This window comes from Alosa sapidissima, chromosome 12 (assembly GCF_018492685.1).
Source record: "Alosa sapidissima isolate fAloSap1 chromosome 12, fAloSap1.pri, whole genome shotgun sequence".
NCBI lineage: Eukaryota > Metazoa > Chordata > Actinopteri > Clupeiformes > Clupeidae > Alosa > Alosa sapidissima.
The window spans coordinates 6204183-6276271 of record NC_055968.1 but is presented as its reverse complement, the minus strand read 5'-3'; the positions used below and the strand labels follow the sequence as shown (position 1 = coordinate 6276271).

The following is a 72089-nucleotide window of genomic DNA, read 5'->3' as shown; positions in this document are numbered from 1 at the left end:
GGAGAAGACTACTGCACATGTCTGTTAACTTTTATATGTGCATGTCTAGGCCATCTCCACTAACAACCATGACCTGAGCTTGAACCCTGAGCTCTTTGTCCACAATACTACCACACTGCCTCAGCGCTGCTCACCAGTAATGTTATCCCACCAGATAAAATCATTACTCCATTAGCTCCAGCTCACATCACTGATCACACTTTTTTCGAGAGCTTCCTGTGGAGCTACGGCACAGTGTCCACTGGTGTGAGTGGGCTCAGGTACAGCGCTCTGTAGGATGGGCAGCGTGAAGGCCGGCTGACTGGTGGTGTGTGAGCGGGACGGGGGCACTGAGTGTGCCGCGTCGCTGTGCTCCTCTCTCCCGTCGCCCTCAGCGCCCTGTCCCACGGGACTTACCACACCCTGCACTTCACTTCACCACGGAGCGGTGACTAGTGCACTAGCACTAGGCTGTGTGTGTGTGTGTGTGTGTGTGTGTGTGTGTGTGTGTGTGTGTGTGTATGTATGTGTATGTGTTTACCACTGTGCATGTGTGTGTGTGTGTGTGTGTGTGTGTGTGTGTGTGTGTGTGTTTGTGTGTGTGTGTGTGTGTGTGTGTGTATGTCCATGCTGTGTGTGTATGTGTCCCCAACAGGAAAAAAACAGCACTTTGATCCTAGCTCAGGTGACTGTCTCTGCCAGCAAGGTAGAAGTAGCCCTCAGCCCAGGAGGGTCCCTGGGGAGGTGTCTGGTTGACCAGAAAGCTCAACTTTAGGCATCTGATACCTAAAGGATGGTCTTTCAAGAGGGGAGCGGGATTGGCATTATGTTCCATCAACCTGTCACAAACGCACCCCCTCCTCCCGTCCTGCCCTCTCCAACTGCCCCCCCCCATTCCCCTCTCCGGCCTTCAGCTAAACCCAGGAACGTCAGGATGCTTCAAGGACTCTCCGTTTCCCCTCGAAGGAACGGGATCATGTTCTATGCCTTCGCTGCTGTTCTGCGCCTTTGATGGGGGCCTACATCCTAGTCAAACATGCATCAGCCGAATAACGCTGTTTCACGGCTACTGCCATTGCCAAAAAAAACAACAGCAGCGTTCTTGCGTAAACAAAGTTCCAAGTAAGAATACAGCTGGTAAGCACAGTGCACCTGAAGGCTACCGAAAAAATTTACATGGAAACACACACACACACACACACACACACACACACACACACACACACACACACACACACACACACACACACGGATAGAGAGCAAACATGCAAGCATGGCAGCAGTTCCTGTTGACTTTTGTCCCCTGAGTCTGGCCTCATTGTTTGATTATGGGCCAAAGACTATTTCTGATCAATTATTGAGGGTGTATGGCTCTCCACTCCTCTGAAGCAGGTGCTCTCTCTATGCAGATGCCCAGCTCAATAATTCATTGGCCATGATCGGGTAGAACAGACGGACAGAGAGCAGGGTGTTAAACCTGACCACGGCAAGCCACAACATACTCTTCAGCCTGGGCCTCATGTTTCGCCCGCAGACGCAAACACCGTTGAAGAGGATGTTGACTCGCTGATAAACGTTGGGGCTAGTGTGTCAAACAACACACAAAATGGCCAATTACACTTCAAGTTTTTAGGTTTGGGGTTTTTAAACAATACTGAACAAAAATTGATTACAAACACTATTAGCTATACAAACATTACAAACATTATTAACTAAGCCTTTAAAAGCAATATAGCTGGTGCTAATATGATACAATGTACTGAGACTTTAGGAAGGGAAGGGATGCCCACTGAAAAGACTGGGTGGGCAGAGTCATGATAAGAAGCAGCAGTTGCTCAGCGCTGAGGCAAGACTTGTTTTTCTTTGCCGCTGTCAGGTTATCGGACCCCTGGATCAGGTAAATGAGACAGGTAACAATTTTTCATCCTGTCCCCACCCTGAGGTGACAGAGCGGGTCAGGAGGGGAAAAAAAGACAAAAAGAAAAGGAGGAGAGAGACAGAGAGAGAGAGAGAGAAAAAAGGATGAATCCTCTCAGGCCTGCCATACGGAAGTTTGATGGCTGAGGTCAGAATTAAGGACATTTACATAATCCCACCCTCCTCTGAAGATGTTCTTTTTCTTCTCCCCTCTCTATTTTTTTCTGCTCACTGTAAGTGTTTACCAAGCTCAGTCTTCGTATATTTGGGCTTATGTCACTTTAGTTTGTCGGGCTGCTCACTGTTCCGTGATCTTGCGTGCACTCGCGTTTGTTTTGATGAATTGGATTTAGCGTCACATGAGAAACTTTCATTTACAAATACTTGTAAGTATGTTTCTCCCCCCCGCCCCCAAACCCCTGTGAGTTTCCTTTGCCTTGGCAGGTGCAGCAATTCCAATTTGTGCCAGGCTGTCTACATGCCCTTATCTCAACTGGACAGGATTCAAAATTCCTTGTTGGTGTCAACTTTTGAAAAAAGAGCTCGTCAGACAGCAGTCCTGCTACTGTGAGGGGGAGGATTAATGTGCTGTACATATGACTAATTTGATTGTGAAAACAAACCTCACTTTAAAATTTGTGACAGCTAAGCTTTTGCCAAGCTTGCATGGCTACGAATAACTTTCCACAGTTCCTTTCCTTCTTTGAACAAAATCCACACCTCTGATATTAAATGTCAGTATTCCGACATAGACATTAATTATATTTTATCAACTAAAAATTATTATTGATATAGACATATCTGTGCAATAGCAGATAAATTAGGCCAGGCATAAACATCTTATAAATCAAATTACTCATACATTGTTTCACAGACAATATTTCAATTTCATTTCTAAATGATCTTGTTCCAAATGTACTATATGTTTAGCTCCATATAATAACAAAGCAATTATCTTTATCAAAAACAAATAAATAAACAAATTGCTGAAAGAAATAGGTTTTGCCACCTGTAAGTGTCCCTCCAGACTGTATAATCAGTGGGGGCTGTGAAGCGAGGTGGCCTCATCTTTGGTGAGTTAACACGGCTCTTGCTTTCATGACCCTTTTATGTGCCCTATTGGTTACAGGGGAACAATTGTGGAATATGAAAGAGAAAAAAACAGAAGCCTTTGCGTACTGATATCAAGTTTTATCCTTCCGTTAGGTTAATGGGACAGGAAGGCTGTCTGGCCCCTCAGGGCCCCGGGGTGGGGAGGGAGACAACGGCCACTCCGTCTCATTGGGCGCCTGGGAGAGGATCTGCCGCGCCGCCCATCCCCCAGAGACTTGGATGGGAACACGTCGGCAACCACCCCCCCCCCCCCGCAGCAGGATGAATGGCCACCAACAAACCACAGGGCTGGCCATTCATGTGGGCGCATCGTGGGCTCACAAGGGGTCAATATCACGAGCAGCCACGCCACGGCCTTGCTCTGCCTCCGACCACGACCACACAGAGAACAAGACACAACTGCCGCTGTCGGATGTGCTAGTGGGTTGTCATCAGACAATGGAAGTGTGTGTTTCCATTGTAACAGAAGTCCACCCATTCCATCAGATGATTATTATAAGTTAGCATCCTAATTTAGATCTCTTTTCATTTGAGGTGTTACTTAGTGTAATACACATTATGATAGTCATTTTTTAAATAATTTCATTTCATCAGCTCAGGTGTTGGTCAATATGAACAACCTTTAAACCATTAATATAATAAACCATCGTGTAATATTAAAGACATAAGTTTATAGTCAGGTGTCAGACAATGCAGGGGCCATTACTTTATATCTAAGAACAAAACACTTTATTACTGTGTTATAAACAAAACTATGCAGCAAATTGTCACTTTTTGTATTTAATGAGTTGGTTCTTTTGGCATCAGCTTCAAATGAATTTGGATGTGAAGGTCAGATACACACGCCTGTCCCCTAACCATCCAGGCTGTGTCATCATAACATGACATTGTCAACAGTATTGCCAAAAGATGCCAATTGGCGAATTGTATCATTGTCAACTGAGACATTGGTGATGTTTGCATACCTTTTAAACAGATAGCTTTAAGCAAAACCTCCATGATACTTTTTGAACATGACCAAACTATATGGAATTCAGTAATAACAAATCAGCCATACAAAATGTAGTATATAAGGTTTGCTCAAATTTGAGAAAGAAGATGAAATGTGTAAATCTTTTAACAAGAAAACAATCAGTTGTGTCAAACTCACAGGAACTATGTGTCAGGCCACTATTAAAAAAAGTATTAAAAACATGGGGAGTTTGTGAGCATCATTTACTGGCATAAGACGATAAAAGTTCCTGCACCACAAGGTCTTGCATTTATATGAAGTCTAATTTGCTACTAATTAATACATTTTTTTCACAATCAGAGAAACTTTTTCATTTCAGACATGTGCCCTTCAGAGCAGACACAAGGCTGCCTCCTCAACGATGCCACAGAGCCTTGAACAGAGTTCATCTGGCGAAGGTGAACACACAATTAATCTGGGGGAGCAACAAACAGCCAACCATGGCACACATATTTCCATTAGCAGCTCTCTCTGGACCTCTTTCATATGCACAGAATCTTCACCGAGCCATTTAATTCTAAAGTACAAAAAGCCTCTGCCCTTGGACTCTGAGCAATGTGATGGGTTTGCATTTATTTCTTTATTTCTTTATTTATTATTTCACTGACTCCACGTCTCGATAACGACAACCGGTGAAAGGTGAAAGTATATACTGTCAGCTCACGCTGCGCTTCAAAGTTTTTGCGCTCAGGAATGCAGACTTGTCCGCTGAAGTTTAGTCCGACCTAAAGGGCTTCGTATTACCCAAGGTGCTGTAGTAGTCAACCAGAGTAGCAATTACATTAGTAGTTTATAGCTGAGGCCCTTGTGTCATGCTTGCTTGGACTCAATTTGGTGTCTCATTATGGACACCTGAGACACTCTCAAGCACTGCGCAGCTCCTCTGCATCCTGTAAGAGTGTGGGGTCGCCTACTTGAATTATACGGCCGCACCGAGTTATCAAAAAGGACATGCAATTATTGAAATCATTTTGGCATGTACAGATACTATCGCGAGCGGGGCGATGTACGCAGCATGCGCAGGCCATACAGAGATGATCGCGCCGGCGTCTGATCCAATCAGACCTGAGAGTGGGCTAATGTGGCCCGTAAATCGCATCAAAGACGAACAGCACGCTTTGCCTCCCTCAATATAGATAAGAAAATGGATGTGAACCGCCGTTCAAATCATTTCACATGAGGAGGCGCGGTGCCGGCATCCATAGACTTATCTGGTTTCACTTTGGGTCAGAGTGCCATGAGAATTAACAATCAAGTTTGGGTGAACTTACTGCCTAGGGGTTAAGGTACAGATCTGGGCTCGAGTTTCACGGCGAATGACTGGGAGGCTTGTCACTCACTCACTGAAGCAGCACTGACATGGTATGGGGGGACAGGGGACCTCACTGCTATGTCATGGCAAACTACACCTCTACTAAGGTAAGACTATGGGCACCCTCAGCTCAGATACAGAAACAAGCAATTATTCACCCTCCTTAAAACAAGCCTGCCATGGTGCACCATGACAGGAGAAAACAGACTTTGTTTTAGTAGCTCTGCACTACCCCTTCATACCCCTGGTCTACCCCCCACTGAATAGTTTTGCCTGAGGCGGGCAGGTTTAGAGGGCAGTTCATCAGTAGCCGGAGTCCTAATAATAATCCCGCACCGGACCTTTGTCTAATATCTGCTGAAGCAACATGCTGTGTAATCCCTGGCTACCCTTTGATAAAGACTATTTTGATTAAGCCAAGTGTCAGGTCTCCAGAGCACAGAATTATTAGGACAAGATTAGAGCCAGCTAATATTGGACTTTCCTTTGTTAAGGGCTCCGGTTTGAGGGTGATACAAATTAGACATGGTGGAGAGGCCAGATAGATGACCTCTCTGTCTTTACGGCACCTGCCCACATGCACTGAATTTAAAATACACATGAAAATAAATAAAAAAAACAAAGTGCCTATTCTTTCATCTCTCATGTTTAAATGTGTTGAGAGCTTCATTGTGGATCTTAGATTGTGCTAAATATATGTTATGCGGCATATGTTTTACAGATTTCTAACTCTAAGCACAAGCAAGCCCTGAAGTCCTGAAGACAATCCAATTTTACTGCCAAAACTTGCAAACACATTATTTGTTTATATGTTATTGCATGCAAGTGCCTAAAATAGGAGAAGAATTCACAAAAAGTATATTGCAAGTTTAAAATTTAAGATCATAAATATTTTCAATAATGTAAAACTGACAGTCCTTTTTGGCGCCCCCTAGTGTCCACATTACACAAAGAAAAGGTATGCCTAATGAAACTCACAAATCTATTACATGATAACGGTGATTTAGAGAAGAACCCCTCTAAAATGTCTCAAGCTCTACCTCATGACACAGCTAGTCAACAGAATGAAATATAGGTCAGGAATCGATTTTCCGGTTAGTGTTCTCCCCAGGGGAAAGCCTTCAGGGTTGAAAATAGTTTGGAGGGGGAGCAGAATGATTGCACCCAAAGGAAAACAATATTGTAAAAAGGTGTCATTGAGAAGGGGAGACTGAGTAGAGACCATGGTAATGTCAGCTAGGTGGTGCTTCACCACAGTACCTGCATATAAAGCCCACTTCGAAACCTGCACTCTTTCGCTCTCTCTCATGCTCTCTCTCTTTCCTTCTTTCCCTTTCTCCTATCCATCTCTCTCTGTCATTCTCTCTCTCCCTCTCACACACATACACACAGGTATACACTCTCTCTCTCTCTCTCTCTCTCTCTCTCACACACACACACACACACACACACACACACACACACACACACACACATATATACACACACCACACTCATCAACCTTTGGGATCCGACAGCTTAGCATGAAAGCAAAGGTGAAACAGAATCTGAAAATTGCAGTGCAGCGAGAGAGGAGGCAGCTATCAGTGGGCTCAGGGTGTAACCCCATCGCCGGGATTGGGTTTCCGCCATGTTTTCATACGCCGGTCAGCTGACTGCCACCCCGCCACGCCATTGGTCGTCGGCCCTCGCGAACCCCCGTAATGATGTAACCAGAGTGTGTGGGAACCAGAACTCCGTGGCACTGCGTGTGATAAATGCTACTTTCCCACTCCCTGGCCCGAGAATGGACGAGAATTAACCTGACCGTCTCGGGCCTGCCACTGGTTATCAAGAAATCCAAGCTGCGTGTGTGTGGAGGGCTGCGGTTTCACTGTTTATTCCCCCTTGCCGTCACGGTGGCAGGGCACAGCAAGCCAGCCTCCCGTCGCCACCGCTCCCTGCAGCCAAAAGCCAGGGCTCTGGAGAGCCAGCCCCACTGTGTGTTTAAGTAGGGTTAGCTTTTAACATATCATAGCTCACCACCCCTCTGCATCCCATTCAATTCCACATTACACTTTTGATAGTTCAAGTTTGCGTTTCTATTTATTGACTTACTTATTTATTTATTTATTTATTTTGGGCCGCCAGGTCGGACATAATCCACAAAGTTAGAAAATGAAAAACTCCATCGACTCAAATATTTGAAATCACTTCATTTTCAAAAAATGTTCTCCTTCTGCTTATTTTTTCCCTTCTTAACCACTTAACCTCAAATTGACAATACATTTCTCTCCAGTCCCGGACTTAGGAATCATCAACAGCCTCTCCTCAATGTCAGCCCTCCCACGGCAGCATATTTCTCCCTACCTCGAGTGCCCGAGACGTATCCCATTGCTAATTGCAACAAGGTTTTCCTGCCTCTTGTGAATCGAGGTTTACGCATAAAAGGTAATGAAATAGAACATAACTGGGATGCTAAAGCCTGGCGAGAAAATGCCTCCTTAATTACTTGCTAGTCTCGAGTACTGCAGGCTCCTCCAGAGCCTCAATGCAAGCAATTATGCCAGCCCGATTAGCCGAGCCAGTGCGCTGGGGCCATTGTGTCTCCCTGCCTGCATCCAGATGTTGGCGGACAATAGCTCTTCTCTTCCATCAGAAACTCTTCATTTCCCATTACATGATTTCACTTTTAATTGCTTTTCAGTCACTCAAAGTGTGATCCCAACCAACCCATCCCCCTCACAACACACACACACACACACACACACACACACACACACACACACACACACACACACACACACACACACTATCACTAAGGATGGGGGAGGGTCAAATTGCTTTATGATGTGATCGTACGATGTTGGTGATATATGTGCTTATAGCATTTTTGCACTTCTCTTCTCAGCAAATTATGCTTTTTTTCCCCATAACTCACAATGGGTTAAAATGATCATTTTTGAGGGTGTCACACAATCATCGTCACTGCTACCCCTGCCAAGAAGGAGGAGAAGAGGCAGGTGCTCTTCCTCAGACTCAACCCTCTTTTGTTCCACACCCAACTAATGAGGCACCATAAGCCCACCTGGTGCAAAATAACATGTATACAGAAATAAAAATAAATACATATGTGAAAACACAAACGAGAAGACACCATCTAAAAAAGTGGTATATATATAAAAAAGTGGAGATATATAAAAGGCTTCTAAATAATAGTACCGGTATTTATATTCATAAATAGCATAATTTACAATAACACCACAAGCATACATATTTCAGTGTGGATAAAGTTACATGTATGTAATGAATTTGAACCGTTTTCTAGACTATAAGCTAATATTGATTTTCACGACAGAATATGTCAAAGTTTCATGATGTGTGATTCAAAGCCCTGGGAAATAGCCAACCTGTCCTTGAAATTTCCTCAATAACTCTATTACCATGTCTGATGGAGGTGTAGGCCTATATGAATTTATCTTAATACCCAGATGAACTGCTATAGGCAACTAAAGAATCTCCACCTGGTCTTGCTATGAAGTACAGATACAAGATAACCCACCAAGACTAACCCTTTCACAAACACAGGAGGCCCATCTCTGTCTCTCTCTCTCTCACTCTCTTTCTCTCTCTCTCTCTATCCACCCATCCCCACTTGTTGACTAGGGGCCCACATGAGGGGGGAGGAACAGCAAGTGACACGGCAGCAAGGGTTAACTAATCCCCCACCCACCCACCCTCCTCCTCTTCCTCCTCCTCCTCGTCCTCCTCCTCCTCCTGCTCCTTCTTCCCTGTGCTCCCAGAGTGTACCCCACAGTCTTGGCCAATCCTGACCTTAATTAATACAAGCCTGGGTGGAAATGGGAACAGGGCCGGCTCTCAGGCCCCGGCCTCCCCTGGCGCTCCTCTCTGGGGTAATGAGAGAGTGGCGCACCGGGGGCTGCCAGCTGAGGGGACAGGGGTCACTGGGAATGGAGGTTCTGCGGGCCTCTCAATGAGGAGCCCCTCCATGCTGAGTGAAGCTGGCCCGCTTTTGGACACCTGGTCATTAACATTGCTAATTAGCGACCATTAATCAGCCCTGCGTTTTTTTTATTATAACGTGTGTGTGTGTGTGCGTGTGTTTGTGTCTGTGAGATGCAGTAAGATAGAGAGATGTGTGTGTGTGTAAGGGGGGTGCATTGTATTAAGACTGAGTGTGTGTGTGTGTGTGTGTGTGTGTGTGTGTGTGTAGTGTGTGTGTGTGTGTGTGTGTGTGTGTGTGTGTGTGTGTATGAATGCGCATGGTTGTATGTGTCACAGGTCTCAGATGAAGACACCCACCCAGCAAGATGACCATTCCCCTTTACCTCCACATGAGGTGAGATGAAAAGATAGGGAGGGAGGTTAAACAACAGACAGACATTTAGACCATGCAGGAGGAGTACAGACAGACATTCAGACAATGCAGGAGGAGTACAGACAGACAAATGCAGACCCTTACAAACGTATAATTAATTACCAATAATTAATGAAACAGCTTCCTGAGCACTTCCTGAGAATCCCAATTCTGCCTAAAAATCAGATACACTTGTTCATCTCCAGTTCCACTGAGCCACCGAATAGGAATAATATTCTGAAAATGAAACTGACAAATAAATAAAGTGAAGATGGGTGAAAGAACAGCTTTCTATTGTAAGTTAAATCAGCAAATTTCACCAAAATAATCTGCATGACTATACCCAAAAATGAATAAACGATCTTGCGGTATTATGCATTCATGTAATCTTATACGCTTTAGAAAGTGATCATTTATCTTATTTATGGGTCATTTCCTTTCTCCAGCCTATTCATTTTGACCGTGGTTATAAAGTAATTTGTATGACAAAGGTGATTGTAGGGGGTGCAGGCCGCTGTAGCTTTTAGCCCACTGGGAATTTAAGACCATCAAACCCTGTAATGTCTCATGCATGAGGAACTAGCTAGAATCCTTCACCAAGTAACAGGTGGGTCAAGGCAGATCTGCAATTGGTCTGAAAAACATAATTTAATGAATAACCTTCATTCGTATATTCATTCTAGTCATCAAGTTTTCTCAGGTTCGGCCTTGCGACACTTTTAATACTTTATTTTACATAAAATCTATTTTACTTTATCACTGCGACCAATTCCAGACAACTTTTGTGATTTGCCTTTTTTAGCCTTTTCTTAACAAAGTGTATAGTCTTAGGCTTGAAAACAATAATATCACCAAGTAATGAAGGAAAGTGAAAGTGGGCACAGAAATAGAGAGAGAGAGTGACAGACAGAAAGAGAGAGAGGGAAAGGGAGACAAAAAGAGAGAGAGAGAGAGAGAGAGAGAGACTTGCATTCTGGCAGAGAATCATGCAAATGGAGCACATTCTTCCGTTTTCTCAGGGCGGCTGGCCTCCGAGACGAGGGAGGCGAGCTGGTAACATGCTAATGAGAGATGCATCAATGAGCTGTGTCATCCCTGGGGGCTTCTGGGGCAGCTGAGGGGGGGGGCAAAGAATTCAGTTTACTTGTTGGGACCTTAAATCCGGAGCTCCTTTGCACCCAAGCGTATTCCAACAATTTTGGGAGGGGTGTTTGGGGAGAGAGTGTGTGTGTGTGCATGCGTGTGTGTGTGTGTGTGTGTGTGAAGGGAGGGCCTTGGGGGGGCTAAATCCCAAAAGTATTCAAGGAGTTGGAAAAAAACAACTTAAAACAAGTGCTGCACCACAGTGTGGGGGGGGGGGGTCTGGAGAGTAGAGCCCCTGGGATAAGTAAACTATGTGCCCATCACGCAGAGCTGCACCGTGCATCATACGAGTCCCTCTGAACCCTAAACCCTGAGAGGGACTCGAGGAGACTTTGGGGATTATGAGGCTACACCCCCCTGCCTTATAGCCTGAAATCAAAAGACATCTTCAGCAAGCCAACTCAAAAGGGCATATGGGCTACGAATCTTTGGCTTTTTTATCATTACGTCTACATGACCTGCACCAAAGAGCCATTGAGAACTCTCTGATGTGCAACAATCAACAATTCACCCCTAATACAATGTAGTGGCATACAAGAAATCAGTGAAAACATCTACAGGCCAGACTATTCAGCACACTAACCAACTGATTAGAATGAGGTTTTGATTTGAGCTGACAGTGGTTTCTCCTTTCACTGTATGCCCTGCACGATGCCCCCCGCCTAGCCAACATAAGCTTGGCAGGCTGATAAATTGTTGAATGTCAAGAGAGGCAGACATCCTCACTTCATTGTCACATTATCAGGTATGGCCTTGGAAGGGGAGAGCACCATTGTCCACAACAACCCTCACAGCCAGCTACCTACGCACCAGACTTCATCTCCAGTTATTGACCATGCCACTACCACTGCAAGGAAGTCAGAGAATGGAGCGAGATTCCACTCGAGCAGACCGGCGTCCTTGGATTAGAAAAGAACACATACACACATGCCCGCACAGGCACACACACACAGGCCCAGACACACACAAGCACAGACGCACACAAGCACAGACACACAGACACAGACGCACTCACACAGTTGCAGTGATAAACATGTAGCAAGAGACGTGCAAGCATACACACATGCACAAACGCACGTGCACACACACACAAACACACACACACACACACATAAACACACAAACACACACACACACACACACACACACACACACACACACACACACAAGCCCAATCTCTTGCACAATCTCACGGACACGTGTGTGCTCTGCAAACATGCACACACACTGGGACACACATACACACACACGAGAGCGAGAGATGGAACAATAGCCCCGCTGATGCGGCCCCATCTAGTTTCATGCGACTAATTAATGCAGCAGTGCTAGTTTGCTAAGGGCCACCGTCATTGGAGGGACAGAGCGAGAGAGGGAGAGAGAGAGAGAGAGAGAGAGAGAGAGAGAAGGAGGGAGAGAGAGAGAGAGTGAAACTAGCCCTGGCAGCTTGCATCTCAGCAATTACAGTGTGAATTGCATGAGAGGATTACATGAAGTGCTTAAGAGAGCTGGAACACCTTGTCTTGAGTACCAAAAACAGCTGCTGCAAGGCCTATGCACCTGCTCGTTACCACACCATTTTCACCTCACCATCTGAAACAAGGAGGTTTTCAGCCTTTTTTCATGCCATTCTTTCAACAAAAAATTGGAGGAACAAGAAAGAAAATGGAAAGAAGTGGAGTATAAGAAAGTGTGTAAACGTCTGTGTGTGTGTGTGTGTGTTGGGGAGGTTTCAGAGACAAGAGTTTCAAAGGGAGATGGTATATTAGCCTGCTGAGAAGATATGCTCATATTTTAGTTTTTCAACCTCAAGGTGTTTACCAATCTGCTTTTAAAGTTGCACGTGGGACTGGGGTAGGCCTACCTCTTCTCCATCATACCCCCAACTCCACCCTGCCACACCACAATCACACACCTCGCATCAACACACACACAGAACATCCTATCACTTTGCTCACACACACTTCCTCCAGTGATGTCACCAAAATAATAGAGACCAACTAATAAGATTAGCCACTAACGCCGGTGAACTAATTAAAAAGTTTGTCGACAAATTGCAATGCATTCACATGGGTAATGGTGTCCACCAGAGAACAAGGAGGGAGACACAGGTGTTTAGATCGGCTTAAAAATAATAAACCCTTTCCCCCACTGGGACTCTCCTTTCACAAGTGCCTGGCCTTTCTTCCCAGCTGTTAAAGCCGGCCGGGACAGGAAATTCTTCACGTGATTGGCCTTTATGAGTGGCACATAAGCTGAGCCCTGTCCTTCGAGGGGTCATTTGTGGATAGCTATGTGAATAACCTTGTTAGGGCCCATGTTTCTCTTCACACCCAATTAAGAGGCCTGCTTACTGCCTCACACCTCTCCTCACCAAGATGCTTTATGGGCCCCCGCACTGAAACGTAATGTCAGGGCACCGCAGGGAGCCCTATATAGCCTTGCACTCCTGGCTTTAGCTCCAGTGCCATTCACATAAACATCCAGTACAGTAAAAAAACAGGGTTAACCAAAGGTGGCTGTTTGATATGCTGATGTTAGCGTTAGCCGAGTGTTATTAGCGGCAAGTAGAGCAAGTGAAGTGTAGAAGAGGCAGCCCTCTCCTCCTCCTCTCCCTGGCCCCATCGCTAATGACACTGATTTCTTCCAAATGGGATGTGTTCATCCATGGAGAAGAAAAAAAATAACAGAAACAGTTGTCATGTGCTAACATGAGGAGCCTCTTCACACGTTAACACGGAGGGAATCAACTGTAGAAGGCTAAAGGGGCGCACGATGTCTACAGTGGTGACAGGGGGGTAATTCGTCTGCGCTTGAAGACGCTCGCCACGGCCTAATCTATGTGCGGCTGATTAGTGCAGTTTAATGGCTATCAAGGCACTTCAATCACACATGGTCAATTGTTTGTGGCTAATTACAAGCTTTGGCAAATACTATTATTTCAATTAGCAGAGTAATTTATCAGCGTTATCTGGATGTCTAGCGGCGGCAATTACAAGACCCTGGCTATATTGCCATTATTCAAGTATCAGGTGTTTGGCCCTATCGAAGCAAAATACAACTATATAGCAAACTGCGGATGTTTAAGGGATAAAGTAGGCTGTCTTCATGAGATGGTTGTATTTTGAGACAGCGAGGAAACAGAGTCATACACTCTCAAGTCGCAATCATCTCCTCTCCACAGAGCAGCTGATAAACTCTGACAAAGAGCACTGCCTGTCAATCTCCATCATCGAAATCATCAAAACACTCCAAACCTATTCACAAGGTGCACGGCACCATGGGTAATGAGGTGTAGAAACATGCCCTTCCCCCCACTCCCCACCAGTCCTGACCACCCAGAAGAGCCTGACACTGACTCCGCTCAGGCAGTAAATCTTACGAGACTTAACCGACATCGGAGTTCTGCCACTCAAGAGGCTGTCTGTCTGTACACCTCGTCACGGATATTGCCCGAGACATTCTCCCCTTGTAGTGCTGTCGGATAATGCTGGATCTCCAGGGTGTTGTTTTATGTCTTCCCCCCCTTTGTGCACTTTTACAAGCTGGTGTGTAAAGTGACATGTATGGCTGATCTACGCCTCCCCACCTTTCCTCATAATGAATCTCGAGTGGGAGCCTGAGGGAGGATTTCATGCTGTGGATGTGTGTGTGTGTGTGTGTGTGTGTGTGTGTGTGTGTGTGTGTGTGTCAGCTCATTCCAAAATGACCATGTTGAGTTCTGATATCAGTAAGCCGTGTTTGTACAAGCTCCTACTGACTAGTGGGTCTCTGTCAGGAAAACAAATATAATTTCAACCTCTCAGCAGCAACAACACCCCCATCCCCCTGACAGCATCATCCCCCCCCATTCCCTTCCCCACTCACTGCCTCTCCTCGTACTCCATCTGAACTCTGTTGACAGCATGGTCAGGCAACAAGCAACAGCTTCTTTCTCTGAATTTCCATTTAGACAGAGCACTCAGGATACATATGTATGTTCAAGTTCTTTGCCGATGTTGCTGGGAGAACAGCACAACACAACACAAATATGTCCATCAGATGTGTGTCAAGGTAACACAAACAATAAACAAACATACTTTGTACGTATACTACATTGCACTTAAAATTGCTAAAGCAATAATCGCAAGAGTCAAATTTCTTTGTGATAATTTAAACACTCTCACTCTCTACACATCCTAATACACAACACAACAGGCATGACATGAGTGCAGTCTTGAGGTTATTCTGTTATATAAGCTGGCTGTCACTAGGGCTTGCTCTGCCATGGCTCCAGGGCTGAGCAAACCGTGTCTTCGGCTTTTCCAGCCTGAGCGAGCGGCAGCTGCTGCTCAGTGTGGCTACACACAGCTGTTGCACACGGGTGTGCGGGGCAAAGCCGCCCTTTGTTTACTAATGCAGCTGATCTGACTGGCGGTCCAGGTGAGCAAACGTTGAGCGCGCCGCTCGGCGTCTCTGAAAGCCAGAGAGGGCGTGCTGAGGAAGGGTGTGTGCACCCACTCGCTCTTTCATCTCTCGCCTGGCTACGCTCCGGGGCGAGGCAGCATTTCAAAACACACATGCACATGCAAGCACACACACACACACACACACACGTACACAGACACCAGCATATACACAGACACATAGACAAACACATGTACACGGGCACCCACAGACAAATAAAGGCATTTCTCACTCAGACACACAATCTAGTACTAAGAGACTCAGAAATGTTACTGCATAACACACACACACACACACACACACACACACACACACACACACACACACACACAAACACACTCCAATATGGCAATCAAGACAGTCTGTCTCAAATGCACCTGCATCTTGTTCATCAGATCTGACAGCCCATTAAAATCCATAAAACATTTACAACAAGTCAGACTTGCATGCTCTGTCCACCAAAGGGCTGCAGCGTGTGTCAAAGCTCATCCCACCACGGTCTCCCTTTGAGGCCACATAATCTACCTGTACCCTCACCAAGGGCTTCAAAGAGTGGAACTCTGGTTTAACCAAGAGAAAGCCTATTCCATTTAGCCTTCTTGTGTCCAGAGGTTGGGTAGTTACATACAGGATGCTTGGCCACAGCACACAAATTAAGAGTCAGATTAAATGGACAAAAAAGATCAATCAGATGCACATCTAAAATGGTTTTCATGTACTCTCAAGTAAAAATGTACAAAGGGCTATCAAGGGCTTTCATTGGCCCATTAGATGTCTGTTCATGTGCTCATCAGCAAAACCTGCGTCAGCATGAACCCCCCCAGAGTCAGATAGGAGGGCCACAACAAAGGGCAATGATGGAGTCCAAGACTGTGAACTAAGTAAATTAATTTCCTGTAGAAAAATCAGCCTTGACATACAACACAAGCTTGGCCCTGTGGAGATATATACTAGGAAATGCTCAGAGCTTCATCAAGAAGTTACTGATGTCCATAATTCAAATATGCTTAGAATTAAGTGTAATGATTATAATGATTACAATCAAAATATTTTACAGCCTATTATAACATGGCAAAAATATTAAGATTTGTGACTACTTCCATTTCAGAGTAGTGAGACATGAATAGAGCAATTTATTCAAGCTAATTTAACCATGTACATTTTCTAATCACTCTGTGGAATTGTTTGACAAGCCATTACGCAAACTTAATACCATACTGGGGTTTCTTTAGAGAGGATTTTTATGAGCAACAAAATTCAATCCCATCTATTTTTTTTCAGGATTCAGCTGAGGACACAAAACTGATGTTCTATGAACTCAGTGTTCTGCGAATGAATGACAAAATATCACTCTTCACTGAAAGTGAATTGTAGGTTAACACTTAAATTTGTTCAAATTTTAGGAACCAAAACATTTTTCAACCAGACCAGATATTTGTACGGTTGCATTTTTCAAACTGTGTCTTCAAATCTTACATTAACTGTTTTCCGACTCTTCGATTTTTTGTAGGCAGGATCTCAAGGTAATGGCTATTGTAAGAGAAATATACAGAACTATACAAAGCCTCAACTGAATAAACCACACAGAATAAAAACAGTCAGTTCATCTGGTTTACAACAGCGAAGCATGAATCCAAGTCTCACTAAAACATCATGTGTTCTATTCTGTAGAAGCAGACTGAGAGGAGGATGAGAAAGGCTAAGATGAATCTACCACGACTACACAAAATGGCTAGCCTGACAGGAACCGCTCATTAAGACCACCATGCATACATGGTGCCATGTTTTTGAGGCTCCATGTTTGGTAGCCCTCTAGTGTGGAAGTCCTCCAGAGGGGTCGCTGAGGTCACCAAACCCTAATTTCCTAGTGGAGGTGTCCACAAAAAAGCGTGTGTCAGCTCCAGTTAGACAGCCATCGTTAGTAATTGCGTATGTCATCATCAATTAACAAAGAATGTGGCGCAACACAATTTGAGGCCATTCCAAGTGCTCATCGGTCCACCTAGAAAAGTTGGGATTTACATTCTCTTCTCTGGAGGCAAAAACAACGGCAGAGCACAGTGTTGGTGTCAACAACAATATCAGACAAACTGTTATTTACAGGGAAAAATACAATACGGCAAGGACTTCAATTAGTTTGTCTACTTATCTTTCTGCTCAGCCTCATTCATTAATTGCTCCATGGCAAATTCATGGCATTGTAGTTGAGCAGCATATGTACAATTCTATTTTGTTCAACAAGCACACATCTGATCACCCTTTGTTTGTTTCCACAGGATCTTACTGAAGGTGCAAGCTTTATTATGTTTTAGATCAAATTGCTTTCTTTAACAACAGATAAGAAAAGATTAAAAAAAAAAAACAGACATAAAAAAAAAAAACGGAAAAACCTTGCCATTTCTGCAATCAGCTCCTCAACATTCTTACAGTAAACATGTGCTTTGTTTACGGTTGGAAAAATGCCCTCAAAAGAAACCAAACAAGGACCCATATGTCCTTGGTTTCAGTGCCAGCACCATCCCTCTGGGCTCTTCAAGGACCGAGGCGAATCCTGTTGCTAGGTTTTACATACTGGAAAGCCTCCAAGTCCTCTGGGAACAATAGTGCGTTGGTTTGGGTCTATATGCCCAGCCAGACATATGCACACTCATATTTACAATGCAAACCCAGCGCAAGCGACCATCCAGGGAGAATGACCACGCAACAGCCCGTACAAGAGAGAGAGAGAGGGACTCAGGATGAGGCCATGCCACTGCGCTGACTGCCCGGACACGACTGGACGATCACGATCAATTTGACGCCATTAATCTTTAATTATAATATCTAATTACTCATCCTATTTAGCCTGTCAGGAGTGCGGTGGGTGCACTCTCCATGGGCAAGCGCGGGCCCCTTAGCAACCCCCTCAGGGGCCGTACCTTCTCTCTGCGGCCTGGCTGCCTCACCTGCCCAGTGGCTGGCCGTTGCAGGAATGTCCCAGGCTTGTCTGGGGCCCTCCCTCCAGCTCATGATTAATGCGGAGGCCTCCCTGGGGGTCACACTTCATGGGCCCTGGCCTGGAACATAAAGAGATGAACCTTGAGTTTAGGCCAAGCCCAGCCCGGTGCAAGTGCAGATATTTTGGCCAAGGGTGTGTGTGTGTGTGTGTGTGTGTGTGTGTGTGTACTGCTGACAGCTCATTGAAGAAGATGAATGCCACAGATAACGGCTAAAGGCTGTGCTCTCCCATCGCTGGCCCATAATGTCGTTAGCCTTACACTGTTACACTGTTTTACTCCACTCACTTAGCCACTACATTATTTATTTCATACAGATCTTAGCGCACTAACAGAGGGAGATGAATCGCAAGACAATCACAATGAAACCAAAGGCATATTATACAGTAGGCTATGTATAAGGGGTGGGGGGGGGGGGGGGGGGACTTCAGCAACTCATCTAAATATCCAAGAATGTATATTATCATTTATTCTAATATTTATTTCTGGTTTAAGACAATTAATGAAAATGTTCATCCACTGGTCATTTTGCCAATTACTGTGAATATACAGCTAACACTTTCAATTATTATCATTAGTCCTTTCATCTTGTTCAAGACATTTCATGATGTCTTGATAGAACAAATCTCTGGGGTTGTGATCAATCTGGTCGCCACAGTTGATCTGGGCCAGGTAAATGGAGTCGAGTTCTAATCCACCTTGTTTTAACTGGGCTTGTTTGTGTCCCATCCTTTTCCTGACGTTTCAGATTTCTCACATGTACGGGACCTTTTGTTTCAGCACCCCCACCCCCACCACCACCACCCCACTCCGCTTTGTCATTACCACACGCACCCCTCTCCAGCTGGGAGCCTATTCATGCGCTCAGGGTTTTTTTTTCCGACACTCTTGTGCTGAGCCTGTCAGCTTGCCACACAACAGCCAGACTGATGCTAAAAGCACTAAGTCTGGGCCAAAGACAAGAGAGGCCTCCAAAAGAGAAAATCTTACAAACAGGGGGCAAGGGCAGGAGACACACACACACACACACACACACAAAATAACCACTACAGAATTGATTGATGAATCTGACAAGCCGAAATCCCTGCGCCCTTTTTGTTGTTTCTACCCAACAACGCCCCCCGCCCCCACACACACACAAATAATTTTTTTTTTTTTAAAAACAGGAGGGAAGCAAAGTTTGACTATCTCAGACCACTTGTTGACACAACGGATATGTATTATGTGAAAGCCTCTGAAGGCTACGGGGGCTAATATTTACCTGAGATGAAGGTAACAAGTTCAATACAAAGTTGTTTTTTTTCAAAAGGTGTCCTTCCTTGGATCTAAGCCTTACAGGGAAGAACACAACAAACCTTCCGTCATCCCCTGATTTAATTGAGTTACACCGAAGCGAAAGACTTTGTTACGGGGCTTTCTTTCTGTTGAAACTATCAGAATTTCCGCTTACGCTCGAGAGGGATTAGACTCCTTAAAGAGCGCGTTAGTCCTCTCGCTGTCGCAAAGCAAACAAACAAGAAAAGAATTTCCATACACACAGCTGCCTCGCCGGCCCGCCTTTCCTGTGTCCGCTCCCGTAGTCACGCAGGTTCCCAAACCACAAGCCCCTTCTGTAGGCCACATCAATCCACACGCCCGATTGTTACAGTACACCTGTATGTTACCTCTGATCTCAGCCCTGCCCAGAAAAGCACCACTAACTCCCCAACACCATGGGAAAGACCTGAGCTTACAGATACATTAGGACTGCTCTCATGATGCTCTCATGAGCTGATGTCTGTGTGTGCATGTGTATACAGTATGTGTGTGTGTGTGTGAGTGGACATGAAAGAATATGGGGAAAGAGTGTGTGTAAGAGTGTGTATGGATGAGTGTGTGCATGTAAAAGATAAGTGAAAGTCCAGTGCTTGGCGAGCCGGATAAGACATCTGAATGAACGTGCAGTCTGAGACGTGGCCAGAGCAGTGGGAACAGCCACAGCAACTCTGTAGCCAAGATTTCAGTGGGGAAACAGACAAGTCACTTTAACTGAACATGTAATCTCTTCCCTATAGTCACAGTAACTTGTCTATTTATGCCATGTCAATGAAAATATAAATAATAATAATAATAATAATAATGATAATAATAATTAACTTTATTCATAAGAGCCTTTTAAGATACTCAAGGATATTGTACAAAATCCAGAGACATTGTATACTCCATAAGAACAGAGATACACACAGAGGGAACTGTACACTCAAGAGAGCAGATATACACAGAGACAAAACATACATGATAATAAATGCACTAGAAGACCACTACATAAGGAGTGGCCGCACATAATGGTTGGAGGTGACAAAGAAATAAAAGGAGTGAAATAAAAGAAAACAGGAATAAATGCAGATATGAGGCAGTGGGAACCAGTGAAGATGCAGGGGGGAAAGCCATTCTAAAGAGATGTATTTTCAGCATGTTTTTGAAGGTATTGTGCATTTGCACAGTGCTAGTAGCAGGGTATTCCAGAGTTTAGGGCCAGACACGCTGAACGTCCTGTCACCTATGGATTAAAGCCGAGAAGGGGGGATGTATAGTAGATGGGCATCTGTAAAGCATAGGTTGCCGGACGGCGTGTTTAGGAGATTTGAAAGATCGGAAGGGGCCTGATTATGGGCAGATTTGTGTATGAGCAGAATGATTTTGTATTGGATGTGGTATTGAACTGGGAGCCAGTGTAGTCACTGGAGGATGGGCAAAAATACATCAAAATGTATTTTAAAATAAAATATCAAATACCCTAATTTTAAGTGTATCAAAATAAACTACAAAACAAGTAGCCACACTATGTATCAAAATAAAATGTATTTGTATTTTTGCATTTTGAAAATACTAAAAATACTCTCTAAAAGGAGCATCAGTACACTGACTCTGTTGATTAAGTGGACTATGTTTGAGAGCAACAGCTTTTCCCTGCCTACGAGACATCCCATAAATCTACAGTCAACAGACAAACTATGCTGACCTGCCTGTTACATCTTATAGCCTAAATACTTTACCAGAGATGCACTCAAAAAGTCACAACTGAACTTGTAATGTGGTACAAATAAAGACAAGTCTCTGCCATTGTCAATGCATGCCCATGTTGCTTGATATGGCACTGTGGAACGCTGTTGATCAGGAAGGATTTTAGTTGTTTAATTTAAACCACTAAATGTAACCACTGAATGCTGTTACTACATAAATAGTAACATGTTATGGTTTAACTACATAAATAGTAACAGTTATGGTGTAACTACATAAATAAACACCTATAAAGTATTTTAATACAACCCAATAAAATAAAAATTACAAAATACTAGTTTGAATTTGAAAATACATATTTTAAATGCATGTATCATGAATACTGCCCATCCCTGGATAGGGGTGATATGCTCCCAAAGCTGAGCACAACTGGGCATTTGTTGAAAGTCCAAAGAGCAAGGTGTTACAGTAATCTAACCTCGAGGTGATAAATGCACAAATAAGTATCTCAGCTGCATATGAGGTGAGAGAGGGATGGAGTTTGGAAATATATTTAAGGTGAAAGAAAGCTGTCTTGCTGATGTTTTTGATGTGTGAGTCAAAGGTGAGGGTAGAGTTGACTATGACACCTAGGTTTTCAGCAGAGGTGATGGTGAAGAATGGGCAACTGTATATGTGCCAGTTTTTGCAGGATATCAAGGGTAGGAATAAGAATGGCCTCTGTCTTGTTTTGGTTGAGTTTAAGAAGGTTCTGTGTCATCCAGCTAGGACAGCAGACAGTAAACCAGGTCTGAGGGTGGTAGAGAGTGAGAGGGCCGATTTAAGATTTAAATATGGAAAGTGGTGTGCCAGTGATGCCAAGTCATTTTACTAGACGAGAAGAAGTAGCTTTGACAGATAGTATCGAAGGCAGCTGTAAGATGGGAGAGGATAAGGATGCTGGCATGGCCTGTGTAGGTAGCTGGGAGTAGGTCATTTACGGCCTTAACCGGGCCAGTCTTAGTACTATGCTTTGCCCTAAACCCAGGCCTGATTTGCAATTGGATTAGCTGCCAGACTTGTAGGGAGCTTGAGTTTCAAGATTACACATAACATTACAGTAGCCAGATTGCAGTAGCAATTTTGAGCAAGGTTTGTCTTTCACAGGCTCTAGTAGTTAACAAATTAAAAATCAAACCAGAACCTTAATCACTATCCACACTTAAATGCACAGTAGTAGTGAATGTTTGAATAATTTCAAAGACAATCTTATTGAATCATGCTTTCCAGAAATTATACTCTAACAGTATTTTTAAAAAGAAATATTAGAATGGAATAAGTAGGCCTACATTGCTGAGGTCAATGACAAGGACTTTTAAAAGACCTGGTATTTTACTGAATATGATGCACATAATGGTTGGATGTGACAAAGAAATAAAAGGAGTAAAAGAAAAGAAAAAAGAGCTGATATTTTACTCAATATGATATTTAAAGTTTTGTGCACTAACCCACTCCATGAAAGGTCAAAATATCAGAGTTATCAGGGTGTTAAAGGGGAACGCTGAGACATCTCAAATCATGAAACACTATCTGCATTATCAACTACATAAGAGGCGTCAGACTCATATTAGGCAGTGGGCTGGATTAGTTGAAATGAGACCTCGTGGGGGATGTCATTGTCATGGTCATTGTCATGGCCATTCTCATGGTCATTATCATTTTTCTGCATGGGTATCAGATTGTTGTTTGATGATATACAACACCCACTTATGAGCAAACAAGGCATATAGCCTTATCATTTACTACTGTCATATACTGCTCTTTTCTTTTCTTGAAATAGCCTACCTTCCATATCAGTCTGTCTCTTTTTCACCAGCATAGAGAGTATATGGCTATGCCAACATAATGTAATTGTTGGTGCAGCAAACTATATTTTGACTTTTCTTCATCTTCCTTCCTGAGGATGCTTTGAAGTGCTAGGTTTAATTAATGTGTCATATCATAGAGATATTGCTTACTATCGATGACAACTGGACGTGAATATCTACATTTTTATTTTTTAATTTTCCTATCTGGTAGGTCATATCTAGCCCGCAAGCCATATCTTTGACTCCCCTGAACAAAAAAATGTTTTACCTCACAGTAGAAGTAGTGTCTGTATCAACTCCCTCTATTAAACAAAAAAATATTAACCATTTATCCAAAGAAATAAACGGGCAACACATATAATGCATTTTCTAGCTTCACTGAGATCTCAGTTACATTTTATGGCAAACTAAGTTGGACAGAAACTTCAAATCACACAAGGACAGAAGGCATGATTTAACAGTTAAGTTGAGAGCTACATGGTGTAACCCATGGCACGCTGATCAGTGCTTTTGACAGGTACACAGTGCCATCCACTGGTCACCAACAGAAGTGCATGTGGAGATGCTTCCTTTCTGAATGGTTCTCTCGATTTTTCTTTATCAGTTCTTGCTAATGTAGACCCAGATTGATAATATCTAAGTAAATATGTCTTATTATCTTTGCATTTAAATTCAAAAACATCCATATTTACAGCATGTACAAATGATTTGATTTGTTTTTTAAACATGGATGTGGAATTATAAATCTAAAACTTATTTGGTTACATTTAGCCTAATGAATCAATCATCCTAGCAAAGAGTTAGAGAATTAGATGATAAGTTTCTACATTAAACCATCCAAAATCTTTTTCCCCACTGCGATTAGGTTCTCCAATCCAAATGCACTTGCGTGTTTCCTGTACCACATCAACACTCCCTCTGCCAGACAAAAATATTTACCTTCCATTGTTGCGGAGGGGCGGCTGCCCCCAGTGCAGTCTGAGGATCAGCGTGTGCCCCCTTCCTCTCGTCCCCTGCTTTGATTCAGGTTGTTTGGAAAAGGAGGCTGGTGGTTGCTCCATCTGGAGGAAGACAGGAGAAGATGGTTGGAGCGTGTGTGTGATAGGGGTGAAGTGAGAGATTTTGATCTGTGTGTGATCACATTTTTTTTTTTTTTTTTTTTTGCCCAGGTGAGCACAAGCAGGCAGGAGCAGGAGCCGGGGCAGGCTGGCTTCAGTCAGATACGTCTGGCTTCAAAACACACCCGCTAATGAGGGTCCTGCAGAGGCCTCTCCTGCTGCGCTGCACGCCAGCCAGCCGCCAGCACCCAGTCAGAGCCCAAGGAAAACACACTTGTAGGAGCTTCAAACGACACAAATAACCCTCTGGGGATTCCAAATGATTCAGTGTTCACCTGTGTCCTCCTGTACACAGATCTCAGTTAACAGTAAAATGTGAAACGAAAACATGACGCGCCTTTTTGTTTTATCCATTCATGAATCCGTTAACCTACCATCCCCAGATGAAACGTACCTTACTATAACAAACTCATGCACGCACACACCAGAAACCCTTTCAAGAGACTTTGCAGACTACCATGGTGGTCTGACTGTCGCTGATTTGTCAGTGCTGGTACTGGAAATTATTCAGAGCGTCTGAAAGGCAAACAAGCCTGCATGACTGGCTGATGACTGATGGGCATGTGTCACCGTGTGTGATGTGGTCTCAGGCCAAAGCATTTTACAGGTGCATTAGAGGAGGGGCCCCAACACAGATCTGTGTCTTAGCTAGGCTTGAGATGGCAATTTCAGTGGCTTTGGCTCTGTGCAAAAAATCTCAACTCATTATTGGTTTAAGGTGAGCAACCGAGAGTGCTTGTCGAGGAGAGCCGTCTCAAATGGGCCTTTCATCAGGGGTGGGCTGTGAAAACAGCTGGGTGCAGCGCTCTGCTCTGCTCTTCACCACACTGGCTTGTTATCTATCCTGGCCCCGAGCCAAAAGAGAGAGACGGGAGAAACTAGTGAGAGAGAATGAGAGTGAGAGAAAGGGAGATAGAGACAGAGTGAGGGCTGAGAAAGTAGACACAAGGGAGCGAAAGAGAGACAGGAGAGACTGAAGGGAGAAAGATCCTGCTAAATTAAGTGGGAGAGAGGGGGAAAGTGGGGGGGTGATATGAGATAGAGCTACTTGAGAAGGCTAAGGCTACATACTGCAATGTGTACAGTAGGATGGAGTGCAAAGTCTTACTCTAGTCAGCAACTGTGCTGTTCCAGCGTTTGTTTCGGAGCTGCTAACATCATGCTCAGATTGCGGTGGTGTTTTTTGGGCCCTGAGATAGAGCAGAGCAAGGAGGGGGTGGTGTGTGGGTCTGCAGGTGTGCTCTGACATTCCCTGGGCATTCTTCTCGACCGCTTAACCGGAGCAAAAACAACACAAATGGAGTGGATTAAGACATATGCAGGTACTAACAGCCCCAGGAAGGCAACTGACAGGCTACTCCAGCCTCCACCGAGACGGGAGCAGCGTCATGATGTCATGCCAATTACCAAGACATGTTCTGACAAAATAACATAACCAATACAAAGCTCTTTACTAAAAGCTCTTTACTAAAACATCACTACCTTAAGCAGGCTGAAACATTTGCTTCATTAATACACAGCAATTCATTCCAAACTTATTTGATTGTGAACATTGATTAGACGCAGTCTGTGAACATGATTTGGAAAAATATCTTGTAAACAATTTATTTTCTATTTACTGTCTTGAACATGTTTGATTTGATTTCACTGTGCCTAGACCACAACAAGATTAAAGCCATGTGCCTAGAGCCACTTTGCTCTGAGGATGTGAAGACTGAATCACCACTGAGCTTCAAGCTGAAAGGCTGAATAACATTCATCAGTGGCATTCATACTGGTAACTCCTGCATCTTATGTCATGAAAGAAATCATTTTTGCTTTGTGTCACAGAGTGTCGTCTCCATGTCATTTAATTTCAGCTTTCAGCTCCTGTTTTAAACCAATGAATGACTAAGTAGTCTAAATGGCACTGAGAGAAACACCAACGAAGAGGGGGAGGATTTTTGCATTTCCAGCCCTTTCAACAATCTAAATGGTGCTGAAAACCAATATCTTATCTGACACCTGTGAAAGGCATGTCTTCGGCACAGATGATTTATTGCTTTAAGCCCAGTGAGGTTTATTTAAGAGGAGTAGGCCACAAAGGACTCCAGGCTGCTTGGTGTGGACAGGCTGTCAGAGCAAGCATGGAGTACAGGTCGAGTCCCTTTGATAAGATTGCTGGAAACACCTGGGCTGTTCGAGGTGTCAGATACCTACACGCTGATCACTTAAGAAAATTGTGGTTTGTTCTTCGGGCCAATCTGCAGACCAAGAGCAAGTTCAAATAGTTATGTAATTAAATGCTGAGACTGGTAGGAGCGTTCCTGTCAACCCGGACACCTATCTTTATCCAAACAAGCTTCTGCAGCATGGGAGTGCGCAAGAATGTTTAACGGCACTAGTCTGGATGGAGATATGGGTGTGTATGGCCTACGTACAGTAGACTGCAGTACTGTAGAGTTGTTATGCATTTTGCAGACTTAAGACCACGTTGGAGGCATGAATTCACTACTTTAATGAATATTCTTTTCAATAAATAATTATACTTTTTTAGTCACAACTTCTTATCTATGCTGTCTCTAACTGTTTTATTTTTTCTGCATCCTTACTCTCTCTCTCTCTCTCTCTCTCTCTCTCTGGAACAGAAGGAGACATCCCTCTCGCTCTCTAAGTTTTGGCAGATGTCTATGGTCCATGAACACATATCATGATTCCATCAACTAGGCCTTGATTTGATCTCCTTGATATGATAAAGGACCACTATAAAACGGTGTGCTATATAAACAGTAGATCCTCCGTTTGAGCCGGGGCTGCTATCAAACTGTCCATATGAAAGAGCAGAAGACACCGAGACACTGCCTATGACAGACCCCACTCACCCTCATCTCATAACGTGAGAGCATGTGTCACAGACTTGCCTGCCAAACCCTGTAATCATTCTTCTGCCCTCTCCCTCCACCATTAGCGTGTTGTCTTAGCTGCACAGGATTTGGGGGAGCTGTCAACAGAGATTCCCCCCTCAAGCCGCGACAGGTTCTCCTGGAAATGAGGCACAGCGAAGATCCGCAGGAGAGTCCTGGCTGGAGGACACACGCACATACACACACACGCACACACACACACACACACACACACACACACACAAAGAAAAACAATTCTTCAGTACTCCATTATAGAATGCCACTGCCCACCCACCACCCATCCCCATATATCTGACTGATGGTCAACTGGTTTGCCAGGATTCTTCACACAAATCACTCACAAAAATGTCTTGACAAAGCCCTGCACAATCCAGACAGCGGTTACCCGAGGTCAAAGCATAAGTATGTCAGAAGAGCAGAGGTTTCCTGAAATCCCTTCTGTGCCTGTGCTCTTACCAGCCATTGTAGCACCTTGACTATATCTTGGTGAGGACAGGATTATAAAAGTGGGGAAAAGAGAATGAGGTTTTATAATTGCTTCACCTGTCTGTAGGGGTATTATTCATGAAAGGGTCACACAGTCTGCACATCCATGACTAATGCACATGGAAGTCTCTCTCAGTGCCCCCCCCCCCCAAGTACCAACTACACACACACACACACACACACACACACACACACACAGGCGCAAAAAGACAAACACACACACACAGAGAAACATGGTTCGGTCAGCCATGAAGAAACACACGGGTGTACTGGGGGCCACCTCACTTCCCTCTCTGGGTCAGTGGCTGAGAGATTTGCAGGAGGAAGGATTAGTTCTTCTGGAAACCCAATCTGATACACTCTCAGGTAGAGTAGCTCTGCCAAGTGAAACCAAGCATGACCAACAGGAAACCTGGCTAAGGATCCTAAGTGGGCAATTACATGTATTCCTCATGACATAGGCTCAAGGATATTTGGTAGTGACTTGGTGGAGTGCTAAACAGGCAGTTAAACTACTTTCCTGAGGAACTGTTGTGTTAAACCAGTCACAACCGTCTTATTAACATGTTTTAGTTTTGCATAGGCAGCAGCTATAGGCTATACCATGTTAGGCTATATAACAAAATACTACTGCTGCTTGATGCTTAATGCATAGGCTACATTGATATGATAACAATAAAAAATACACTCTCTCGTCGACCACTTACTGTAACCTTTGTTGCTAGTCAGGACGATAGGCCTGAGTAGGCCTTCTGAAATGATCAAGAAAGCCAGATCTATTTAGCCAGATTTATTAGCCAGAGCTACATAACATTAGATTAGGCCTAGAAGGCCAAATCAGTGTGTCTCTCAACGTGTTTACAGTAACATTTACTGTAAAAATGTAACATAGGCTGCTAATATTTCTGTTGCAAACATCTCATTTCTGTTTTTGTTTTATATGTGCCGTTAAAAGAGTTAAAATTCTTTATACTTACTAGTGTCCCATCCCATCAACAGTCAGGATCCTCTGAAGCTACTTTGTCTTTATCTCCAGTAGGTGGCGATCATTGCACGATGAAACAGCTTGGCGAGGTGCTGGGAATTGGAACCACTATTTCTTTCACATAAGGTTTAATTCAGCAATATGCTGTATTTACATGAACACCACTATTAAATATGTCGTATTTTAACAACAAACACTCCAGACGTGTAAAAGAAAGCAGTGGCTCCAGGAAACAGTTTAGGTAGAAAATATCCCTCAGCCTAGAGTCTTGGCCAACACACACTACTGAGCTGCATGAGCGTAAGCAAAGATTAAAACAAATCTTTTGAAACACTCAAAACACTCTGTTTCATAGTGTAGACAAACATCAATGCATGCGCATATGTGTGTTGCTAAACAGAAATGTCACGACAGTTAGACTCTTATTCATATGCCTAGGTACATTCAGCAAGAAAACTACTCAGAGTAGGCTTAAGCCAACATAAGTATTGAGATCTAGTTAATAAATATCTTACTCCCCGGCAGCCTGATAGAAGAACAGTTAATGATGAATTACAATGAATGTTAATGCAACATTTCCTGTAATGATTGAAATGTATAACTCAAATCCCCTTCAGAGATATTCATTACCATCGCATGTGTTAAGCATATCCCTTTCCACACTAGACTCAACCAACATATGGTCCTAAACCTTGTGCCTGGTCCCTACATTTTATTATACAATAACAATAAAATATATACAGGTTTTAGCAGGATGAATATTTATCTCAATTATTTTCTTCTATTTCTTTCTCTAGGCTATTCTTTACCCTTTGGACTGTACTCAGAGGTAACACCAGTAACTCATTGGCTTATCTAATCTATGAGTGGTGGGATTCAAACAAGGATCTGCTGATGTAAAATAATTAATAAATCAGAGGCGCTTGCAATGACTGAGGCAGGGACTGAGCCTGTGATTCTCTGTGCATAGTAAGGTATGGTAAGGTGCTCTAAGGTGCTCTGTGTGAATGAGTGTCATGGTGGTAGTGCAATGGTGATAGTGGTCATGGTGATAGTGCAAATGAGTAAGTCAACAGTGCAACAATGCAGAAATAAAGTAAAGTAAAGTCTATATATCTATATATTTAACTATTTAAGAAACAGTTCGGCTGTGGCATGGAGGGGGGGGGGGGGGGGGGTATGCATATGTGCTAATGTGCTAATATAGCACGCAAACAGTGAGGCATAAAGACAGTGGTACAAGTGGCTAGTGGACAGACAGTACCAAACATGGAGGGAGTGAAGAGGCAGACAGACTATGCAGAGAAGTCTATCTCTCCTCTTCCCTTAAGTGAGGCATTGAACAGTTCAGTGGCCCTGGGGACAAATGACTTTCTCAGTCTGTCAGTTGTGCAAGGCAGTGAGCGAAGTCTCCAGCTGATCAGGCTCTTCTGCTTAACAATAGTGCTGTGGAGTGGGTGACACTCATTGTCCAAGATGTTGATCAGTTTGTTCAGGGTCCTTTTGTCAGATAGTGAAGTGATGCACTCCAGTTCAGCTCCAACTACAGAGCCAGCTTTCCTTACCAGCCTGTCAATTCGCCCCACATCCTTCTTCCTTCCTTCCTTGTGCTTCCTCCCCAGCATACTACTGCATAGAAGAGGACGCTGGCAACAACAGACTGGTAGAACATCCTGAGGAGCTTACTGCACACATTGAAGGACCGCAGCCTCCTCAGGAAGTACAGCCTGCTCTGCCCTTTCTTGTAGAGTGCGTCAGTGTTGGCTGACCAGTCCAGTTTATTGTCCAGGTGGAGACCCAGATACTTGTAGGTGCTAACCACCTCCACATTGACCCCATCAATGTGGACTGGTAGCAGAGTGGGCTTAGACCTGCGGAAATCCACCACCATCTCCTTGGTCTTTGAAGTGTTAAGTTGAAGATGATTGAGTTTGCACCATTGCACAAAGTCCTCCACCAGGCTCCTGTACTCCTCCTCCTGCCCGTTCCTGATACACCCCACAATTGCAGTATCATCAGAAAACTTCTGCATGTGGCATGACTCGGTGTTGTAGCAGAAGTCAGATGTGTACAGGGTGAACAGGACTGGAGAGAGCACAGTTCCCTGTGGCGCTCCAGTGCTGCAGATCACAGTGTCAGAGAGACAGTTCTTCAGTCTGACGAACTGTGGTCGCTCGGTCAGGTAATCTGTAATCCAGGTTACCAGGTGAGCGTCCACACCCATCTGCAAGAGCTTGTCTCCCAATTTGAGGGGCTGGATGGTGTTAAAAGCACTTGAGAAATCAAAGAACATGATTCTCACAACACTTTTCCCCTTGTCCAGGTGGGAATGTGTCCTGTGTAGAAGATAAGTGATGGCATCGTCCACGCCCACAATAAAGCTCATAATTCAAGAGTTTACTCAGAGTTAAATCATTACTTTTTGTTATATGTATAGAGAATTTCCATCTGTGATGAACCTGATGAGCTGCAAGTCAGCAAATCATAGCAAATGTCTTTCACAGAAATACAAACTTCTAGCCTAGAAATCTAGACGCGCCCCTAGCGGCAGCGAATTACATTTGCTGCCAGGGCTAACAAACTTCAGCATCAAAAAGAAACACAAAACAATTCAAACTAGTTGCCATGCCTTTAAGCACAATGGATTACACATCACCCAAGCCTGCAATGTGTACCCTTAGGCAATAAATATCAAGCACAAAATGTCTATTAGCAAATGACTGTGGGTATAGCATTCATCTTATCTGTATGTTTATTTACAGCCGATAACCCATAGAGAGACACTCAGGAAGTGTAAGCATCCAAGTACAACAGCTGTGGCTCACTGTCACTAATCTAAAGTCTTTCCTGCCGATAATGCAGAAGTGCCATGCTAATCCTGATGTAATACGGCCAGCATGCCTGAGAAACAAATATCTCGTTCCAATCCCACCATTCCACTCATCCACACTTAATCTGGAGAACCGCGTGCACACACACACTCACACACACAGACACACACACACACACACACACACACACACACACACACAGGACTGCATTTTATTTGTCCTCCTCTTTCTATGGACAAATGTTTTGTTTTGGTAGTATACCAAATACAGTATGCTACACAGTTCTGAACTAAATGCAGATTTCAGTGGTGGAAAGGGCCCAGGGTCTGTGAAATAGCACCACTACAAATCTAGTTGGACAAATATTAAGATATTCATGGGATTACCTTGGTAAGCACGTGGTGTTTATATATATATATATATATATATATATATATATATATATATATATATATATATATATATATATATATATATATACTGTATATAAGACAGCCTATATATAATATAAGCCTATTATCTAATATAATGGTAAGGATGATATGAAAACATCCATGGTGATACTTCACTAAATGTCTTTGGTCACATGATGTCACTAAACACCAACAAGAGCGAATTTATATTTTTAGCAGCAATTGTTTGTCATATCAACTTATAGGCTATTGGAATCCAATCAGATTTTTTACTTCAGCCAAAGTAACATTGAAGACAGCTCACAGAATTATGATCCATCAGAGAGGTAGCCCATCATCAAGGCTCTGTTAAAATTGATGTCTATTCTCCTGTTTGCACAGCTTTGCATACAACTTTAAGCAATCTTATCTTCTCAGCTGTTAAATCAAAGTTATGATATATGCCTCCATGAAAATAACAAGGAAATTAGAATATAGGCTAACTCAAAAGTAGCCTAGGTTCCGAGGTTTAGAACTGATTAGGCCTACTCATTTCTGTTACAGAAACAAAACACCTTAAACTGGTGACAGAATGCATGAGGACCTTCTAAGCAGTGTGGCATTGAATGGTTTCAGCTGCTTAATGTCCACAGAAGACAGGTCAGGAGTGCAAGCTAGACTTTTAGAGTAGGCCTCTACTCTTTCCATTGGAGTATTTGGAAATGATGTTGAATGAATAGCCTATAAGAAAGGATAGAGCGAAAATGTATTCCTGAAGGCCAAGCCTACTGTAAAAACTTTTTCTAACAGTGTTTGTAGGTGACAGGAGCTGCGTGAAGCGCTGCGCACAAACACAACTTACAATGTCACTCTTTCAAATGTGTAAAAAAAAAATCAGGCAAATTCCATAACTTGTGACATACGACTTCGAGCCTGCCTTTCCACAATCAAACAAATGTTCGTCGTCACTTCCTGGATGTTGAAGGGTGGCAGTAGATGAAGCCGCTCGGTAGACCAAAACCAACAGAGAATGTTGACGGGGCCAGTGGCCGTGGAGCTACTGTTGGTTTAATAATTAAAACATCAGGCAGAATATACACAAACTGATGGGACAATTGTTGTGTGATGGAGAGAGATTTCTGTTTGTATGACGCATACATGCGAAACGGATGCGTTGTGTAATACATCGAAATATTTGTCGATGGGGAGGAATATTAATGGTTCGAGAGATTTTGTCGGAGAAGCTAGCTAACTTTGCTAGCACGCTTAGCTAGCTAGCCGCTAGCTACCTGCGTTTGAGGAAATTCTGCGAGGATGCTACGTTGGATACGGCAACAGCTGGTAAGATAGTCTTGGCATGACGATAGTGCGCTATTCACGTTGGCAGAGACCGTATGCTGGTTGTTTTCCTGAGGAGTGTAATGACACTTGTAATGTATGTCACTATGTTAAATGCATCGATTCATGACAAGTCAGCTCAGTTAACGATAACGTTTACGTGTTACCTTGAGTGGTCAGATATGAACTAGAAGTAACGTAGCTTCGAGCCTGCACAGAAATAATGCAAATAAATATTGTTTGTATTTTTTTACTTCGGTCGGGAGAATAAAATGTATAATAACGTTTGTGCTTAGCTCGTCGTATGGCTTTGGTAGCAGCTAAAGCTTGAAAGGCAGAGTAAGTTAATTGACATGAGCTAACACTGATCCTACGTGAGTGTAACTTAACGTTTGGTAACGTTAGCCATCGGTAAGTTGAACATTAACGTCAACGTTAGCAGCTAAGTTAATGTGTCTTCTCTTAACTCCAAAATATTCCTGTTGTGAAGTTGAACAACTATTTAGGCAAATAGTAGAACTTAGCCTATATGCTTTTTTGAAAGTTGGTAAGTTACTTTAAAGAAGTTGAAGCTCAGTCAGGCCCATAATGTTAGGGGGAATTTTCCCACTAACGTTAGTTTTAAGCAGATTTCAGAGTTCAATGGCTTGCCCTCGTCGAGCAAACTGAGGTGTAACCTAGCACTGTTAACTTAACTCTCTAGCTAATAATACATGGGCAGTGATACGCAGTTAACTTAGACGAACATTTGCTGTCATTAACGTTGAAAGGTAAGATGCTAACGTTAACATAGCCGTTGAGATCATAGACTAGAATGCTATATAACTATACAGTGAGATGGCCAGTTTGTAACGCCAACAATAACGTTAACGATAACCTATGCCTCTGACAAAACAGTTTAGTCTGTTTTTATTATTATTATTATTATTATTATTATTATTAATTTGGTCAGACCTATCTTTAAATATGTTCTCGTCAAACCAATAAGAAGAGCAAGTCGACAGCAAATAAGCAGATAAGCAGTATGTCATATATGCATCGAGCAGACTTTGACGCAACTGCTTTGAGGTGAATTTTTGAATCTATAAATGTAGCCCAGGTTAAACGCATCGAAGACCAGAGAGGAATTGTACACCTGACCTGACATGAGAACAGTTCGATTCATATCACATATCACGAAGTGGGCCAACCTCCTTAGCTAACTGCCCGTGTCTTATTTCAGTGGAGATTGCGGTATGTTTGGCGGAAAAAGAAAATATTAGATGTATTCTGAATCGGAAATACACGCGTTAAAACTTGCTGAAATAATTTTGGAAAATGCAACTTATCTAGACTTAAATGAAGACACACGAAGAGAATGTGTTTTTTTTTACAAAGAGAATGTGTTGTAGCCCACATTCATGTGAACTACTACATCTACAAAGTGTATCAAGTATTGAGTTTTCAGTATTGTGAACATTGAACAGTTTGCATACTAAGTGTGTGATGTAGTTCATCATAAAGTGGGCATCCCTTTGTAAAATGCCCTTTTAAAGTAAAAGTGACCATATACCAGGACCTTTTCCAGTTTTATACTTATGTCAGTGGTTGAAGCTGGAAAGTGAAAAGCATCTTTACACCGTCATTTAGTAATTGTGCAGTGCAATCTTCAAATGTTTACCCCACGACTTGTGTCTTGAGTGTTCAAAGGGAGCAGAGCACAGCCTGGCATGCTGATCAGGTGTCAGTTTGTTCTAAAACATACTCTGTATTTCATATCCGAAGCTTGTTTTACATTATTCTTAAATATTTGGATTTTCATAGCCAAACTCTTAAGAAAACTAGTTTGTCGGTCTGGATGTTTCATTCATTCACAGCCTCATGTGCTCATTACTGGAGTCACTAGCTGGAAGGCCATGTTTGCTGCTGTTACATTCTCTGCATACATGCATCTAACATCATTGTTTTGAGGTATTGGAACGGGAAATCCAATAAATATCTTGCATGTCAGGGTAATATCATCACAAGTAGTATTTTGTGAACCTATGTGTATCAGCATGCCAACATTCTAAAGATAGTCAGTTAAATATTGTAGAGATCAGCAGTGTGTTATGTTTTTACAGAAGCAACTCACTATAACAATTGAATGTCAAACAACAGCGTGATTGATTATTCCTTACAATGTCAAAGTCTAGTGCAGCCTTCCTCTATTCCTTAAAGATTGTATGCAATTATGAGAAGCCCTACAGGAGGAAGCATCCCATTACGAAGCCTAGCCAAGCCAAGCACACAGGCAGTCTGGCAAAAAAGTGATCTGAAACAATCTCCCCTTTGGATGTTTGGGTTGCACCAAGAGGTCGCACACATGGTCGTTTTCCACATGGACTTTGGAGGGACATGGAATAAGTGCTGCATTCTGTTGTATTGCCGTCAGTATGCTGTGATATATCCTGTCAATCGGGCTGATAATAAGTGCACTGTTTTTCAGCGCGCAAGAGAGAGAGAACTACTCAGTTGTGCTCTCTCTGTTCTTCTGTGGTTGTCCCTGTAACATCCTTTATTCATCATATAGCAATTTAGCTCAAGTGTACTCTGATAAAGCTGGGAATAATCTCTCTCTACGTATAGAATTTGTTATTGCACGCTACCCCAGTGTTCTTCACCAGCAGTACATGGAGTGCAGCCAGCTTTCTTAGCCCACATCTTCCTCGCATATAGAATCAGCCTGACCCGAAAAGACCCCTCTCATTTGATGTTATGAAGGGTCATCGCCGGTCAGCAGCAGCCTTGTTGAAATGGTTTCATTCATAAACAAGAGGCCTTGCTTGATGTCAGAGTAATCTTGAACCGTAGAGTTGCAGCGATAACTGCCCATGAGATGAGTGATTGACAGGTGCTTCTCACCTACACTGACCCAGGTCCTCCATCCACAGGCTAGAATGCTGAACTTGTTTAAACCAAGCGCATGGCCTTTAGAGATTTGATGGTGGTTATTCCATCAGTTGGCTGCTGGTACCTGCCTGGTTTATCATCCCCACTTCATTAGCTCCCCACAGATGATGAGCCACTGGCGGCGAAGGCTTTCAGACAGACACTGCGTCTGGGAAATGATCTTATTATTAAAAGGTTTAATAAGGGATGCTCTGCCCAAGTAGGAGACCGATACCATCCATCATAATGATAGCTGTCTCCAGAGAGCCAAGCATTATACACATTCAGGGTTCCTACCAACACACAAACATACCATCACACACACACATACGCATACTTTAAAACTTGTTCCACACTCCTTGAAGCACTCTGATATACACACTGTATGCAGTCAGTACCAAGTACACCAAAACAAACCCGCAGTCAGTGATTTATTGAGCCGAAGGGAAAATGGATGCCATATTCATGGCTCAGATATTGAATTGTGAGTGTGGTCAAAGGAAAGACAGAAACTGATTAAGGCTCATGCACCATGTTGTTAACCCCTCCTAACAGAGTGCAGTTACTGTATGGTTGACATGAGGCACTTAGTGATGATCCTTTACCAGTATTGAAAATGGGATCTTTTATGTGGCCCAATTTATCTTTCCAGAGTGAGGCCAAAGGCTCTAAAACAATAAACTTCTGAAAGATAGGCAAACACAGTATTACAAACACATACATGGGGGAAATTCAACTTTTTGATGAATTTGGTTTCTGTGAAATACCACTCGTCGTCGTCGTTGTTGTTGTTGTTGTTGTGTGTGTGTGTGTGTTTTGAAAGTGGTCTATGAGTGGCTGTCCACTAAGCACATGGTGATTTGCTTCAGACGTCCAGCCCTGAGGAATGGAAAGTGACTCTGTCTGCACCAGTGGACCTCTCATTAATTGGCTGTTTTTAATTAGCCCTTCCTGTCTCTTTGTTGGCCTGATTTATTACATCCCATTTTAATTCATTATCTAGTTGATGCTCCCGGACCAGTTCATCCCTTCAAGCTGCTCTCCGGACCTTAATGGAGCAGAAATGGATGTGCATTTCAGGCTTTGCAGGGTGTGTGCGTGTGTGTACCTGTGTGTTTGTCTGTGAGGGAGAACCAGATCAGCCAGCCGTGTAGGCTAGCGAGTGAGTGGCTTTTTTAATGTAAAACAAAGAGACAGTGGCGAGACCTGGTTTACATGCATCATGAATTAAAGAAAGGCTACCAGAGCAACTTTTCAATAGGAGCTGAGCTGCCTGAAAAAGTTTGAAAAGGAAAACCAAAAAACCCAAAAGTGATGTGGTTAAAAAGCAAAGTCACAGTCACAGCACACAAAAGGCGGTGACCATAATTTTACTCACAGCCGGGCCATGCATTTCCTCTTACGCTACATTCATTTCGCAAGGTCTGCCAGTAAGAGTGTAATCATGTCCTGAGAAAAAAAGAGCAGTTATATCCTGACTGTTTCTTGTGAGACACAGGACACACTTCTCACATTTCTTCGGTTCGCTCTCATTTGCACTGTGGTGCCAAAAGGGCATTTTGCTCATTTTGGAGTGAGTATGAAAGGAAAGGTATGTGGCTGAGCAGCTCTGTGTATGTCTGTGCGTTTTTGTTTGTTTGAAGCATACACCACGGCTTGTATGCAGCAGCAACGTCGTGTGTACAGTGCAAACAGAAATGTCTAGCGAGGCCTGACTGTAATTGAATGCATGTGTTGCCATTGGGTCTAGATGACGTGGCCGACTCTCCACTCGCCACTTTTTTTTCTCCATAGCCGTGGAGGAGGCCGCTCTGTCACCGCTGAGTCCCACAACAGCCAATACACTCAGCTCCTGCTCCTCTTCCTTTTCTTTAGCATAATGTGGTTAACCTAAGGGCTGTTGTACAGTCATCTATACATTACAGAGGCTGAAACGGCTACAAGATGTAATTTAAGATAAGTGGAGAGAAGTGGTATTGGGACTTCATCTGATTAGGCTCAGGCACATGACGCTGGTCAGACTGGCTTACAGTTCAGGTTGCATTTATTTTATTCTCATCTACCATGTCACAAAATGTCAGCTGGACATACTGTAAGTGTGTTAGATTCAGAAGGGCTTGGTTTACATTTAGAATGATATATTATACCAAGTACATAATGAAAGATACTTTATCTAGTTTAGCTTTTTAATGAGGAAAACAATTGTAACCTTTGAAAATGTTTTTATTTGATAATATAAAAAAAAAACGACAGCATCAGTTGCCACTCTGGTGGTGTAGTTCTCAGTTTATTTCAGCACTTCCTGTTTCCCATTAAGTGATCATATCTCAATGAAGCTATCTCATCTTCAGGGCATTATGCAAGTACATGGAAGTGCCTGGCTTTATCCAAATGTTGTAATGGTAAAATAGACATGTACACTGCAGTGCATAGCTCCTTTGTTCTGGGGTTTGTCCCCCGTCTGCAGTCTTTGCGGCTTCATGGGGATGGCAGTGAGCTCTGTCCTGTTGGATTTGTCAGGCAGGTGTCAGGCCGGATTCCTGCGCTGGGTTTCTACCTCAGTGCTTTGTGAAGTTGGCACCCCCAGATCACAACATTTGCTCCTGTGTAGAACAGCGGTGTGCGCTTCCCCAGCTGGCGCTGCTGACGGTCATTTGCGCTGATGTCTCTCGGCGCCCCTGTAGCGTGTGATTTGGTCAGGATCGTCCTCACACATCCTCCTCCCATTAAACACTGATAGTAAGCCGAGAGCTCCTTTGAGAGCTCTCATTGAGTTGTCTCGTGCCAGGCGCCGTGTGTCGCATTGGTAATTTCACAGACGCTTGAAATTTGCATGGCCACTGCAGATAGAAATAGCCCTCTCCCCCTAATAAGACAACAACACACGATCCAGCGAGCATACAGTAGCCTTGCATATAGTTTAGAAAACCACAAATCCTTCTGTTTGTGGACAAATAAATGGTTAGCGCCACCGGTCCTTTCCTGGGTTAGATTGACTTCCACTCTGATCTCACTTTCTTCTTTTCCTTTCTCTCTGGTTCTGTCTCCTTCTATTCTGTTGCTGTATGCAGTATCATTCAAATGTCTTTAGTATTTACCCTGTGCTCTCTCTCTCTCTCTCTCTCTCTCTCTCTCTCTTTCCCTCTTTCTTTCTCTCTCTCTCTCTCTCTCTCTCCCCCCCCCCCCCCCCTTCTGCAGGGCTTTGACCCTCCCCATCAGAGCGACACCAGGACGGTGTACATCGCCAACTGCTTTCCCCAACATGGCCATTATATCCCTCAGCGCTTCGCTGACAACCGCATCATATCCTCCAAGGTAAGGTTGGGGAGCTGCAGCACCTCACTGGGCCACGGCCTCCCTCCCATCAGCACTCGCACAGTAGTTGACCATAGCCTGGACTGGTGTGTCTAATGTTGGGCGGGACTAATGCCGGTCTTTCTCTCACTCTGGGGTCCCTACAGTACACCATCTGGAACTTTGTGCCCAAGAACCTGTTTGAGCAGTTCAGAAGGATAGCCAACTTTTACTTTCTCATCATCTTCCTCGTGCAGGTGAGAGGCCTGTTTGTCTTCTACCTCCATCCTCCTATCTCTGCGCGCTCATCTTCTTCCGTCTTTCACATACTATGTCCCTTGTTCTCGCTTGTGTCCTCCCACATTTTCTCTGTTTCCCTTTCTCACCCTCTCCCTCTCTCTCTCTGGCTGTCTCTCTCTGGGCTAACTGTTGCTTGATGCAGCGCGTGACTTCATGTTTGTGTGTGTGTGTGTGTGTGTGTGTGTGGGCGAGGCGATGGCAGCCAGGGTTGCCGTTGTTTTTCTTGAGCACGCCGAGCCCTCAGGGAGTCCAATGGAGCTGCTCTGCTTGAGTGATGCGTCAGGGAGCCCACTGAGCACGCTCGTCTCTGTGCTCACAAAGCATTAAGCTCTTTCTAACCCCCATCTTCCTCCTCTTCCTCCTCTCCTCCTCCTCCACCTCTCCAGTGTCACCATGGCCGCATACTGCAGTCTCCTCTGAGCTTTGTGTTCCACTATGCAAATGTGTGTGTGTGTGTGTGGGGGTGTGGGGGGGGGGCGGGCGGGGGGCACTCTGTGTGAGTGGTTGGTGCAGTTATGCAATATGGATTCATTAATAATTTGGTTACACCCGTTTCTAAATCTTGGCAAGCTAAGTACATTTTCTTTCTTGTTTCTCAGCTAATGATTGATACACCCACTTCTCCAGTAACAAGTGGACTTCCTCTATTCTTTGTCATCACAGTAACAGCCATCAAGCAGGTGAGGTGCTCTCAGTGAGCTGCTCCGATTTCCAGCTATGGCGGGAACTCCGTGAATGCTCAGTGATTCCCAAAAGAAAGTGTAATAGTGAAGTAACTTATTTATTGAAGTTACTTCAGCACAGCTCAGTCTCCAGCACATTATTTGCAAGGCTGCCTCTCGGCAAAGTCGACATTAAACCAGGATTAGAGATCTGGTTGTTCTGAATGTTAAAAAGGCACAGACACTGCTATGGTGTGGGGATTGTATTCAAATGTGCAGTATTCAAACGTGTGTGTGACCCAGTGAAAACAAATCCACTGGGCTAAGTTGGATCATTTCAATAAAGTAAGTGACTTGTCAGTCAGAAGAGATTTGATTTAAGAAATTATTGCCAGTGTTTCCTCTATGTTGATTTTAGCATGGTGGCCCGCCACGGTAAAATGAATGCCGCCATGGTATCAGAAGCAGGGCAGACTCACAATGTAGTTGCGATTGCCTTTTAAATAATCCAGTGAGTATTTCCCCCGCTGGCTGCTGCTCACATTGCAATCTGACAATAAGTAAAACTAGTCAGAGGTTATTATGGCCAGTCCAGTTTCACTTCACATATTACATATTGTATTGATGTAGCCTATTTAAAACATTAACTTTCTTCCCAGTGTTTCCTCTTCATTTTGTAGTGGTACCACTGCTTTAGAATAGGGCAAACACACATTATTTTCCGGACACATAGTTAAATGCGCTCCCCTGGCTGTAGAAAGTTGCAGTTTAACAATAAACAGCAATGCTAATCTGAGGTACCTGTCTAGTTTTATTCCATAAATATATTGTTTTTATAGACATTAGTGGCATGCACTATCAAGAGCTTCCATGTGCTGTTTGTCAACATCACAAAAACAACTTGGTGGAAAGGTGTAGCACAGGCTAAGGAAAACCCATTCTTTTCTGGAGCTGATCGTATTCAAAGGATTTCCAATATCGTAGCCTATTAGCTCGCAACAACAGCGAAAATGAAACATGAAGAGTGGATCTCTCCCCGCGGAGACTCCGCTGTTATTAGATGCGCACTCAATCGCGGTTTGATGCAGGGAAAAAACCGTCTTGTAGTAACGAAGGTAAGCAATTTTGCAAATGTGGGGATGGCACAAAACTTGGCTTAAACATTCATAAACATTTTGTATGCACTTGCGGTGATGGCCTGGTAATGTGAATAGTGGACTATAACCAAAGAAACCAAATTTGATTTGCACCAAATAAAAGCTTTGTTGTGGGTTGTGTTTCTACAACATGCACAAAACGTTCTGACTTGTGGTTTAATGCATGGGTTAACGTGACATGAGTCAGACAGAAGATGGGCCTGTCTTTAGTTCCTGAATCCTGTTCCTCTCAAGTCACGTTAAATGGTGTGATTAGCAACTAGAATTAAAACAAATCCCCGTGTTATTATTGTTATGGTATAGGTTCAAATTAAGCTGTAGGCTATAGATCCTATGAGTCCTATGAGCAAATTAAGCTGTAGGTTATAGATCCTATGAGTCCTAAAAGCAAATTAAGCTGTAGGCTATAGATCCTATGAGTCCTATGAGCAAATTAAGCTATAGGCTATAGATCCTATGAGTCCTATGAGCAAATTAAGCTATAGGCTATAGATCCTATGAGTCTAAGCCATAGTAAAAAAAGACTAATTAGTCAAAGAGTTGTGTGTAAATAGAGGTTAAGAAAGATATTCTATTCTAATGAAATGCCAGTTTTTTCATATTGTAGTCTTATGTAACCTGATATTTAGTGTGACTGGTGGGCGGGGGTTAGGGGTGCAGGTGGCCTGGCTGCCCCCACTGCTAAAAATAAATCTAGAGGAAACACTGATTGCATAGCCAGTTAGTCAAGATTCTAGCTGTGTACAATGGCATTTGTGCCATGGACCTTGGAATGTAAGAGCACAATGGTGTGGACCCATAGGCACAGCAGAGACCATGAGGACCGAGAGGGTGGTTCAGTAGGATGCTGGTTCTGCCACTCCCTGCTGAACACTCCTGCGCTCTGAGACACTCACTGCACACTAACTCTTGGCTGCACCTGCAGGGGTATGAGGACTGGCTGCGGCATAAAGCGGACAACGAGGTCAACGGGGCTCCGGTGTTTGTGGTCCGCAGCGGCAGCCTCGTGCAGACGCGCTCCAAAAACATCCGAGTAAGACGCTCCCACCATCTGTACGAGTATCGGTTGTGTGTGTTATTGGGAGGACGCATCAGAGCAAGGCACACACAGCTGTGATGTTGCTCTGCCTGTGGTCCTGGTGGCTGTGAAGTGACAAGTCAAGCAGAACTAAATCGAGACACTGCTTGGTCTGTCACCTCGATTCTTTGAGAATCCATCAACTGTCATCATTTTCCAGGGCTGTTTTGAACCTTTTTTGTTTTTTTTTGAAAGTTTAGACCAAACATTTCAGTCCTTTTTACAATATTTTATAATACATGTTATAATATTTGATAGTTAATAATATTTGAAAATAATTTTAGCCCCTTTGAGTCCCCAAATATGGGAGGGTTTGATAATTATCAACTGAACTGTGCAAAGTGTAGAGTAGAGATGATGCCTTATTTCTGTCCTGCAGGTTGGGGACATAGTGAGAGTAGCCAAAGATGAGACGTTCCCGGCGGACCTGGTGTTGTTGTCGTCGGACCGAGCGGAGGGCACCTGCCACATCACCACGGCCAGCTTGGATGGGGAGACCAATCTGAAGGTGGGGCTCCCTCTTAATCTCCTTCAGTCCCTCCGCTGGGCTGAGCAGCTCTGAGGCTCCGCTGGGGATGTGAGCGGAGCCGTAATGGGCCGTCTCCAAGCTGCTGGATCTGTTACGTCTCACTACACGCGGCGTCAAGGGATTGCTTCTCGCCCAGGGCTGGATATATCTAATTATCTGTTTCTAATCAAGTCATGAGAGACGTTTAATTATATATTTATGGTGTTGTTTTGAGGCTTGGAGTCAGACAGGGTGGTTTTGGTTTTGAGTTGGTTTTTGGAGCAGTTTCAAGATCTTTAATGGATGAGCAGATTCTCTTAAGCGCATTTCCACATATAGAGCACTTGTTGTTTATTGAGTAGATAGGGGGTCTGAATGAACTTAAAATAGCCCACTATATACATGGATGGTTTATGTCTTTGTAGCTTTTGCCCCACCTAACAGATCTTTAGAGTGTCCTCTGTTTAGCTAGTCAATATATCGCTAAATAAGCCGTGTAAGATTGTCTAAAGGCAGTTGTTTCCAAGGCTTGCATTTATTTACAAGATGTGTATTTGTTTGCTTCTTTGTTTAAACCTTGTTTCATATCTTCAGTGAAGCATTTCATTGGTCCAAATCCAGGATAGTAATAGGTATCAGACTCCTAGTGCATTGACTTTGTTTTGAAATTGAGTTTAAAGACCCTATCACTCATCCTCTCACTGACAACATTGTTTTAGGTGGTCTGCATTTATTAAAGTTTTTTTTTTTTTTTTAAACTGACAATGCCTGTTGCAATCGTGCTCTCTTGAATTATGAATTACTCTATAGAGACAACACAGGGCTACATTGGGCTAACTTGGTGTCACCCTTAATATGTGGGTTTGTGTGTGCGTGTGTGTGTTTTCCCCAGACCCACTTTGCGGTGCCAGAGACAGCCGTATCCCAGTCGGTGTCCAGACTGGAGGCCCTGCAAGCGGTGGTGGAGTGCCAGCAGCCCGAGGCTGACCTGTACAGGTACGGCAAGCCACAGGCTCCACACAGGGCCATCCGTTATCCTGACAACTCCTTTCAGTGGCGCACGCTGCCGAGGGAGCTCTCCTTCACACAGACTCACATTTCTGTGTGTCAGAATGTCGTATTTTTAGCCGAGGGGAGCGACTGTCGCCTGCCGTGGCAGTTTCTCTATTACTCACTCAACTCCAGCTCAGCACAATGTGCCTCTCTTCCTCCTCCAGGTTTGTGGGCAGAATAACGGTAACACAGCAAGGAGAGGAGATTGTAAGGTAAGACCGCTGACTTCAGCAATGTGGCTCTTGTCGTTGTTTCTCAGTTCATGTGAAAGTAATCAATTACAATTAAAAGGTCAAAGTAATGCCGCACAGATATTTTTTTCCCAATAATTTAAGTTCCTTTTGGAACAAGGCCTTGTGCCAGCCCAATGGACATTACTAGAAAAAGACTGGTATGGAGACTGGACAAAGAGAGAGAGACTGGGGCACTAATCTTTCCCTATCGTGTTCGCCAGCATTTCATTTCCCATCCAGTGAAATATTCCACTCCATGACTCAAACATAATGGCTCTCATTAATGATTCACCAGTGACTCTTGTGGCTGGAATTCCAAACCCAGATTCGGTGTGAAACGAAGGTCTCTCGGGGCTGGCGGCCATTCCGTCTAGTGCAGCTATTAAATGGGGCCAAAATTCACCTGATGTTCCGATGATCATTTCGACTACTGTCTGAATTCCAATTGTATGTTTGCTGTTTCAGACCATTAGGACCAGAAAACTTACTGCTAAGAGGAGCTCGGCTGAAAAATACCAAAGAAATATTTGGTACGGTCATTACACTGTGGTCAACATCTGACAACTACCACAACTAACTCCAGTTTGGCTGGCGAATCATGAATGGTCATTGACATAAGTCTTGTCTTTCTTGTGTCTGCTAGGTGTTGCCGTGTACACGGGCATGGAGTCCAAGATGGCGCTTAATTACAAGTGCAAATCACAGAAGCGGTCAGCAGTGGAAAAGTATGAATCGCACTCCTCGACCATTGGCCCTAAAGTGATATTAATGTCTAAGTCGATTCTAATCAGCATGTTTTTTGTCCCCTTTCCCTCCATGTCTCTGTTGCGTGTGGTCACAGATCCATGAACACATTTCTCATCATCTATTTGGGAATCCTACTGTTCGAGGCCATCCTCAGCACCATCCTCAAGTATGCCTGGCAAGCTGAAGACAAGTGGAACGAGCCCTTCTACAACCAGAAGACTGACCTGGAGAGAAACAGCAGCCAGGTCTCTTCATTTAGTTCAAGTCTGTTTTGATTCCCTCAGTGTTAAACGGTCACGTCATCTTCTGTTTTGAATAAAGCCATTTCTCTTCTTCCTGGTCGGGGATGTTGGGGAGGAGCCATTTTTTTTCCCTGTGGAGAATCTCCAAGCCCCTCTGGCTGTGTATTGCACATCCTCAAGAGAGTGTTGCGCATATGACTCTAAATATTGTGACAGGCCATAAGAGAAAATGCCTCCCTCACTCAGAGTGTTGCTTGGTAGCCTGACATCTCCCATCACTCAGAAAGAAAACTGCTGCCCTCACACTTCCACTCCTGTTTGCAATGGTTGCACGGGTGATGGTCTTGTTTGTTTGTTTGCTTGTTTATAAATAAATTTTATTGTTTTAACCTTTCAGATTCTGAAGTTCATTTCGGATTTCCTGGCGTTCCTTGTGTTGTACAATTTCATCATCCCAATATCACTGTATGTCACTGTGGAGATGCAGAAGTTCCTGGGCTCATTTTTCATTGGCTGGGATTTGGATTTGTACCATGAGGAGAGTGACGAGAAGGCGCAAGTCAATACCTCAGATCTCAACGAGGAGCTTGGACAGGTGTGTGTGTGTGTTTAGAGCATGCAAGTCTGAATATTATGCATCACACAAAAAAAGGCACAATGACAAAGTGGTCAAGACAATGTGGCTTTGCTAGTCAAGCAAATGGCTTCTAATATGATCACCTTCTAATAGCAATCTAGGCAGCATTCCCTGAAATCAATTGGCTGTGTAAAGCTCTCACCCCCCCTTGCTTAAAGTCCCTTTCTTGGTCAGGCTGCTATTGATTGTTGTGTTTTTGTAAGCATCAGATGTCCTTGTGAGTGCGTAACTCTAAAGGTGGGATCCCCACATTGTGCCCCAGGTGGAATACGTGTTCACGGACAAAACTGGAACGCTTACTGAAAACGAGATGCAGTTCCGAGAATGCTCCATTAATGGGATCAAATACCAGGAGATCAACGGCAAGCTCATCCCAGAGGGAGTGACTGACGACTCACCAGACGGCTCCATCCCTCATCTGGTAAACACACACGCACACACGGACACAGACATTGTTACCCATACCAGTGGATAGCACTCTCCCTGTAGAAAGAGATTTAATTTCCAGACCCAGTATTTGCCTGTATAATAGTTACATTATTAGTTGATAGTTGATGTTGTTTGAAGGCACTTCTGCTCACATATTGACATTGGTGCTGAATAAAAAGTATGGCATTACATCTGGCACTAGGAGTGTCTCTTAGAGGAGTTCCATGTAAGAGGAAAAGCATCATGTTTCCAGATGGTTGCTTTGTCTATTGTGTTTGTTAAATTCTTGTTTGTTTACGCACCCAGATCCGTGAGGAGGAGCTGTTCCTGAAAGCAGTCTCGCTGTGCCACACGGTGCAGATCAGCTATGACCAGGCGGATGGTTTTGGCGAGCCGTTCTCCCACACTAACGGCTTCTCCCAGATGGAGTACTACGCCTCCTCACCTGATGAGAAGGCGCTGGTGGAGGCCACCAAAAGGTATAAACTCCCTTTCCCGTATATTAAAAACGGTTGGCTTTCAGCTGCTGCCACTGTAGATTGAATTCCCTCCGTCTCTACACTTCTTCACATGACTAATGTGTTTTCCCTCTTAGGATGGGGGTGACATTTATAGGGAGCAATGGAGAATACATGGAGATTAAGACATTTGGAAAAGCTGAACGGTAAAGATGGCCTTCACATAAGAGATGATTGACTGACTGACTCATTTTGGTATTTTTGTAACTTTTGGTAACTTCTCCACAGATATAAACTGCTCCATGTTTTAGAGTTTGACGCAAACAGAAGAAGAATGAGTGTGATATTGCAGACACCCTCAGGTATGTATGCTAATGGAGACCACACCTTCAGCCACTACCAACCGTCTGACCACAATTGTAGGATGTCTAATCTATCCCCATTTTGGGATCGTGTGGCAGACAAGATCCTCTTAGCTTATTTCTGGATTTCTGGGTTTCTTCCTCTTGACTGCACATGCAGTCTGTTGCCAGTAGCCCATTGAGTATATTTCAAATCCTCATCTGCTACAGCGTCTAATGATGTGTCACTCATGTCTTCCCTTGTCAGGGGAGAAAGTGCTGTTTACCAAAGGAGCGGAGTCGGCCATTCTTCCCTACATCAAGAGTGGGGAGCTGGAGAAGACCCGAGTCCACGTGGATGAGTTTGCGTTGGTAGGACATCATAACATCCGGCTATTCCGTTACGTAGGATGAGGTCTTATTTAGTAGTTTGTGTGAACAACACAACTATCTAGAGCTATTTGAGTATCCAAACTGAATGATCTACACTGTGATGCCTCACATTTTCTGAAGCTCTCACAGTACACAGACACCTAGACTCACAAAGAAGCAGTGTTCATTTAAAAACAATAGCACAACTGATGAGACCTAGACCTTACACTCACACAGACTGAGAGATGCTGTTGTGGCTGTCTCTCTGCTCGCTTGTCAGTGTCCCGCACTCAGTAGGCAGACAAGTGATGATCATTGTTCCTAATGGCCTCCCATCTCCACTGCAAATGAGCAGAATTTTGGAGGACTGTTGCATAGATGTGACAGGGTGCACTGATACCTATCCATCTGTAAAACAAACTCACTCAAAACAAACCATTTTGTGTCCTTTCTTGAAAAGTATACAATGGACTACATGCCACGGAGGGCTCTTCAGCCAGCCAGCATTTATTTCAGGCGGTGCGCGTCAGCAATGGCATCTTCTGTTATATTCTGCTCCTTTCATGTTGACTCTGACACAAAATATCTTGTTTATGCCAAACAGGGCAGCTCTATTCAACTCTGACACACACATATATCCTCAGCATTTTAACATGCTCATTCACTAGGTGTAACACCCAACCGGGGCTGTGTAAACAGGTACGCTAAAACACTAGCAGCTACAACACAGGTGATGGTCCATCGGAAATGTTTGTGCTCGCTGAAAAGCCTTCCAGAAAGTGCCTGGCATATAGGTAATTGCTGTTATATCTGGTTTGGGCTAGACTCTCTTTGTAACATGGCTGATATTGCTGTTGACACAGTAGTACTAGCCACATGAATATCACAGGTTTCAATGGCTTTGTGAGAACATTGCAAAAGCTTCATGCACTTTATCTTATTACTGATAAAAGCTTCTGGCAACTGATTATGTATTATGTTAGTGGCCAGTGTAAATCAAAATCGCTTTACTTGATTAATGGATATGGCTTTGGCTGTAGGTCACACCACTAACTCTTGGAATACAGAGCCGTCACAGGAATGGCTGAGTTGGCACTGTGAGAATTTTAAAATGACATTAATTGTCATAATTATGCAGATGCATTCTGTGTGTGTGTGTGTGTGTGTGTGTGTGTGTTGTGATGAGCAGAAGGGTCTGCGGACGCTGGTGGTGGCGTGCCGGCACTTCAGTGCAGAGGAGTACAAGGATGTGGACCGGCGTCTGCACGAGGCGCGCACGGCCCTGCAGCAGCGCGAGGAGCGCCTAGCCGACGTCTTCAGCTTCATCGAGCAGGACCTGGAGCTGCTGGGAGCCACTGGCGTCGAGGACAAGTGAGTCAATCTGCCTCTCCACAGACAGGTCACTCACCACGCATACAATAGCATGACCTTAACTGACTGTTGTCGTGTGGAAGGTGATCTGTGTCCCCCGCCCGTTCTGTTTGTCAAGAGACACTGCACATATTGCTGCACTTTACTAGTCAGATGCATTGGTCTTTGCAAAATGGAGTCCTCAAGTTTACTTATGTATTACTTGAATATATAATGAAGATTATCTAAGCACTGAAGCATGGCTCATAACTTTATTGATAGTTTAAAAAAAAAATAAAATAATATAATTTATTTTCATTTAATTCAAATTCATATCATTTTGAGCCTAGATATCTGAACGTTATTATTTCATGTTTATATGTTGCCTGCCAAGCCGTGGGTGTAGGGCTGGTGTAGTGTCAGTAGGGGTGTTTTATAGTGGTGTTGTGCTGTCCTCGTGTGCTCTGGGGCTTTGGGCAGTGTAATGTGTTTAGTATGTTGCTCCAGTGGACTTCAGGGCCGTTGTTGTTGTGCCGCTTCTGTGAGCCACCGCTGCCTGGACAGGAGCGACTGAGTCATGGCTCTGGCCCCAACCTCAGCGGCAGCATCGGCAGCTGCATTAATCCACTCGCCATTCCTGCAGTTTCCCTCTCTGCCATGACTCACTTATGTGTGTGTGGGCGGGGGCGGGGGTGGGGTGGTGGGGGGTGGTTCGTGCGCCCGCATCTGTGCACAAGCTTGTAGAGCGTGGCATCCATTGATCAGTCACACACAGAGAAAGAGAGACAGAAAGGGTGAGAGATACTGCTATTAATTAGCTCTGTTAAGTTGAAAGGGAGGATGAGATTAAAAGGGAAACTGGGAATCGTGACCGCTTCATTTAGTACGCCGCGAGCCACCAGAACATTCTCCAACACATGAGAGAAGCTTTTACTAATCGCACTGAACGGCCTGTCACTTTGATTCGGAACGCTACGCATTCATGCTCTATTAGAACAATTATGCAATGCAACGCCAACTCGCCAGTTGCTTCACATGGCTGGAATGTCTGATCCTAACTATGGCTATCTACCATCCTTATTGGCAACTCACAGACTTCTTTGTGATTTTAGATTTTGCTAGCTAAAACAGCTCCAACAGACTGTTGTGTGACCTGTGGAGGTCCTGGGGGAGGAGAGGACTTTGTGTATTTACAGTATCTATCAGAGAGCTCAGACCGAAGTAACAACTCCATTGTGTCGACTCGATTCATCTTTACCAAGCAAGAAGCAATTCCGATCTGCTGTGGTAAACTAGCTGACTTGGGCAATGTGGCCTGCCTGGACAGAGAGTAGAAAGGGGCATTTAGACATAGACGGTAAAGTCTGAGTTAAAAGCTTGCAGGTCCAGCTCTGTGCGAGCCCCCCATCCCCCCAGGTGTAAGACAAGTCCGGCTCTGAAAGGGGAAGAGGAGGGAGCAGGACCGGAGCAGCAGCACAGAACAGCGCCGTGTCTGTGTGCACGTCTCTGTGCTCTCAGGAGGGGTTTTGCTTCTTTGCTTGTGTGTGTGGGTGTGCTCATGGAGATCTGACTGTGTGTGTCGCACGGCCTGTGCTAGTCGTAGGTTTGTGTTTATGTCCGAGGTTTGTGTGAATGTGTTCATCATTCTGTGTGTGTGTGTGTGTGCGCGCGTGTGTGTGTGCACGTGTGTGTGTGTGCGCGTGTGTGTGTGTGTGTGTGTGTGTGTGCATGTGTCTGTGAGAGTGCTCGGGGGGCACGCTCTTAGCAGAGCAGTGCGGGCAGACAGACCCACACCATCTGCTTGCGCTAGCTGTCCGTGTTTAATTAATGCAGCCCTCCCTCCAGACACACACACACACACACACACACACATACATACACACACCTCTTGGGCTGCCACGAAGGATCCTTCCCATGCCCCCTCCATGTCCCCCAGAAATGTTGGCCATCTTCAAAGAGCCCTGTGTATAATTGAGGACATCATTAATCTCCCACACACACCATCAGTTCTCCCCTTCCTCCCCCGTCCCTAAGCTGAACTGTTTGCGCCCCTGCTCATAAGTTAATGTGATGTTTTTATCTGCTGCTAATCTTTAAGCTGGAAGCTCCGAGAGAGGGGCCCAGAGTGCGCTGGCTGTTTCCTGTGAAGTCGGCGTGTTGAGCTACGTGTTAAATGCTCGCCCGAGGCGTCTGGCGCTCGCCAGCCGTAGCGGTGTCAGTAATTGCCGATGTTTTTGGTATTAGCTGTGTTGCTCTTGCAGGGGGGGAGGTGGAGGAGGGACGTCAATACTCGACTTGTCTCATTATCGAGTGTGATGGATGAATCCATTTAGTGGTTAGGCGGTGGGTGATGCAAGCGTCTGACAGTCATGCTCTACAACTTTCAAGGGAAATGCAGAGGAATGTTGATACAATCAAGGGACAACAACAAATATTTGAAACACGCAGTAGTGCAGTGCGTGTTTTTGATAAGCTTTCGAAGCATATGCTGGAGTTGGCACTAGACTTGTCACGCCTTCACATACGCATTGCATTCACACTCCCTACTGTGCATCTAACTCTGTTGACAACACAACCAAGTCAAATCAGGTGAAAGGAAGGCCTGCAGAAAGGGGTGGGGACCAGCAGCAGATGGTCCATAGTTGACCGTAGAAGTCAAACATGCAATGTCCTGCTACATCTGCATATGGCTTAGAGACTGTCAAACTTGATGCATCAATGTTTATTTCTGTCTATGTTCATGTCTTTGGAGCCAGATCCACGCAGTACTTGGACCCCTTGCATGTGCTATGTGCAGGTGTACAGAGCAGTGATTGTTTGGTGAAGTGCTGTTGTAGTGTGTGTGTGTGTGTGTGTGTAAAGGCCAGGTGCCTTGGGGAGAGTGTCTAAAGTGACTCTTGCTTTGTTTAGTGGCATTCTTAGAAGCATGCTGAGCTGAGTAATCACCTTTTCTCTGATGAGAGGAACATGATCTCATTCAGTGTAATCCTGGCAGTTTTAATAGGGTGGTGGATTAGGAAAAGTGACCCAAGTGAGTGAGTGAGTGAGTGAGTGAGTGATGAAAGACTTAGGAAAAAGGCATTTTTGGATACTGAGCTTAATGTTATCTCATTAAATAATGTACAGTATATAGAGATAGGCCACTATATTTGCCTACTTGTATATTTGTTGTTTATGTATATCCATGACTATTTGTTAGTGAGATTGTGAGTGACATACCGTGTGTGTGTGTGCGCAGGCTGCAGGAGAAGGTGCAGGAGACCATCGAGGCGCTGCGTCTGGCTGGCATCAAGGTGTGGGTGCTGACCGGCGACAAGCACGAGACAGCAGTCAGCGTCAGCCTGTCCTGCGGTCACTTCCACCGCACCATGAACATCCTGGAGCTCGTCCAGCAGAAGTCCGACAATGAGTGTGCCGAGCAACTCCGCAGACTAGCCCGCAGGTGCCTGCCTGGACACACACACACACACACACACACACACACACACACACAGTCCCTTCTGCCCATTTCTCATCCACAACCCATACAGTACCTCCACACCTCTCCCTCCATCCTCCCTGCCCTCTTTATCTTTATCTGTCACACTGTCACCTCCTCTCTCTCTCACAGACACACACACACACACACAGAGAGAGAGAGTCTCTGTCTGCTCCCTGTGGTGCCTTCCCTCTGTGGGTGTGATTGCAGGCGTGTTCGCCAGCGGTACACTGACAGACCCACACACTCACCGCCTGGTTGTGGGATTGATTGTGACTTAGTAATGGAGAGGGTGGAGCCCTCATCCGTGTCTTGAGGGGTGGAGTGTGTTTTGACATGATCCACATCTGCTGATCCACCACTCAGTCACACACACGTAAACATTACATTACATTTAGCAGACACTTCTTGACCAAAGCATAAGTCACTTGACCAAAGCATAAGTCACTTGACCAAAGCATAAGTCACACAAATGTACACACACAGTGCACACACCACAGCTCAGGCACCCACATACACAGAAACACTAATGCTTAGGGGTGTAAATCACGTTTCATCACGATTCAATACAATATCAATTTTGTGTGGACGCTTCAAAATTTGCAGCGATACAATGCGATTCAATACTGCGGTCTGTTGTCGATAGGAAATTATAGATTTTGGTTCATTTTCATGTATTCAAAAATGGCAAATGTTATAGATTATAGGCCAAATACTGAATATAGACTTTGAAATGAGGTAGGCTACACAGAGTTTGTTCTTTTCCCCCCTAATATGTCCTGTCACTAGCTAGCTGCATTAGACTTTACCTTTAACATGGTTTAAACTTGTTGCAATAGAGGTGACATTTTTCATTGTTAGAGGAAACTACCCTGTTCCGTAGGCCTTTGTTCCTTTTAAACCACGACAATGAGAACACCGTAACAGTGGGCTGGTCAAGCTTTCTTTAGGCTGTTAAAATTGTATTATTGTACGGTTCTGAATGATCACAGTCAGATGCCCAGCATCAGCTCAACCCAAGAGTGATGCAACCGCATCGTTTGCTATTAGATTGATGCGTCGATACGTATCGCTGCATTGTTATATCCCTACTAATGCACACAGTGGACTGGTCACTTACCCACGTAAGGAGTAGAGTTAGGGTTGTGCCGATGGACGATATCATCGTCCATCATGATGGTTGACAGGCATCACGATGGAAAGCAACCATCGTAATGGCACGCTCCCACATGCCAGTCACTAATTCCTGCTGTAACAGGCTAAAACATAAAAAAAACCTTTCCCTGAAAATGAAATTGAGCCTACTTTAAAGGCTGTCAACCAAACAGTTATCACGTATTAGTCTACCGTCTTGTAAAATAAAAGACTTATTAGTCTACCCTCTTATTCAAATAATTCCTGACTGTGACATGAATGTCGGGATTCGTTATTTGTAAAAGTGTTTTTACTTTGCCCTCCTATAAATAGCCTGGACTGCCCGATCGCAGCCCTTTACTTTCACTTCCCGCCGCCCTCATAGTCAGCATAGACGGTAGCCTGATAACGTGGGATGCTGCATAGTACTAAGATAGTAGTCTTAAGTAGCTTTTTTGCTGGGCCCAGCGAAGGCTGGCAATGTGTAATATTCCGCTGGTTGGTGCACACGCAAGTGTTCAGATTGATTGTCTACACAACTTCGGTAGCCTGTTCAGTATGTCTCTCTTAGCTGTCCACTTTCATCAGGCCGTATAGCCTATATAATATATTTTTTATTTTTTTATGTAGGCTAGAACATTATAAATGTATTTCTATACAGACATACCTAGGCTATAGGCTAATTAATTAGTGTTTACCACACTAACCCCCCCCCCACGATATCATCGTCCATCACGATGTTTTACTGTACACATCGTCAAATGCCAATTTAGGCGACATCGCCCAACCCTAAGTAGAGTGTCACTTAATATAATTTAAATCTGCTATTAAGCACACAGTCACACAGAGGAGATGACACACTGTCACACACAAGAGATGACACACATATTTACACAACACACACACACAACCATGTGGCTTATTGCTCTGTTCCTCTCTGTAAACACCCCCAGCTACACACATGCCCACACACACAATGGAGAAACTGGCATGATTATGTCCTGTGCTGACACATATGTGCGCACACACAGAAGACTGCCTGAGTGAGTGCTGCCATCACGCTCGATAGGCTGGGGATGGGTATGGGGTTCATGATGGATAAGCAGCGCATACATGAAGATGCATGATGGCTGATGGCCCTGGCTGGGTAGCCATGAATCAAGGCTTGTCCTGGGTGTTCACAGGAGATGTATGGCTGTTATGTCACTGGCCTACCACAAATCAAACCATTCCACACATTGTCTTCTTGCAGGGCAGGAACATATCCTTGTTGAATTAGATTTTGTCATGAATGTATGAGATTAAATGAAAGGTTTTGCTCAGTAAGTGAGAAGTTTGTTCATTGTCCATTTTCTTTCTCTCTCTGTTTCTCAATCTCCTTCTCATACACATGTCACAATCTCATTTACTGACACATACACTCTATCCATTTCTCCCCCTCTTACACACACACACACACACACACACACACACACACACACAAAGGATCAAAGAGGACCATGTGATCCAGCACGGGCTGGTGGTGGACGGGGCGAGTCTGTCTCTGGCTCTGCGGGGGCACGAGAAACTCTTCATGGAGGTGTGTAAAAACTGCTCCGCTGTGCTCTGCTGCAGGATGGCCCCCCTCCAGAAAGCCAAGGCAAGTAACACACACACACACACACACACACACACACACACACACACACACACACACACACACACACACACACATATATACACACACACATATACATACATATACATACATACACATATACACACACACACTCACATTCATTCTCATTCTCTCTCACATGCTCTAATGCTTGCAGTCACTTGATAAAAATGCCTGTTGAGCCACACGCACACACACACGCACACACACACACACACGCACACACACACACACACACACACACACACACACAGAGATGTGTCTTTATCTGACCCCCACACACTCTGTTAGCTAGTTCACATGATTCAGAGGTCTTCCTCTCTTCTCTTTTCACTTCCTCTCAAATACACCCTTTCATCAGTGACTCACATGCTGCTCTCAAGACCCCACACACACACACACACACACACACACATGGAGACACAGACAGGCACACACACACACTCCACCACTATTGTTCCCACCAGCTGCCTAATTGCCTGACACAAGCGCTCGGTTTCCGTAGTGGCGGTGCTAATGGCTCTGCTGTGATTGATAGGTGGTGCGTCTGCTGAAGACTTCGCCGGAGAAGCCCATCACTCTGGCCATCGGCGACGGGGCCAATGACGTCAGCATGATTCAGGAGGCCCATGTTGGCATAGGTGACCTACACTCCACGTCTCGCAGCTGTGTGGGATGCTCAGATGCTTAGCCCCTATTCACTGTCGGCTTGACACACACAGTCACAGGAGAATGGGCAGCTTGTCAGTAAACGCAGGCTCACTGCTACTCTGGCATCAGTAGTGAGGACTGACAGGTTGTATTATTCTTACTTACTGCTATAAGAGACTTGCAGCATGAGTGCACATCAAGCCCATTAAGGCAATCTTTTAAAGAACACTTAATTTAAAAGCCAATGATGAATGGTCAATTGTGAGTCTGTCAAGGCTCTTTTGGCTATCAGCATTAGTTCTCAAGTTGTCTTTTGAAGAAGCCACTGATAGCCTGGGCTGATAGACTCATGAGTGTGTCGAGCATCTCGGGGAAGCATTTTACTCTGTGAGCTCATGTAAGTAGCACATGATTAATTGGGATTCTGACTCTCCGCAGGTATCATGGGGAAGGAAGGCAGGCAGGCGGTCAGAAACAGTGACTATGCAATCGCAAGATTCAAGTTCCTTTCCAAATTGCTGCTTGTGCACGGACACTTCTATTACATAAGAATAGCTACCCTGGTGCAGTATTTTTTCTATAAGGTGAGCGTCTAGTCTGTCTGTGTGGTGTACAGTGTAAAGTGTGTATTGTTGTTTATCTGTGTGTGTACGTGTGTGTATTTGGTGGTTTGGATACTTGATGGAAACATTTACATGTCTTTTTTTGTGTTTCTTTTTTAGAATGTGTGTTTTATCACGCCCCAGTTTTTATACCAGTTCTTCTGTCTGTTTTCACAACAAGTAAGTGTGTTTGGTATCTGTGTCATCACTGGTGACTGTGCCACTGTGCCACCGTCTTGTCACTTGCTGTCATTTTGTTTGTGACGTGATCACTTGTTAGACTGTCAACACACACACAGTAAGATGATGCCCTTTGTGCTTTTCAGCTGAACATCTTGTGAAAAGAAAGTGCCATGAATCCTCTTTCCTTCCGCTGTAGTGATGATGTTTGATATTGTAATTAAACTTACTAAAAAAGGACATCTCATGTTGGTGATGTTTTTGCTGAAATTACCTATCGTGGCTAAACTGTCATGATCTTTATTTAAAGCTGCAGTTGGCAAGTCTGACAGATCGAGGGGACTTAGCCAAAATGTTAAATGTTTACAACTCTCATGCCCCTCTTCCACTACCAGCGAGCACCCTCTCATTGAAAATGTGCTCGTCAGTGCGCACTAGACTGCACCAGACTGTGACTGACAGTCAGATCTTGTCAGATCTCACACAGCCCTGCTCTGATTAGGAGCAGCCGTAGTCTACTGGTTAGCGCTTCGGACTTGTAACCGGAGGGTTGCCGGTTGGAACCCCGACCAGTAGGCATGGCTGAAGTGCCCTTGAGCAAAGCACCTCTCCTCACTGCTCCCCGAGCGCTGCTGTTGTTGCAGGCAGCTCACTGCGCCGGATTAGTGTGTGCTTCACCTCACTGTGTGTTCACTGTGTGCTGAGTGTGTTTCACTAATTCACGGATTGGGATAAATGCAGAGACCAAATTTCCCTCACAGGATCAAAAGAGTGTATACTTATATTTATGCTTGATTGGACCAGAAGAACCGGGAGCTGTGGATTTTTGCAAAACAAATAACAGGCTCTAGGTGGAGGTAGAAGTGCGTTTTTTTTTTTTTTTTTTCTAAAACCGGCTGATTTATGTTGTTCTATCGGAGCATAGTGTCGGTTTCAGTGAATATGATCAAAAAAATCTTGCCAACTGCAGCTTTAACATCCTGATATATCCTGATCTATAGGAATCTAATCTAATCTAATCCATGTCTGGCATACAAAACATGTCTACAATGTCTTTGGTAGCAGGTTTCCTGTCCCCACTCTGACTCTGTGTGTGTGTCTGTCTGTCCCCTGTCTGGCAGACTCTTTATGACAGTGTCTATCTGACACTCTACAACATCTGCTTCACCTCGTTGCCCATCCTGGTCTACAGTCTGTTTGAGCAGCTGGTGCATCCGCACGTGCTGCAGAGCAAACCGGCATTGTACAGGTACGGCGCACAGCGCAGCACACTGACCAGTGTGACCTGCCGTCCTGGCCACCTATGGCTCCTAATAAAAGCTGCGGCGGCGAGAGCCCCTAACACTGCCCGTCATCATTAACATCACTCACTCATCCTGCAGGGACATCAGCAAGAACTCCATGCTCTCCTTCAAGACGTTCCTGTACTGGACGCTGCTAGGCTTCTGCCACGCCTTCGTCTTCTTCTTCGGCTCCTACATCCTGATGGGCGAGGACACCACGCTCCTGGGCAACGGCCAGGTGAGGCAGGGGCGTCAGGGGGTCGGGGGTCGGTCAGCGCTGTGCTGAAGCTCCGTGTCTGCTTGCCTGCACTCTAATCCTCTTCAATGAGAAGTGTTTAAGCGTCTAGAGGTCAGGTTGGAGATGGGTCCCACTCAGGGCCAGCTCTGTTTTTCTTCACTCTGTGCATGTCTGCTTCTACCACTGTAAGTGGCTTTCTGTACATCTCTAACTTTAAAGGGACAGGGCGCAAATACTGTGGTGCCTGCATGTTGCCGATTACTTGTAGACTTGGACATTGAGATATTACATGGGTTGGGATTTAATATGTAGACGTGGGCCTTCCTCTTGCCCTTATAGAAATTGCCTTGATGGGAGACCGGTGTTAGTAGAAGGAAAACGGCTGGTGCTGAAATTGAATGAAAGGCAGATGAGATGAGAGAATTGGCTGTGTGCGAAGGTGAGCCCATCAGCTCGTTGCTGGACGAGGGTGGCCGTGTCTGTGTGAGCACCCGGTCACTCTCGGCCATGAAACCTTGGCAACGCCAGCCCTTGCTTCCTTCACCCAACAAGGCAAATATTGATTGAGCGTTGCTTAGAGACCACATAGCGGGTACAGCGCAATATTGATCCTCCCCCCCCCAGTTGCAATTTTAGTGAAATACCTTCAATGATGTGGAGGAGCAACAGAGGCACGGCCCTTCAGTCTCTGCTATTCTTGTACCAGCCTGTTGCTGTGATAGTGGTGCTGTTGATGGCGGGACCATTTCATTGTTTCTTGGGGGGGTTGGTTATTTGGGAAGTCTTTTTTCTGCCTGTCCTTTTTATTCCTTTCTTTGTTTTTCTCTTTCCTCCTTCTCTTTTTCACGCCGTGCATGTCTTCAGATTTTGAGAGCTAACAGACAACTGGTAAGCGTTGATTGGTTTCCTATAGTTGTTTGCATGCCTCTCTTTCTCTTTCCTTTAACCAGTTTCACAGCTGTCTCAGTTCTGAGCTTCACCACTGCTGCATAAGTGTGCGCCATCAGTATTCTTTTGATGCCATGCCACACACATTTGTCAGGCTGAGTGTTTCCGGGTGGCAGGGGAGTTCAAGGAGCGCCCCGTTGCCTTGCATGACTGCAAATGGATTCCAGCGCTGACAGAAGTGTTGCCCTCGCTCTAAATGGCTTGGCAACCTCCCGATATTGTTCAGAGTGCCTGGAGGCCGTGTGTGAGTGTGCAGCTGTCCTCTGACATGCCAGCATCTGGTGGGCCATTATAGAGAGCCGAAAGTCTGAATAGTGGTGTGTGTGTGGACCGAGATGGACGAAGCTGTTAAAACTATGTTAAGTATCTGAAATATTTAGTTTTTCTCTAACTCTTTTCAGATGTTTGGAAACTGGACGTTTGGAACATTGGTGTTTACAGTCATGGTCATCACCGTCACACTGAAGGTTCAAATCAGTATACTTCAACTCCGTGCACTTCAAATTCTGCTGAGTCATTTGAATGGAATGAATATTCCTGAGACATTTTGTGGCATTTTTATTCCCATTGCATCTCCATGTGTTGGCGTGAGGGTTACGTACTGAAGGTTGCTCTCATCCCTTTTCTCCTCAGCTGGCCCTAGAGACCCACTTCTGGACATGGATGAACCACTTTGTCACCTGGGGCTCCATTGCGTTCTATTTCATCTTCTCCTTGTTTTATGGGGGCATCATCTGGTATGGCCGCCCTCTCCGCACACAAACACAGTGATGATTATGATGATGATGGTCTCTCCTCAAGAACTCCATTGCCACTGTGTCTTACAGTGATGTGATGTGATGTTATGTCACAGCATAGCCTCCTTGCCTTAAGGCAAGGTTTACATTCCCATGTGGATGTCCTCGTATGCACAATAAAGAACTGATCCAAATACACATAGTGTAATTGTATAGGTTTGACCTGAAGGCCTGGAGTAAGTGAGTAATCAGTGTACTCAAGAGGAACACAGACTTTTTGATCAGACATAACCCAGATTGTGTGTGTGTGTGTGTGTGTGCGTGTGCGTGTGCGTGTGCGTGTGCGTGTGCGTGTGCGTGTGCGCGTGCGCGCGTGTGCGCGTGTGCGCGTGTGCGTGCGCGTGCATTTGTTTGCATGGCTGTGTGGCCGTATGTGTGTCTCTTCTCCCCACAGGCCCTTCCTCCACACGCAGGACATGTACTTTGTCTTTGTCCAGCTGCTGTCCAGTGGCTCCGCCTGGTTCGCCATCATCATCATCGTGACTGGTTGCTTGTTCCCTGACGTCGTCAAGAAGGTTCTCTATCGGCACCTACAGCCCACCAGCACCCAGAAGTCTCAGGTAGGATTGGACACAGTCCCCCCCCCCCCCCCCACACACAGGCACAGCCCAGCTGCTTAACCCCCCTAACCCCTCAGCGCACCTGCGCTGGCTTCAGCTGGGTCAAGTGAAGACCACAGACCGCTGTGCCCTAATAATATGCACGACGTCACATTTTTGGTGTTTGGTGCAGATAAACATGACCACTTGAAGGGACCACTGTGTGAAAAAACGCTTTGGCAGAGCACATGGAAACATGAAATGCATGCAACACGCAGGCACGACCACACTCACACACTCACTCATGCCAACAACTGCATGGCTTCTCACTAGTCAGGCCTTCCACATGTCCCTTACACAGTCAGAGCTGAAGTGGACACATGGCAGAACAGTGAGATGCTAGACTGTGATTGCTAGATTGCAGCAGATGCAGTTTGGAGATGTAGATTGATTCATACAGCACTGCTGCCAGTGAAAGAGCTGTTCAAGATCGACTACAGGATGAATTACTCACCGCACACAGAGTAGTTTCACAATGAGTCATGATTTCCCACCTCACAAACACTAAGTGGTCCAACGGATACATATATATATTTTTATTTTCTTGCAGCTTGTTTTTTCTCCCTCCTACTGTTGTTAATATAAGTATGTTTGTCGAGGATGTGGGTGAGTCTGTTCCATTGACTCAGGGCTGAAGTCAAACCGGGCACTTTCAGGTCCGCTTTCAGTGGCCGGCTGGGCCCACACTGCCTGGGTTTGTTCCCCTGCACCGGTCAGCAGTGGGCTCAGCCCCTCTGTCTCCCGCGCTCCCGAGGAGGAGATCTTTACAGCCAAATGCTGCCGTGTCAGCGAACCTGCAAGCCTCGGCACTGCAGATGACACTCGATACTTGAAAACGCACTCACTCGTTTTTTTCTCTCTCACCGTGTCTCACTCGCACTCTCTCTCTTTCTCTCTCTCTCTCTCTCTTTCTTTGTTGTGCGCTGCACTTTGTTTTCTGTCAGCTCCTTCTGTGAGCTCCTCTTACTCAAGCAGGTCACAGGCTGTCTGTGAGTGTCCGTGGGGGTTTGCGTGGCTCTTTGTGTGTGTGAGGCGCCGCATATACTGTTTTTGTGTTTGTTCCCATTGTGTATTGTCTCTCTTCACACAGACTCTTTTACACTCTCGCTGCTTGGTTTCTTTCTCTCTCACATGTATACAGAGGCCAGAATTATATTTTTCGAGCTATGTAGTGAGAATTTACTGACCAAAAAAACTTTTTACCTGCATTTTTAAGAATTTAAGCATGCATTCTCAGTTTCAGTCTTACGTTAAACAGGCAGTTATGGAAAGGTCATATCTACAACTTCAGTTTGAAATTAATCAAAATTAGACGTTAGTACAGTTAATGTTATTTTACTTGCATGACTTTGCTACACATAGGTTCTTTAAATACGGAACCACATGGCAACAGAACACAGTGGCAGTCACTTTGTTAGTTCATGTGTTGCATTGTGACACGTCACTTGGTGCCAGAGCATCATAGTGAAAATGCCACCTGTCATAAAGATGTTCCTTCTTTGTTTTGACCAGAGGAGGTTTGTTAGCTCCCATGTGTGAGACTGGCGCTTTCAGGCACGCTGGCCATGCAACACCACCCACACAAAGACCAGAGCCGCTAGCCAGCTAGCTCTCATGTCAAATGATAAATATACTCTTAGACACCTGTAGATGATGTACCAAATTTGACAGATGTTAATTATGGACTCATGCGCACACACACACACACACACAGACATTTTCTCGCTCTATATGTCTTTCTTTTGTCTTTGTGTTGCTCACATTCTCTGCCAACACTCTTGTGTTCTGCTTCCATTGCTCAGCTCTATAGTTGTGTCAAACTGCACACACACAAACACACGCCCAGGCACCACATACACAATCTCTGTGTTGTTTGTATTTCTGTGTGTGTGTCTCTCTCCCTGTGTCTGTCTCCCTTTCTACTGATGTTGTCTGTGTGTTCCACCTTCCTCTCCTCTGCTAGATGTACTCCAACCGCGTTGCCATAGGTGACGACTTCATCGCCCTGCAGCCTCTTTCCAGGGCCAAGAATCAGCTGGGCAAGATTAGGTAGAGTAGGAGAACCTGCCCCCACCCCCTCAACCCTTACTGCCCCAGTGTCGTCTGCATGCTGTGGTGGACCAACTAACAAGCCATAGGCTGAGAAGACGACTAGAGAGAGAGAGAGAGAGAGAGAGGGAAAGAAGGAGTGAGTGTGACTATGTAGGGAGAGGTAGAGAGAAAGAGAGAGGTGATGTGGTTGGATGCTCGTTGCACATTGCATGCAAGCTGTGGAAGCTCTGGTCCCCGATCCCTCTCTGACCCTGCATGCAAACTCTGAGTGGGGTGGTCAGCTATAACCACTGGGGAGTGTCATGTGATGCGTTGACTGCTGCATGGCCCATTGGGGTGGCACTTGGGCTGTGCTCTGGTGTTTGACCACAGACTGTGCCAGTTTTAATGCCTGCAGGTGAAAGTGTATTCAAAGGCACTGTAAGGCATGCGGCAGCTCCTTGAGGCTGGTAATGTGTTTTGTTTTGGTCATTGTTCTGAATGAGTGGCTTTCAGTGGACACTGTACAGATGGAGGCTATTGTGCATGTGTGCTGTTGTGCATCATGTTTCTGGTCTGGACCGCATGCTCTTAACCAAACTTGTTGATTTTTTTTGCAATGAGCAGAGAAAACGTTCCCGAGTCCAGCTATTGACAGAAGGAGCAGTCTGAACTTCCATTACATATTATGATTCCTTCAAATTTCTCTCTAATATGAATGGTGACATGTCATTCAATCAGCTTCAAAATACGAAGATATGATTGGATTTGTCAGTTCTGTATTTGCTTGTCTAGTCTGTCAGACTAACAAAGTTGGACAAATCCACTTTCGGAAACTGATTAGGTTTTTCTGGATCTTATTCCGAGGCCATGTCATGGCATCTTCATGGTTTCCGCTCAATATTTCCATTTTGGACATGGAGGCGTTTTCATGCTCGTCACACGATTCTGTTTTTTTTTCTCCTCCTGTAATTTTTCTTCCGTTTGGGAGACTTAACACATTGTTTTGTCCTTCCAGATGGAAGAGGATAAGGTTTCAGTCAGCTCAGAATATGACTCTGCTCAAAGCAGGAACAGAGGGGAGGACAATTGGCAACTGCTAGCTGCTTCTCCTCCCCCCGCCCTCGGTGCCGCCCTATCCTCCCCTAGGTAGTACCGGCCCTGTGTGTGTGTCTGTGGGGTGTGCCCCCTCCTCGCCAGACCCCGCGGTGCCCAGGCACGTGGGTGAACTCTTCACCTGGCGGGCAGGGGTGGGGGGCAGGGCCAACCGTGGGTGGGTGGGAATGCTGGCATGGACTTTCTTTGGAGTTTGTTTATTGATTTTTGTTTATTTGTTTTTGTGTTGTCTTTTAGTTCTGTGTCTTTGTTGTTACACATATCTTTTGTCGTACACACATATCTCCATGTGCTTTACGTGATGATCACTCATGATGTCTTTGTCCTCAATCTCCACAGATCGGTAATCTGCATGTTCTAGGCCCTCTGCTTCAGAGAGTGTTTACATTTTTTCATTATTTACCATTATTGTTCATGTATTAATTTTGTTCATTATTTTATTTTGTTCAGTGAATCATATGCAACCAGTGCAATCCTGACATTTCATATTCATATCATATTTGTATGTCCCTTTTTATGTGTTTAATCTTTCTGTGCAAAATGCCTGTTTATGAAAAATAAATGTTTTTATCAACTCCTTTTTAGTTTTGCTCCCCACATAGTGTTTTTCCATTATGCTGTGCTTTGTGTGTCAAACTGCTATTTGTTGCTGATGCAAGATAAGATCATTGGACATTTCTTTGATGTGAAGTTTGTATCTCTATAGCTAGAAATAACTCATTAATATCCATTGTGAAGATCATGTTTTTTGTCCGTCTCACGCGTTTTCATGCTAATCAGTGTGAAATGTCTTGAGGTTTCCTGTAGCTTAGGCACACTGTTTCCTGGTGAGGTCTGTAGGCAGACTGTGTTGGGCTGAGTGCTAAGGCTGACTTGTATATAAATTACACCGCTCACATGGGTCCATTTACTCAACTAGTCAGTCATCTTTTCTCATATATCCAAACATCATCATGTCTTACCTTTAACCTACATCACCTGCATCTCAGAATTATTGATTTTCAGGGACAGGGTATATATATATGAAACCTGCTTTGAAATATATTAACGACCCATCGCACTGCTGGCCCAATATTTCTCCCCGGCCCAAGTGGGAGAATTGCTTGTCATTTTTCATGTAGCCCATTGACCTCTGCCTGCTGTAAAAAAAATCCAATCTGCAGAGCTGTGTCTCCTCTCTGCCAGCTTTGATTATGTTGTTTACTGATCACCAGTCTGATGTAGCATGTCCATTCATACAGCTACATTGGAGGATCCATAGGGGATTCTGGCCCATCCATGGGCTTGTCATCCCCTGCACTCCAAACTAGCCAGCACAAGGGTGCACCTCCCCTGCCAGATCCCCCCCCTTAATGCATTATTCAAAGTTCTATCACAGTTGTTGGAAGATTTGATTAGCTCTGCAAGATATCTCAGGGACTGCAAGTATCGACACCAGTCATCAGAAATTGCTCAGTCAGGGGAAAAAAACTACAGAGTTTGGCGCTCAGAGATTAGGTCGAAGAATCGGGGTTTGTTTCCCGTTCAGCGTAATGGACGATTATATTTGCTTGTATTCTTTGGCCAAGTTGTGCGCTCGTCTGAAGTATGCGGCTGGTGTTCCGCTGCAGCTCTGATCTGACTTTAGATCCGCTGCCAGAGAGTGCTGTTTTGACAGCACTCTACATGCATTGGGATAAATGGCTGTAATTTGATTAGGGGGCGCGGTTGCACCAAGGCCAAGGATGACCTTGCCTTGAAGAAGACTCCCTCATTCATCAACCCTCCTTTATTGATGTTATGGTTTATTTCTTTTTTATTTATTGTTTACCCCTCCGCTCCATGTCGCTCTGTCCTCGGTTATTCATCTGTGTGTCCTGACATCATGAGCTGTGCAACAGCACCAGCACCTCCACTAGTGGGCTTAAGCTTGAAGCCTGTGGGGTCCTTTGGGTGGGATTAGTTTCTGTTCATGACCTATTTGTGGTGTTTGATGTGATCTGTAACCACCATATTTACACGTCTGACCTTTGTATTGCTCTCCTTTCCTCTCTCTCTCTCTCTCTCTCTCTCTCTCTCTCTCTCTCTCTCTCTCTCTCTCTCTCTCTCTCTCTCTCTCTCTCTCTCTCTCTCTCTCTCTCTCTCTCTCTCTCTCTCTCTCTCTCTCTCTCTCTCTCTCTGCAGCTTGTTGAGGCCCAGCAGGGCTCAGTCAGCTGCCTGGACTCCTTGTGCTGCATCGGGTCGGAGGGGCAGGAGGGGCCGGGCATCCGTGTCCGGCTGGGCAGGCTGGTGGAGCGGCTGATGGGCCGCTGTGCGCCCCCCAGGGCCGGCAGGTGCGACCTCTCTCTCTCTAGCCTCTGCTGCAACCGCATCGGCTACAAGCTGGAGCACGACGAGGCACCCACGCTCGGAGACTGAGCTCCCCTCCCAGTCCACACACACATGCAGATATATAGACATGTAGTATAAAGTAGAGGCTGTCTCAGAGCTACTTTTGTGCCAATATGCTCTACAAGCTCCTACCCCAACCCCCCCCCACACACACACACACACACACTTTCTGGTGAAAACTTGCTTGGTCAAGGACTTCTCAGCCCAACCTCAAAGAGCAGCACTCACACACATTGGGTTTGTTGACTGGGTTCCCCCTCAGCACGCCTCCGCACGCCACACACACATTCCTTAAGAGCGGGGACCCAGCCCCCCGTCAGCACCACGCGTACCCTGTAGCAGAAAGCGGGGCCCGTTTCGGAGCCCTTATTTCACAGCCCTTATTTTTTTTATAAAATTAACCTCTGAGGAGTTTGGCTAAAAAGCTGGAGAGCTGTGCTGAATGGGGATGCAGTGTGCTACTAACTTTACTAACTTGCCTTCTGAGTGGTGTCCCTTGTGTTGGTTTTGTATGTCCTCAATAGCTTTTAAAATATTGTCTGCTCGGCCACATCCATACATAGGCTTAAGCTGGGGCCATGCATGCACCACTAGTATCTTTTAAAAGTTTCTGTAATCCTCTGTCTGTAGTCCTGCCAAATGTGTCTTTGCCTGCCCTGCACCTTCTCGCGAAGCCTGAGGTCTTTTTTACTGCTGCCTTTCTTGTGTGCCTGGTGTATTTCAGCCTGTTGAGTTTTATCGTTAATAGCCACTTTGTCCTGTGCTCAGAGTCCTGTTCTGCAGGTCTTGCGCCTTTGTTAGATGCTAAATGGGTCTCTGTGCCACAGAATGTTATGGTCCCACGTTGGTCAGACTGGCCACTATGAATGACCAGGCTTGTGTGTGGTCAGCCATGCAAATGTAATTGTGGTGAAATGCACAGCGCTCAGATGAGAACCATGACCCCCCCCACCACCCCACCCTGTCTGCCCAACCTTCCCAAGTGTGCCGCTTTGTGTGTTTGTTTTGTATGTATTTCTATGTGTGTGTATTTGTCGGGTAGGGATGCATTTCCCAGTCTTTTGCCAAAGTTCCATAGTGTTGCGTCTCTGACGGCATGCACATTTGATTTCCACAGTGTTGTGTCTCGATGACAGCATGCACATTTGATTTCCACAGTGTTGCGTCTCGATGACGGCATGCACATTTGATTTCCACCTTCGGTCTCTCTGGCTTCAATGTTGCTTTTCTTACGATTGCACTGTCCACTCTGCTGGAATGCCAATGGCCGCTGACGGTTTGCGCTCCTCTAGCTGTTACACGAGATGAGACAAGGCCCTCACTGGAGCTTGCCACGACTCTCACTGAACAAAACCATAACAACGCGGTTCCAGCCTTACTGCTAGAGCACTGCCACTGTACAGGCGAGGAAGCATGTTGCCCGTAGCAACAGCAGCCAAGCAAAGACGCCTAATCTGGAAGATGATGTTCTGTAGGGATTCATTTCCCTCAGCTCCCCAAAATCCTAGTGTTCACCAGGGGAGCACATTATCAGAGAGCACCGGAGGAGGAGCTATTTTTAGAGACATGGGGAAACTGTAGATTTCTTTTGAAATGACCATTATATACATTTCGCTTGTTTATTTTGTTTTTTACCCGCAACTTGAAGCCTTACCAAGAAGATGAACAAATATGCCTGACCTTCTGCATGAGAAATGCCTTGGGCGTTTTTGTATGCGGTTTAATCAGTGTGTGTGTGTGTGTGTGTGTGTGTGTGTGTGTGTGTGTGTGTGTGTGTGTGTGTGTGTGTGTGTGTGTGTGAGTGTGAGAGAGAGAGAGAGAGAGAGACTGTGTGTGGGTGTTTTCCATCAAAATTCTCCTGGTCACTCTGGTCACTCTAACCCCCCCCCCCCCCCCCCCCCCTCGTATGTCTTCCCTTTTCCTTTCCCTATACTGGTAGAGGAGCCAGGATCCAATGTGTGAGTGGGCCACGACCGCTGACACCACACACACACACACACACACACGCACACACACACGCACTCTCACACACCACTGCACTTTGTGTCACCGGGCTCTATGCTGGACAGATGGGATCAGTCTGCATCTGTTGTTTGAATCAAATTTATTGCACTGCTTGCGTTGTTTGCTCTTGCTTCTATGTCCTGGCTGTTCGGGTGATGTTCTATTTGGTAAAATCATCATTGCTGTTTCCTGGTACGAAAAAACACCTCATACAAAGTTTGATCTTTCTTTTCTTTTCCTGTCTTTTTCCCCTGGCTCTTTCTCTCTCTACACTGCAGTCTAGCCCTTTGCACCAAGCTCTTAAAACGGTTGTCTGTAGTGGCAAACATGACAGATGACAGAGTTGTTGCATGCTGCTGTTGTTGAATGGTCGTTATTTTGCCCCGTCGCTGTGGCAGGCGGGTGCATATGGCCACGCACGAGGCAAAGCCCAAAGACGAGCATCCTAATCCCCACGTCCACTCCACAGTCTTTTCATTGCCAGAGAATGCATGACATCACTCTGCAGAGAAGCTCGAGCGAGTCTCACACTCACACACGCCCCCTGGAGGTCCATGTAGTAATGTACACTCTCAGTAGAGTATGCGACAGGCTATGTGCCTTCTACTTATGTACATCTTCCCATGTACTCAAAGCCTGTCACATAGGACGTATATTTGGATGCAGATTTTATACTATAATACTACAGATGTATATCCCCTTATATTTCAAATGCATTAGCTATTTTTGTTAGTTATTAGATCTAATCTATGAGAAAAAGTTAATATACAGTATATCAGATGTATTCTATTTCATATACTACTACTTGTAGAGATACTATATCTGTATTGTACTGAAGTGGTCTTCAGGAATGTAGCATATATGTTGTGACAAAGGAAGCTTTTGCTACTGTGTGTTCAGCTCACTCATGTTGCCCAATTCTGTACTAACATCTTTCCTCATGTTGCCCCATTCTGTACCAACATCTCTCCTCATTCACCACCTGCTTTTGGTTTGTCTGGAGCGCTGCATGCTTGTGGTCTCTCACAGGTCTAATCGTTAGGGTCGAGAACCAGTCAGTGCTGCAATGGCTTATGGGTAGGGCAGCGAGGTAGAGAGAGACTAGGTCAGGCTACTGCTGCTATCACTGTGGCTCAGGCTGCAGGCAGGTGCGAAACCCCAACCCCCTTACCAGACATGCCAGCCAGTTAGCCTTGATGCCACTCTGTCTGTCCAGGCCGGATAGGAAAGTCAGTCAGTCAGCAATGTCAGTATTTGGTTCACACACACACACAACAGGGATTGAGCAGCAGGTGCACTTTAGCACTTTAGCGTTTCCAGTGTTCTGTGCAAAGCTTTAGGTAAAACACACACACACACACACACACACACACACACACACACACACAGACCTATCCCAACTGCCCCTGCCTGAGCCTCACCTGTCCTCACTTGTCCTTGATGCTTCCAGATCGTGGAACAACTCGGATCCATACTTCTCCAACGACAGGAGCATCTTGACCCTCTCGCCCATGGAGGCCAGTCATTACTAGTGCCCCGGAGGGAGGCCTGTAAGCTTGCCCATGCCAGCCTGCAGCGGGCGCTGTGCTGCGCTGCCCAGTGTGCCCGGACCAGGGCTGGCCCCTTCAGCTATCTCACCAGCCTCACTCACACCTGAAGAATGTGAGGCCCTCTGAGGCTACACCACTAGGGAAAAAAACAAACAAACAAAAAACTATTAACACACCTCTCACTAACCGATTTGTGTAAATAAAGCAAGGGAATCATAATGGCACAGAAGACCAAAGGATTTTGTCTCAACTAGAGAAGAGAGAGTGTGTGTGTGAGGGAAAGAGTTACTGGAGATTGTTTGTGTTGCTACTCTAGGTTACTGCTGCTTCCACAAAGTGACTGATGGGCTGTAATCTTTCCTGAGGAAAGTACTGTAGACAGCCTGTTCTTTTTTTAAAAAAGCCATATCTTCTGTGTTTTTGAAATACCTGATTTTTCAAGGTATGAAATGTGAGCGCATTTAGCACTCTAGTTGGGCAGTTTCCTTGGAGTCAGCCCACGAGAAGCCCACCTGAAACTGTGCCCCAAATATGGCTTTGGTACGCCGATGGAAGAATGTCCCTCATAGCTTCCTACGATACTCTACATATCAAACCTGACTATGGACCTAAAATGATGTGGCCTGCACATTTATGTTTATGATTTTTGTTTTCTTTGTTGTTTTGCAGTCTATTGTGCAATGCATTTTCTTCTCATCTAATCATCATCTGTCATCATTCTATTAACATGCTGTTTCTGTGTGCTTCTGTTCTGGTGTTTCTCTTGGGTTACTAACCACGTGTTGACTGTGGCGTTTGTGTGTACTGTTAATCCCATTGCAAGAAGGCAGCAACTAGCTGAGCTCGATTTTAACCTGCCTTCTCCCTCATCAGCCGTGGAGGCCTTGAGGTCCAATCACATCCTTCATCTTGGTGCACCAGGCGATTAGTAGATGGTCATTGAGACAACCGTTTTAAACTTGCTATCGTCACAGTAACGTCTCTTTTGATATCAGTATGCATGCGGAAATACCCTTGATGAGCCAAACTCGAGGTATACGAGTACTGGCTGTTCTTAAGAGGGGGAAAAAAACCTCATCCTCGGGTGGGTTTTGTGAACTCGATCATTATGATATAGTCAGTCATGACTGACACCTGGGAGCTGTACTGAATCTCTCTTCAGAAGACACTTGAATTTTGTGGCACCTTAACAGTACCTTGACGATGTTCTAAGCATGACCACGAGCCCTCAGAGAGGTAGCTGAAGTGCCACTGCTGAAGGACTTGCATATCTGATAAAAGTATTGTGCTATATACAGACAGCATAATTTTCTACTGAGGTACGCTTTTGTTGTTTTACATTAATTGGTACATAAAAAAATGTCTGCACATGCATTGCAGGTGTGATGTCCAGGGCATCAAATCATTTTCTCCAATCACAGATTGTCACTTTACATAAACGTCATCAGTTTGGTCACATTGTCGGGCCATGTGTGCTACATGATTAATATATTTATTGTACACCTGTTATGTAGCAACATATCTGGTCTTGCCCTAAATGACTCATTAGCAATAAAAAATAAAAAAAATCATCTATTGATACATGGGAATACTTTGGGTCTAGCTGCAATGTCAACTGGCCACTTTCCTTGTTTGTTTCAACCATGTCGAGGAAAAAAGATATAAGATCAGTTGCTGTTATTGTACGCTCCTGGCAATGAAAGTGATGAATTGCTGATGTTTATGAAAACAGTTCTATTTACGGAATAAATATGTCTTTTTTAATATACTCAACTCTCTCAAAGTTTTTTTGTCAGAACTATCTCTGTCTCAGTTATTTTGTAATATCCCCAAAACCTTGTGTTCCTGGCAGTGACCCAGCACTGCTGCACTATATTGCAGTAGTTTTGCGGTATTCACTGCACAGAAACATGGTAAATGTTAAGCAGTTGTATGCCTGATCTCGCAGTACTTGACTGATTATCTGTATTGTGTCCGAAGCATTGTTCACAGGTGCCTTCTAATAAGATGTCCACAAAAGCATTGACAACAAAGAGTTGGTGGCATGGGTCCACTAGTCTTTCAAATCAAAAACTTGTTTAGAATTAACAGCTTTCCATAGTTTGAAAATGTTAAGTCTAATCTGTATTAGACTATTATTTAACAATAGTTTACCTTTGCTTTCAATTGTGATTGCTGTAATTTCAAACCCACACTCCAGGGACCGATATGGAGGCCCCACTTTGGAGCTAGCAGCTGAACATGACACCACCTCAGGGAGACCGAGGCTAAACCAATGCGGTAAACATTTCCATGGTGACCAAGTTCCCTAGAGTAACACAGAAGGTACAAACAGTAGATCTCTAAAATAAAAAAATAAAAATGGAGCATTGCTTCAGCTGAATATAGAGAGTGCAATGAAAATATAATTGTTTATTTCCTATAAGAAAAATCACCTGTGTGTTTTGATTCACATCTGACACTTCATAAAACATGGCCTTTCTCTTGAGGTTATTGATTTATACTGCT

The 72089-nt window shown here is 44.7% G+C and overlaps 1 protein-coding gene across 6 annotated transcripts; it reads left to right on the top strand.

Annotated features, from left to right (window-relative positions):
• Positions 1 to 32822: 32822 nt before the first annotated feature.
• atp11b (ATPase phospholipid transporting 11B (putative)) lies at positions 32823 to 71349 on the top strand. 6 transcript variants are annotated; one of them, XM_042111797.1, is made up of 32 exons: positions 32823 to 33175; positions 39281 to 39397; positions 39544 to 39633; positions 40276 to 40356; positions 42421 to 42528; positions 42953 to 43081; positions 43974 to 44077; positions 44299 to 44346; positions 44833 to 44897; positions 45011 to 45092; positions 45209 to 45359; positions 45754 to 45951; positions 46256 to 46414; positions 46729 to 46901; positions 47018 to 47086; positions 47169 to 47242; positions 47490 to 47593; positions 48783 to 48964; positions 52182 to 52385; positions 55041 to 55194; positions 55751 to 55853; positions 56302 to 56447; positions 56586 to 56645; positions 57767 to 57894; positions 58028 to 58166; positions 59031 to 59054; positions 59516 to 59581; positions 59748 to 59851; positions 60306 to 60471; positions 63560 to 63690; positions 65821 to 65969; positions 69482 to 69618. In XM_042111797.1, the coding sequence occupies exons 1-31, from the start codon at positions 33149 to 33151 to the stop codon at positions 65936 to 65938; spliced, it is 3504 nt and encodes a 1167-aa protein (XP_041967731.1). In that variant the 5' UTR covers positions 32823 to 33148; the 3' UTR covers positions 65939 to 65969; positions 69482 to 69618. The 6 variants fall into 6 exon arrangements, with proteins under 6 accessions (XP_041967731.1, XP_041967736.1, XP_041967732.1 ...); XM_042111802.1 differs by lacking the exon at positions 69482 to 69618 and adding an exon at positions 62474 to 62559 and having other exon boundaries at positions 65821 to 65923; XM_042111799.1 differs by lacking the exon at positions 63560 to 63690 and having other exon boundaries at positions 32824 to 33175; positions 69482 to 71349.
• The last annotated feature ends 740 nt before the right edge of the window (positions 71350 to 72089 follow it).

Excerpts from the sequence above, each read along its gene's own strand:
- atp11b (XM_042111797.1), top strand. The coding sequence starts at position 33,149 with ATGCTACGTTGGATACGGCAACAGCTG. Across the intron at positions 46,415-46,728 it reads ACGGCTCCATCCCTCATCTG|ATCCGTGAGGAGGAGCTGTT; the intron begins GTAAACACACAC and ends TTACGCACCCAG. Across the intron at positions 56,646-57,766 it reads TCTGTCTGTTTTCACAACAA|ACTCTTTATGACAGTGTCTA; the intron begins GTAAGTGTGTTT and ends CCTGTCTGGCAG.